Raw genomic sequence first — 72,089 nt, forward strand, 5'->3', positions numbered from 1 at the left:
CTCTTCAGAAATCAGGTTAAGAAGGCCCTAATAGCTTCTTTACTCAGTGTTTTCCCCTAGATTCCTGACACATTGCTACCTGTGTCCCCTTTTATTGCTTTGTCCCTATGCCTGACATGAACCCAAGAATTTCTGTGGAGGTAACAAGGATCTAATCACCACAAAGTGGCTGTGGTCTGAGTCTCCTTGCAGAGCAAATTCTCACACGAGTTTCAAAACCTTAGAGAAGATGGCAGATAGCTCTAGTACTGCCTTCCAATTCTCTTCTACATGTAGGTTCCAGTTGTAAGTGAGTGGCTGAGGTGATAGCAGGTACATTCCAAGTTTCTCAACATGAGGAACTGAGGTCTATCTTGTCATCTCTCATCACCCACCCCAAACTTCCATTCATTCTTAATCCTTGATGGGCAAGGGTCACCTTCCTTTCTATATGAAAAGGGACCCCAATTCACACAAAAGAATTTAACACAAATCCCTTTAAATTGTTTCTTATGGAGTTTGAAATCCTGGGTGGCCCCCAGATCTCCAGTCTTCCTGCCTGCCATAGTTTCCTCATCTCCTCTGTTTTACTCAAATTAATTCTGTTTAACTGGAATCGATAGCAATGGTATCACAAAGGGTCTTGCTGTTACTAGCCTTGTTTCTTTCCTATCCTTTAGGCATCTCTTGTGCACATGCAACTCCAAGACCTGGCTCTATTATACCACTATACTATACTCTATTATACCACTCAAGACCTTCTCCGTTATACCACTTAGAATTTTAGGAGTCATAGAGGAACAATTTTAATATTTTACATATTTCTAAGTAAAGGATTAAAACTAGTATTTTCTTAGTGCCCATTAAGCACTAAATGTGGTGCTGGTAAATTCATATATGCCCTCTGAGAATAGGGATTATGATTCTCATCTACATCTTGTTCTTCTTTTAAGGATCAATTCAAACTCTCTGACACTGTCAGCACCTCTTCCATATAGCCTTCATTACTCACTGCTGATACATTTAAGCATAAATGTGAACTTCTTACAGGGAACACTTATAATTCCTGCTCATGGGATTTTTTTTCTTATGGTGGGTTTATGGTTGATGTATGTTCAGGGCAAGTGAATGCCCCAGAAGCTTCTCTTAGCTGCTTCTGATCTGATCTGTGTTGGAAAGTTGATAGATAAATTTTCTTACCTTTGGAAGGCTAACTGTGAGACATGTTCTATAGTTTGTCCCAGAGGTCTTCAATATGAGTGAACCTCAGTTGACATCAGTAACCTGTTTGATAAGGCACCCTTTATTAACTTCTTTCACTTCCTTGGCTCATTTCCAGTCTCTCTTACCAGAACTTCCTGGAATCATCTCCCAAAGTAAACAACTTGCCCTTGAATCCTTGTCTCAAGGTCTCTTTATATAAGAGTCCAAACCAAGACAGACCCTTTATATTAATTATTTTTAAATGTGATTATTTCCCTCCGCCTTTTTGCAATTATTTATTTATTTATTTATTTATTGGTGCAGTGAGGTGGGGAACAGCTACTTACCTCAATTCAAGTATATTTATGGAGCACTTAACTGTGTATGAGATACTGTGCTGAAGTATACAGAGGATTAAAAATGGGACAACTATAGATCCTAACCTCCAGGAATTGAGATTTAAAGTGGGTTTCAAAGTAGAAATCTCAAATTTCTTTCTCTTAGTTTCTAATTGGTATAGTAACTGAAACAAAGGAAATGATATGATAACACAAATTCAGAGATGACACATTGTCAACTACTCAGTCTTAGCAATATTAGGTAATCCTCTGAATAAAAATACCCATAATCCCACTGTGTGCAAGCATCAAATGTCATTTTATCTCATGTTCTTTTCCAATCTCTCTCTCTCTCTCTCTCTCTCTCTCTCTATATATATATATATATATATATATATATATATATATATACATATTGTAACAGATGGTAATCAGAGCATAGATATAATTTGAAGTTATGCATTTAAAATTATAACTCTACTATGTACATTTCCATCTTTAAAACAATCTTTATAATTATTGTGAATAACTTCAGAGTACTGCAATGAGCCAACATATTTGACTATTAATGATTTTACAGCTTGGTTCTGTCCACTGGTCTGAGGGAAAATTCTTTCCATGGCTTTCTTGGCAGGGACCATGAATACATTGAAGGCTGTCATTCTTATTGACTCACATGAGTCCTTTCCCTCATAATGGAGACAGTCATACCAAAAGACACCAATGATTGGAATGAGGTGAAAGTCCTGTTAGTCATCCCCAAGCTATATCAAAGTGAGTCACCTACTGCCACTTTGCAAAAACGAATTTGATATCAAACAAAGTATGTAATTGAAATGCAAATTTCCAAAATATGATATCTTCAACTGATAAGGGCTAAAAAGTAGAGAGTGGGTTTAAGTCAAAGCTGTCTTTGACTTTGTTTAACTAGCTTCTTTATGCTTGTGGTGATGTGACAGTTAAGAAAGAGGTCCATGAACACATTTGACGCGTCTAATTGCTTCTCACTAAGGAAAACAATCATTTAAACAGATAAAGGAAAACTGTGGGGGCTGGAAATGTAGCCTAGTGATAGAATGCTTACCTCGCCTGGATAAGACCTTGAGCTACATTCCTAGCAACATAAAAACAAACAAACCAGCCAACCACGTGTATTTAAAAAAAGAAAGCTATGTTGATTTCAGTCTTTATTAAAAAAAAAGAACACTTTTTATTTAATTTTTAATTTTAAGGTTGATTTAATTTATGCCATAGTCTCTGTTTCTAGGTGAAACCATTGTTTATTTATATCACTAAAAAGGCAAAAATACATTGGTTTGTGAGGATAGTTTCTAAACTGAAAAAAACTCAAGTACTCTTCTTTTAAAAAATATAATTTTAGTTGTAGATGGACACAATCCCTTTATTTTATTTATTTATTTTTATGTAGTGCTGAAGCTCAAACCCAGTGCCTCACATGTGCTAAGCAAGCACTTTACCATGAGACACCTCCCCAGCCCCTTAAGTACCTTTTTGCTTCTTATAATAAGGTTAGGAGATTGTTGATGTTTTCACTAAGAGATCCTATTTTCCTTTTTATATATTTTTAGTTATCAATGGTCTTTTATTTTATTTATTTTTATGTGGTGCTGAGGATCTAACCCAGTGCCTCACACATGCTAGGCAAGTGCTCTACCACTGAGGTACAACCCCAGCGCAGAGATCCTATTTTCTTAGCAGTTAGCAGGAAATGAAAATTATTAGTCACACTGAACTTGATTAGAATGCTATAGGAGAATTTTAAAAAGGACAAGTTAATTGTGTGTGTGTGTGTGGGGGGGTGGCATGAAGGAGAAATTGAAGACAGCACCATTTCCCTTCCTCTCCCTTAGAATCCAGTTCACTGGCTTCCTTATTTCTTCTTTATCTTCCCACTCTTTTGCTGGTCCCCTTGGGTCATTTTTGCTGTAACTCCATCATGGTGTCTAACCAGTATTTCTATAATGCTTTTCTTTCTCATCTAAAGTTTTAATATGCATATGGAAGGCATTAGATGACATTGAAACTGAAGGGAAAACAAATGTGAAAAATGTCTAGAGTGTATTCTATTATAGACCAATTCTGAAGTAACAGTTCCCTTAAGTCTTCTCTGATGTGAGTAGTCAATAAAAGAAAGTCTGATTATACACACTTTTATGTACCTTTCAGATAACTTTCAATTTTAAATTAAAAATATAGTTATTGTCTGATTTTTTATAAAGCATCTTTAGGAACTTTATAGTTCTGAAGCTAAATAGAGCATCTCTCTTTGCCTCAAGTATTTATACCCAAGTGTTCAGAAGGAAAAGAGAAATAGAGTTGCAATCATGTTCAACAAGTTGGTTGGACTTGGAGGATAAGTTATGGGCAGATAGATTAGGCCTTTAGGGAAAATGTGGTCTGAGAACTTAAGCACTAAACATGAATTTTTTCTACTCTTAAAACTTAAAGGGATATCCAAATGGCAACCTGCTTTTTTTAAAAAAAAAAAAAAAGACAGCAGCTTTTAAAAAATACAAGTATATTGGGGCTGGGGTTGTAGCTCACAGTGCTCGCCTAGCATGTGCGAGGCCCTGGGTTCAATCCTCAGCATCACATATAAATAAAGGTATTGTGTGCATCTATAACTAAAAATAAATATTAAAAATACAAGTATAACTAAACTGTTTTGTATCATCAGTGACAATTCTGAAAGTGTTATTTAATATTAATCACTGTTTATTCTGGGATAACATGGCTGGGATAATGGGCTGGTAGTTGAGTGTAGGCACTGATTTAAGTTTCTTAGACTCAAATGCCCACTATGTAAATGATATGTCACAAAAGAAAGTTTAGAGGTATAGAGGTGTGGGGCCACTGTCATAAGTACAGCTTTGTAGAATCTTGATCAATAATATATATTTCTATAAATCTCTCACTGTATTCAAACAAAATTTAATGAAACACTTATTGCAAGGTGCCTTATTTGAATACTTCAGCCTTTGAATGCTTAAGAACTTTTGGGTATTTATTGGACACAATTATAACCAGTGGTTGATTGTATTTAATGGCATATTTGTATTTATTTTTAAATTAATGCATTATAATTATACATAATACTGGGGTTCATTTTGACATATCCATTTATGTCTGGATTATAATTTGTTCCATTTCAATCTTCAGTGCTTCTTCTCTCCCTCTCTTCCTCCCTTATCCTTTTAGCCTTCCTCTATTATACTGGTTATTTATTTATTTTTATTGCTGCTTTATAGATATACATAAATGTAGAATTCACTGTGGTATATTCATATGTGTATATAGTATAACTTGATCAATTTCATTCTGTAGTTCCTTGCTTTTCCTATCCCTCCTACCTCCCACTGAATCCCTTACCTCTACTCCACTTATCCTTATCTCCCTTTTATTTTCATGAGACTCCATTTTTTAAAAGAAATATTTATTTTTAGTTGCATTGGACACAATTCCTTTATTTTATTTATTTATTTTTATGTGGTGCTGAGGATTGAACCCAAGGCCTCACACATGCGAGGCAAGCGCTCTACCACTGAGCCACAACCCAGTCCCTGGGACTCCCCTTTTATCCCCTTATTTTGCTTCAGTTTCCACATATGAGAGAAAGTATTTGACCCTTAACTATTTGAGTCTGCCTTATTTTGCTTAGCATGTTTCCCTGTTCCATTCATTTAAAAGCAAGTGCCATAATTTCATTCTTCTTTATGGCTGAGTAAAACTCCATTGTGTGTATAGACCACATTTTATTTATCCACTCATCTGGTGATGGGTACCTGGATTGGTTCCATAATGTGGCTATTGTGAATTGTACTGCTATAAACATTGATATGCCTTTATCACTAGTTTGCTGACTTTAGTTCTTTTGGATAAATACCAAAGAGTGGGATAGATGGGTCCTATGGTGATTTTATTCCTAGTCTTTTGAGGAATATCTATACCACTTTCCAAAGTGGCTGTACTAAATTTTAGTCCCATCAACAATGTATGAGTGCACCTATTCCAGTATTTATTTTTGTTTCTATTCTTGATAATTTCCATTACACATGGAGAGGGATGTAGTTTTGATTTGCATTTCCCTGATTGCTGGGGATGTAAAACTTTCTTTTATAGATTTACTGGCCATTTGTATTTCTTTTGAGAAGTGTCTGTTTAGTTTTACCCCTTTATTAACTGGTTACTTATTTATTTGGTGTCAGGTTTTCTTTGAGTTCTTTATGCATTTTAGATATTAATCCCCTGTCAGAGGAGCAGCTGGCAAAGATCTTCCATTTGGTAGCCTCTTTCTCCACACTCTTAATTATTTCTGTTGCTGTGCAAATGCTTTTTAATTTGATGCAATCCCACTTATTGATTCTTGGTTATATTTCCTGAGCTTTTGGGGTTCTGTTAAAGAAGTTGGTGCCTCTGCCAATATGTTGGACTGTTAAACTTGTTTGTGCAGTTGCAAAGTTTGTGGCCTAATTTCTAGGTCTTTGACCCAATTTGTGTTAACTTTTTGTGCAGGGTGAGAGACAGGGATATAGTTTCATTATTCTACATATGGGATATCCTGTTTTTTGTTTTGTTCAAAAGGCTCTTTTCTCCAACATATATTTTTTATACCTCTGTCAAGTATCAGATGATTATATCTGTAGGGATTTGTCTGTGTCTTTCATTCTGTTTCATTGGTCTTAATGCCTGTTTTGATGTCAATATCATACTGTTTTTGTTACTATATCTGTATTGTAATTTGAGATCTGGTATTGTGATGCTTCTAGTGTAGCTCTTCTTGCTCAGCAGGGCTTAGGCTATTCTTGGTCATTTCTTCTTCCATATGAATTTTAGGAATGTTTTTTCTAGTTCTATGAAGAATGCCATTGGTATTTTGATGGGGATTTCATTGGCATTGAATCTATATAATGCTTTTGGAAATATCACCATTTTGACAATATTAATTATTTTGTCCAAGAACATGGGAAGTCTTTCCATCTTCTAAAGTCTTCTTAAATTTCTTTCTTTCATGTTCTGTAGTTTTCATTTTATAGGTCTTTCATATCCTTGGTTATATTTATTCCCTAAGTATTATTTTTTGAGGTGGTTGTGAATGGTGTATATATCCTGATTTCTTTCTCAGTTGATTCATTATTGGAGTATAGGAAAGAGATTAATTTATGTATGTTGATCTTATATTCAACTACTTTGTGGAATTTGTTTATGAGCTCTAGAAGCCTAGTGGAGTTTTTGGGTCTTCACTATATTAGGATTCCATCATCATAAAACAGAGATAATTTGACATCTTTTCTATTTATATCCTTTTAATTTCCATTTCTTGTCTGATTACTTGGGCTAGAGTTTCAAGGACTGTGTTGAATAGGAAAGGTGAGAGTAGACATCCTTGCTTTGTTTCTGATTTTAGAGGAAATGTTTTCAGTTTTTTCTCTATGCAGTATGATGCAGGCCTTGGGTTTGTCATATATAGACTTTATAAAGTTGAGGTAAGTTTCTTCTATCCCTAGTTTCTCTAGTGTTTTAACCATGAGTGCTGGACTTTGTCAGATGTTTTTTCTGTATCTATTGAGATAATCATACGATTCTTGTCTTTAACTCTATTTATGTGGTAAATTACATTTATTGATTTGTGTATATTTAATCAACCTTGCGTCTGGTGTACTATCTTCCTAATGTGTTTTTTAATGCAGTTTGAATATTTTATTAATGATTTTTTTGCATCTATGTTCATCAGGGATATTGGTCTGAAGATTTCTTTTCTTGATGTGTTTTTGGTTTTGATATCAGAGTAATACTGGCTTCATTGAATTTGGCAGTGTTCCCTCACTTTGTATTTCATGGAATAATATGAGGAGGGTTTTTTTTTTTTTAGTTCCTTAAAGGTCTGGTAGAACTCAATTGAGAATCAATCTGGTCTTGGGCTTTTATTTGTTGAAAGTGTTTTAATTGGTGCTTAAATCTCATTGTTTGATATTTCCTGTTTAAGATTTTTATCTTCATGATTCAACTTTAGCAGGTCATGTATGTCTAGAAATTTGTCAGTGTCTTCTGGATTTTCCAGTTTACTGGATTATAAATTTTCAAAATAGTTTCTAATGATTCTCTGGGTTTCAAAAGTGTTTGTGGTGCTATCTCCTTTTTCATCTCTAATTTTATTGATTTGGGTTTTCGCTTTCTTTTTGTTAGTTTGGTTAAGGATTTATCAATGTTGTTCATCTTTTCAAAGAATCATTTCTTTGCTTCGTGAATCCTTTGTATTTTGTTTTGTTCTCAATTTTATTAATTTTGGCTCTAATCTTATTTATTTCATAAATTTTATTGATTTTGGAATTAGTTTGCTCCTCTTTTTCTGGTGCCTTGAGGCATAGCATTAGATTATTTATTTCTGATCTTTCTTTGGTTTTAATGTAGGAACTCAATGTTATAATCTTTCTTGTTAGAACATCTTTCATACTGTCCCAGAGATTTTGATATGTTATATGAGTAATCTCATTTGTTTCTAAGAAATTTTAAAAAATTTCCTCTGATTTTTTCCTATGATCCATTCCTTATTTAAGAGTATATTATTTAAATATTGAAAAACTTCCCAACCCTTAATAATTAAATGGAAATTCAAATACAGGAGACTTACAAGTCCCCAAATATGCATAATTATAACAGACCCACAACAAGACACATTATTATGAAAATGCCTAACATACAGAATAAGGGTAGAATTATAAAAGCTTCCAGAGAAAAATGACAGGTCACATTTCAAGACAAATGGATCTCAGCAGATTTATTAACCCAGACTCCAAAAGCTAGGAGATCTTGGAATAATATATACCAAGCTCTGAAAGAAAAGGGATGCCAGCCTAGAATATTATACCCAGCAAAATTAAACTTCAGAAGTAAAAATGAAATAAAAACCTTCAATGATAAACAAAAGTTAAAAGAATTCACAACTAAAAAGCTTGCACTAAAAAACACACTCAATAAAATATTTCATTAAGAAGAAGTGAAAAATAAAAGTGAAAACCAGCAAAGGGAGGAGCCACAGTGGAAGAAGAGTTAGTGAAAGGAGAAACTAATTTAAATTAAAAACCAGAGATGAATTAAAATGACAGGGACTAAAATCCATTCCTTAACAATAACATTGCATGTAAATGGCCTAAATCAAAAGTCATAAACTGGGGGCTGAGGTTGTGGCTCAGTGATAGAATGCTCGCCTAGCACGTGTGAGGCCCTGGGTTTGATCTTCAGCACCACATAAAAATAAATAGGTAAAAGAAATAGGTAAAAGAAATTTTGTCCAATTTCAACTAAAAAATAAATATTTTTTAAAAAAGCCATAGACTGACAGATTGTTAAAAACCAAGACCCAACAATATGCTATCTCCAAGAGACTCACCACATAGGCAAAGGTATCCATTGACTGAAGGTAAAAAGATTTAAAAAATCATATCATTTACATGGCTCTCATAAACAAGCAGGGGTTTCTATCCTCATGTCAGATAAAGTGGACCTCAAGCCAAAGTTAATCAGAAAGGACAAAGAAGGACATTACATATTGCTTAAGGGTTATTATAGATCAACAAGTCATAGCAATCATAAATATTTATGCCGCAAACAATGGAGCATCTTTACGCATTAACAAACCCATCTCAATTTCAAGAATCAAACATACCACAACACAATAATACTAGGTGACTTTAACAAGCCTCTCTCACCACTGTATAGATCCCCCAAACAAAAAATAAATAAAAAGCTATAGAACTACAAAATACAATTAATAATTTAGACTTAACAGACATATATAGAATATTTCATCCATCAGTGAATATTTTATCTCAGCAGCACATGGATTCTTCTCTAAAGGACAATATTTCAGGCCACAAAACATCCCTTTGCAAATACAATGATAAAATAAAAATAGAAGCTACTCTAACACCTGTAGACCAAATATTAAACTATTGCATGACCAATGGATGGCAAAACAAATCAGGGAGAAATAAAACAAATACTCTAAAGTTAAATGAAAATAGCAACACAACATATCAAAAGCTCTGTGACACTATTAGGGCAGTTCTAAGAGGAAAGTTCATTGCATTGAGCTCATTCATTGAGATAATAGAAAATCACCACATAAACAACCTAATATTACATTGAAAGCCCTAACAAAAGAAAAATAAACACCAAAAGCAGTAGAAGACAGGAAATAATTATCAGACCCAAAATCAATGAAACTGATACAAAAAAATTCAAAAATCAATGAAACAAAATGTTGGTTCTTTGAAAAAATAAATAAAATTGATTAACCCTTAGCCAAGATAATGAAGAGAATGAGAAGGAAAACTCAAATTACTAAAATTTATGATGAAAAAGGAGATACTATGATGGACATTGGTGAAATATAAATGATAAGCAGAAACTATTTTGAAAATTTATATTTTAATAAAAAAGAAAAATCATGAAGATGTTGACAAATTCCTTTTTTTCTCTTTTGGTACCGAGGATTGAACTCAGGGGCACTCAACCACTGAGCCACATCCCCAGCCCTATTTTGTATTTTATTTAGAGACAGGGTCTCACTGAGTTGCTTAGTGCCTTGCTTTTGCTAAGGCTGGCTTTGAACTCACGATTCTCCTATCTCAGCCTCCAGAGCCACTGTAATTACAGGTATGCACCACCGCACCCAGCAACAAATTTCTAGAGACATATGACCTACCCAAATCAAATCAGGAGTATATAGGAAATTTAAATAGATAAATTTCAAGCAATGGAATTAAAGACACCATCAGAAGCCTACCAAGAAAGAAAAGTTCAGGACCAGATATATTCTCAGCTGACTTCTACCAGACCTTCAAAGAAGAATTAACACCAATACTCCTCAAATTATTCCATGAAACAGAATATGAGGGAACCCTTGCAAATTCATTCTATGAAGTTATTATCACTGGAATACTCAAATCAGACAAAGACACACCAGGGAAAGAAAATTCAGACCAATATCCCTGATGAATACAGATGTAAAAATTCTTATAAAATTCTGACAAATCACATACAAAAATATATTAGAAAAATAGTGCACCATGATCATATGGGGGTTCATCCCAGGGCTAAAAGGTTGGTTCAACATATGGAAATAAATAAACATAATTCATCACATCAATAGAGTTAAAGTCAAGAATCACACAATTATCTCAATAGATGTAGAAAAAGCATTTGACAAAATACAGCATCTATTCATGTTCAAAACACTAGAAAAACTAGGGGTAGTATGAACATACCTCAACCTTTTAAAAGGTATCTATAGCTAAGCTCAAGGCCAATATAATTTCTAAATGGGGAAAAATTTAAAGCATTCACTCTAAAAATTGGAACAAGACAGGGATGCCCTCTTTCACTGCTTCTATTCAATATAGTCCTTGAAACTCTAGCCAGAAAAATTATTCAAAAGAAAGAAATTAAAGGGATACAAATAGGAAAAGAAGAACTCAAACCATTCCTATTTTCAGACCATAAGATTCTATATTTGGAAGACCCAAAAAACTCTACCAGGAAATGTCTAGAATTCATAAATGAATTCAGCAAAGTAGCAGGATATAAAAATAACACCCATGAATCAATTGTGTTTCTATACATCAATGATGAATCAGCTGGAAGAGAAATTAGGAAAACTATCCCATTCACAATAGCTTAAATAAAAAAAAAAAACTTGGGGCCCAATCTAACAAAAGAGGTGAAAGATATCTGCAACGAAAAATACATAACACTAAAGAAAGAAATTGAAGAAGATCTTAGAAGATGGAAAGATCTCTCATGTTCTTGGGTAGGAAGAATTAATATTGTCAAAATGGCCATAGTACCAAAAACACTATACAGATTCAATGCAATTCCTGTTAAGGTTCTGATGACGTTCTTCATAGAAAAAGAAAAAGCAGTTGTGAAGTTCATTTGGAAAAACAAGAGGCTCAGGATAGCCAAAGCAACCCTTATCAAGAAAAGTGAAGCAGGATGCATCACAATACTAGACCTTAAATTATGCTACAGAGGTAACAAGAACAGCATGTTATTGTCTCCAAAACAGACATGAAAACCAATGTAATAGAATAGAAGACACAGAGACCCTATAAATATAGTTATCTCATACTAGAAAAGGCCCCAAAGAATGGAACCACTGTTTGACCCAGCTATCCCACTCCTCGGTCTATACCCAAAGGACTTAAAAATAGCATACTGCAGGGACACAGCCACATCAATGTTTATAGCAGCACAATTCACAATAGCTAAAATGTGGAACCAAACTAGATGCCCTTCAGTAGATGAATGGATAAAGAAAATGTGATATATATACATAATGAAATATTATTCGGCATTAAAAGAGAATAAAAATCATGGCATTTGCAGGTAAATGGACCGAGTTGGAGAATATCATGCTAAGTAAGCCAATCACCAAAAACCAAAGGTAGAATGTTTTCTCTGATTTAAGGAAGCTGATTTATAATGGAGTTGGGAGTGGGGGGCATGGGAGGATAAGATGAACTCTAGATAGGGCAAAGGGGAAGGAGGGGTAGTGAGGGGGCATGGGAGTGGGAAAGACAGTGGAATGCGATTACCCTAAGTACATGTATGAAGACATGAATGGTGTGACTCTACTTTGTGTACAATCAGAGAAATGAAAAAAATGTGCTCTATATGTGTACTATTAATTGAAATGCATTCTGTTGTCATATATAATAAATTAAAATTTTTTAAAAATAAGAAAACCAAAGAAAAAAGAAAAGGAAAGAAAAGGCCCCCCAAACATACATTGGAGAAAAGAGCCTCTTCAACAAATGTTGATGGGAAAACTGGATCCATATGTAGCAAAATGAAATTTAATCTGTATCTCTGGACCTAGGGTTGTAACTCAGTGGTAGAGCACTTGTCTAGCACAGGTGAGGCCCTGGGATTGATCCTAGCTCCACATAAAAATAATAAATGAAAAAATGTTTATCTTTAAAAAATGAATAAAAAACCCCTATCTCTTACCCTGCACAAAACCCAATTCAAAGTGGGACAAGAACCTAGGCATTAAACCAGGGACCCTAAGCCTACTAGGAGAAAATGTAGGCTTAACTCTCCATCATGTTGACTTAGGAACTGAATTCCTCAACAAAACTTCTAAAGTGCAAGAAGTAAAATCAACAATCAATAAATGGAAACTAAAAGCTTCTTCACAGCAAAGGAAACAAACAGGAATGTGAAAAGAGAACCTATAATAGAATGGGAGAAAATCTTTGCCACCTGCACATCAGATAGAACATTAATCTCCAGGATATATGAAGAACTCAAAAAAACTTAACACCAAAAACCCCCCAAATAACCCAATCAATTATTAGGCAAAGGAACTGAAAAACACTTCACAGAAGAAGAAGTATGAATGGTCAACAAGTATATGAAAAAATATTCAACAGCTCTAGCAATTAGAGAAATGCAAATTAAAACTACACTGAGTTTCCATCTCACTCCAGTCAGAATGGCAATTTTAAGAATATAAGTAACAACAAATGTTGGCGAGGATGTGGGGAAAAAGGTACACTCACACATTGCTGTTGGGACTACAAATTGGTGCAACCACTCTGGAAAGCAGTATGGACATTCCTCAGAAAACTTGGACTGGAACTACCATTTTACCCAGTTATCCCAATCCTTGTTATATATATCCAAAGGACTTAAAATCAGCATACTACAATGACACAGCCATATCAATGTTTATAGCAGCTCAATTCACAATAGCTAAGCTATGGAACCAACACAGGTGCCCTTCAACATATGAATGGATAAAGAAAATGTGGCACATATACACAATGGAATATTTCTAAGCCATAAAGAAGAATGAAATTATGGAATTTGCCAGTAAATGGATGAACTGGAGATCATCATGCTAAGTGAAATAAGGTAGTTCCAAAAAAACCAAAGGGCGAATGTTCTCTCTGATAGGTAGATGCTAATACACAATAAGGGGTGGGGGAGGGAAGAATAGAAATTCTTTGGATTACACAAAGGGGAATGAAGGGAAGGGAGGGGAGATGGGAATAGGAAAGACAATAGGATGAATCTGACATAACTTTCCTATGTTCATATATAAATACACAACCAGTGTAACTCCACATCTTCTACAACCTCAAGAATGGGAAGTTAAACTCCATGTATGTATAGTCAAAATACACTCTGTTATGTATATCTTAAAAGAACAAATAAAAAATTTTAAGAACTGTGTAATTTTTTTTTAGTTGTTGTTGGACACAATACCTTTATTTATTCATTTATTTTTATGTGGTGCTGAGGATTGAACCCAGGGTCTCGCACGTGCTAGACAAGTGCTCTACTGCTGAGCCACAATCCCAGCCCCTTAAGACGTGTATATTTAATTTCCAGGTGTTAAAATAGTTTCTTTTTTTTCTTAATTTTGTTGTTGGTTTCTAATTTGATTCCATTTTGATCTGAGATGGTGTAAGAAATTATCTCTATTTTTTTGTTTTTTTTCCTAAGACTTTCTTTGTGCCCTACATTATGATCTGTTTATAGAATGTTCCATGTGCCATTGAGAAGAATGTGAATTCTGTTGTCAGTGAATGAAATATTTTATAGATGTTTCTTAAATTCATTTATTTAATAGATTTTTTTAAATTCTGAAGAGTTTTCACCTATTGTTTGTCTGGATGACCTATCTAATGGTGAGAAGTTTGTTGAAATCACCCAGTGTCATATTGTGGTCTATTTGTTGCTTCATATTGAGAAGGGTTTGTTTTATGTGTGTAGATGTACTGTTGTCAGGCATAAATATTTACAATCATTTTACTTTGTTGTTGGATTATTCCCTTAACCAGCATGAAATGACTTTTTTTGTCTCTTCTGATTAATTTTCACTTGAACTCTATTTTGTGTGATATGAGAGTAGGTACCCCTGTTTATTTTCATTCTCCATTTGCCCAGTAACACTTCCCATTCTTGGACTGGGATTGTGGCTCAGTGGTAGAGTACTCACCTAATATGCATGAGTCACTGGGTTCGATCCTCAGCACCATGTAAAAATGAAATAAAGATATTGTGTGTCCACCTACAACTAAAAAATAAATGAAAAAAAAAACTTCCCATTCTTTCACCTTCAGCATGTGGATGTCTTTGCCTGTAAGATGAGTCTCCTGTAAACAAAGATTCATTTCTATATTGGCTCTGATTTTTATTTTTCATTTCTTCTGCATGAAATATTTCATTGAGTGTGTTTTGTAGTGCAGACTTAGTGGTTATGAATTCTTTCAGTTTCTGCTTATCATGGAAGTTTTTTTAAATTTCATTTTCAATTCTACAGGATGGTTTTGCTGGATATAGTAATATTTGTTGGAACCCATATTCTTTCAGGGACTGGTACATATTAATCAAGCCCTCTAGGCTTTTAGGATCTGGGGTGAGAGATTGGTTGAATTTCTAATTGACCTACCTTTAAATGTGACCTTTTTTTCTCCCAAGACTGTTAAAATTCTATTCTTGTTCTGTATATTAGGCATTTTAAATATAATGTGTCTTGGAGAGGATCATTTTTTTCCTCATTTAAAAATATTTATTTTTTAGTTGTAGTTGAACACAATATCTTTATTTTATTTATTTATTTTTATGTGATGCTGAGAATTGAACCCAACGCTTTGCATGTGCTAGGGGTGTGCTCTTCCGCCAAGCCACAACCCCAGCCCTTTATCCTTATTTTTTAATTGGTACATTAGTGTTGTCCATGTTGATGGGATTTATTCTTTCTAATTCACAATATAACAACATAATTTGGCCAAAATCACTCCCCAGCATTTTCCCCCTCTCTCTGTGCCTCCTACCCCTTGATCCCTTTCCCCCACTGATCTCCCTTTGACTTTTATGAGATCAACTCCCATCTTTGTTTTCCCTTTGCCTCTCTAGCTTCTGCATATGAGAGAAAATATATGACCTTTAACCTTCTGATTTTGACTTATTTTGTTTCACATGGTGGACTCTCGTTCTATCCATTTTCCTGCAAATGCCATAATTTTCACTTTTGTTTATGGCTGAATAAAACTCTATTGTGTATCTATACCACATTTTCTTTATTCATTTATCCATTGATGAATATCTAGACTGGTTCCATAGTTTGACTATTGTGAATTGTGCTGCTATAATCATGATCATGTACCCTTGTGGTAAAATGACTTTAATTCTTTAGGGTACATTTTGACCTTGCCTATTGGAGTTCTAAATGCTTCTTGTATTTGGATTTCAATCTTGTTCCTAAGGTTTAGAAATTTTTCTGAAATTATTTCATTGAAGAGATTGTACATTCCTTTAGTTTGTATTTCAATGCCTTTGTCTATGCCAATTATTCTTAAATTTTCCCTCTCTTTCAGGGCACAGTGATGCATGCCTGCAGTCCCAGCAGCTCAGGAGGCTGAGGCAGATTGATTGCAAGTTCAAAGCCAGCCTTAGGAACTTACCAAGGCCCAAAGCAACTTAGTGAGACCTTGTCTCAAAATAAAATAAAAAGGTTTGGGTTATGTTGCCCAGTGGTTAAGCACTCCTGGGTTCAGTCCCCCATCCCAAACAATAATAACAATAGCAACAAACACAAAAAATTTAGTCTATTTATATTATCCAAGATTTCTTGAATATTCTGGTCACGGTCTTTTAACATGTTTATTGTATACTTAATTTTCAAGATTACATACTTTGTCTTTAAAGCCTGAGAGTCTGCCCTCAAACTCTAAACTATTCATGGTCTAGTCTAAACTATTCATGATGCTTTTGATAGTATTTTTAATTGGATGCATTGTGTTTTTCATTTTCAGGAATTCTGTTTTTTTTTCTTTTTTAGAATCTCTATTTAAATTATCTTTCAGTTTTTTAAAGTTCATTCTTTACATCTTCTTTTGGATCATTGGATATTTTAACTATGAATCTTCTAAATTCTTTCTTTGCCATTTATTACACTGTGGTGTCAATGGGTCAGTTGTTGAAGATTATTTTTTTGTCCTGAGGATTGAACCCAGGGGCACATTACCACTGAGGCATGAGACATATCTCCAGCCCTTTTTGTGTTTTATTTTGAGACATGTTCTTGCTGAGTTGCTGAGACTGGCTTTGAATTTATAATCCTTCTGCATCAGCCTCCCGAGTAGCTGGGATTACAGGCATGCACCACTGTGCCCAGAAGTTGTTGAATTTTCTGAGCTGTTTGGGGTGGTTTGTTCCCTTGCTTTCTCATATTGTTTGTATGTTTACCTATCTTCCTGGATGATTATCAATTCTACTTCTATGCAAGGGACTATTTAGTGATCTTTTCCTTATGTGCCCTGGCCTGGGCAAATATCAAGGTGTTGATAGTCCCACTCAGTATGTATCAGCACCGTATCAACTGCAATCACTTCACAGCAAAGCCATGTATTAATAAACCTATGTGGTGAGGTCTTCTTTCACTGTTTCCTTTCTGGGCTGTGGAGGTATGGAGGGTTGCTGCATTCACTCCATGGATCTTCTAGCACCTGTGTATTAGAGAAACCTGGGCCTCCTGACAGGGAGCCTAGAAATGTGGTCCTGCATTTTGATAGGACACAGCATAGTCTTCTGGGAATGAAATTGTGTATTTTGGCTCCAAGAGGTAAATTACTTCTTATGGACAAACACTTTTTCTCCAAGGGGAGCATATTTTATTTATCATACTTCTTAGCACCATGAGGGTTCCACTGAGATGTTAAGCAGCAGGAATTCTTTGGGGATAAAGAAGGCATTGTATTAAAAGGGCATGACTGCTCTTTGGAAATACAAAGGGAAAACAAGTTTAGGAGTCTCCTGTTCTTGTACATTTTAGTTTAGAAATGAATTCTGAGGTCTTGGGTTTCTTTTTTTTTCTGGGACATATGAACTATTTCCAAGATAAAGCTGTTTTTAAAAATCTACTTTGCAGAATGTGTAGGCTTCTGTTTAGCTTTTAAGGAAAAGTAGTATTACAGAAATATTTGTGAGAAACTGGTAAGGTTCACGTGAGAAATGTGTAAAATTTTATTTCTAATATTTTTAAAAAACTTTTAAGCATTAAACAATATTTCAGACATAGAAAAAAATAGAAACATGGGTGTCTATGAACCTATGTCTAGATTTTTCCAATTATAACATTTTAGTATAATATGGCATATACAAACTTACCATGAGAAAATTTTAAAAATCTTCCAAAGTAATTTATAGAATATAATGAATACTCATCTATTCTTTATTCAGCTTTAACAATTGTCAACATTTTTAATCAGTCTAATTTTCCTCTCTAGTCCTCTACCCCCCTTTTAAATTTTTCTTGAATATCTTAAAGAGCATACTAAACATCAAGCTGTTTCAGTTGAAATAACTTGGTATGCATCACCAAGGTCACTTGTTTCTTTTACATGACCATCATGCTATTATGATACTTAATAGAATTAGTGAAAATTTCTTAATAGTATCTAATATCCAGACAATAATCAAATTTTCCCAGCTGTCTCAAGACTTGTCCATTTTTAAACAGTTGTTTGGTATAGTAATTTGTCATCAAAATCTTAAACATATTTTAAAGTGTGTAGGGTATGTTTGGTATATATATATATATATATATAAAAGTTTTATTTAGCCATAAAGAAGAATGAAATTATGCTGTTTGCTGGTAAATGGAGGGAACTAGAGAACTTCGTGCCAAGTGAAATAAGTCAGACCCAGAAAGTCAAGGGTATACTGTTGACTTTCACATGAAGAACCTATTAAGAAATAAGGGATTAAAATAGGGGAAATCTTGTGAAAATAGAAGGGAGAACAGTAGAAGAGGGACTGAGGAGGGATTTTGAAAGGGGAAGAATTGTATAATGAAATTGACCAAATTTGGTTATGTGCATCTGTGAATATCACAATGAATTCCAGTTTTATATATAACTATGATGCACCAATTAAAAAATAAGTTGATAGATGGAAGACCAATGAAGGCAATCCAGAGGAAGGGAGGAAGGAAAGGAAGTAGGTAGCATTGGGTATTGAATGGAACAAACTATGTTACAGCATTTAGGAATATGTCAAAATAAGCCTCACAATTACATAAAACTATATTGTACTAATAAAAATATAAAATTTAAAGAGAATTGTAAAATTAAATTTAAAATTTAAAGAGAATTGTATAATGCAGCAAAAAGCCCATCACCTAATTTCAACTGACAGCCAAAACATTATTGTGTGCCTCCTCTGTTTTATTTGGTGTGTTTCATTTCTAAGTTTTAAATAATTTTATGAGAAGTAAGTAATATATAGAGTAAACAATATGTGTTATTATTTGTATGCTTTGAGCCTTACTTGAATATTATACCTATTCTCTAGCAATGTCTTTACTTGAGGTAATATATTTTTAGATTTATTTTTCAATTCTCCATCCCCTTTCATTTACTGACTTTTATTAGAATTTTTAGTACATATATATTTACAATTGTTATATCCTCTTAATGAATTCACTCCTTTATAATGACCTTCTCTGTTTCATTTTATAGGAAATATAGATACCTCTCCGCTCTTTTGGTTTCCTTTTTGCATGGAATATCTTTGTCTATTTTTTTCATTTTAATCTATGTGAGTCCTTAAAAATAAAATTAATGTCCTGGAGGCAGCATATAGTTTAACATCTTTCATCCTTTCAGCCACCATGTGACCATGTGTCTCTTGATTGGAAAACTTAGTCCATGAATTTCTTTTCTTTTTTCTTTCATTTTCTTTCTTTCTTTTTTTTTTTTGGTACTGGGGATTTAACCCAGGGGCACTTTCCCACTGAGCTATAACCCCAGCCATTTTTATTTATTTATTTTGAGATAGGGTCTTATTAAGTTGCTTAGAGCCTTACTAAATTGCTGAGGCTGGCCTCAAACTTGGGACCTTCCTGTCTCACCCTCCTGAGTTGCTGGGATTAAAGGCATGCACTACTGTGCCTGGCTCAATCCATTAAATTTTAAGGTAATATAATTATGGGGATGTAAGGACTCACTGCCATTTTTAGCTTCTTTCTTCTTTTCTTGTTATCATCCTTTGTGATTAGGTTAATTTTATTTAGTTATGTGCTTTGATCTCTTACTTTTTTATATTTTATGTATCTATCATATATTTTTTTAAATTTTTTGTTATTTTTAGATATATATGATAGTAGAGTATATTTTAATATATTATACATACATGGTGTATAGTTTACCATTCTTGTGGTTGTACATGATGTGCAGTGACACTTGTCATGGTATTCATATATAAAGATAGGAAAGTTATGTTGGTTTTGAGTTTGTGGTTCCCATGAGGTTTACAAAAAAAACCTTTTTAAAAAAATACTGTGTTTTTTAAAAAATAATAACTTTATTTTATTTGTTATGTGGTGCTGAGGATTGAACCCAATGCCTCACATGTGCTAGGAAAATGCTCTACCACTGAGCCACAACCCCACCCCAACAAAAAAATCTTTTAGTAAGCTATTTAAAGCTGATGATATTTTTAAAATTATTTAATTTATTTAATTAGGTATATATGACAGCAGAATACATTTTGATTCATTGTACACAATTGCAGCACAACTTTTCATTTCTCTGGTTGTACATGATGTAGTGTCACACCATATGTGCAGTCATACATGTACTTAGGGTAATGATGTCCATCTCATCTGATAACAAATTTGATTGAATAAATATCTATACTTTTATTCCCTGTCTCCTGCATTTTAGATTTTTCTCTATGTGGTACTTGGGATTTAAACCTGGGCCTTGTACATGACAGGCAAATGCTGTACCACTCACTGAAGCACATCTCCAGTTCCATTTTAGATTTTTTGGTATCAAAATGTACATGTTTTTATATTGTGTGTGTTTTAATAAGTTGTTGTAGATATTATTATTGTTTTGTCTTTTAACCACTATGTCAAAGATATAAGTGATTTACACACCACCATTACAATATGAGAATATTCTGAATTTGAGTATTTTACCAATGAGTTTTATATTTTTACCAATTAGCACTGTTTTTCAGCTTGAGAATTCCCTTTAGTATTTCTTGTAAGACAGGTCTAGTCTTACAAAACAAAAGTCCTTTTGGCTTTTGTTTTCCTTTAATTTTAGATTAAATTTATTTCTCCTGTATATCCTTGTAGATTTGAAGGTTTTAACCCTATTTGTGACTCTTTGTGGTTAGCTTTCATATCCTTTTTTTAAACATACACACTGGGAATTTATGTCTTCTTGTTCTTACTCATTTTAGTAGAATGTAAAAGTAGCCATGCATTTTTCCACTGCCTGAATCCATATTCTTTTTTTTTCCATTTTATGTAAATTATATTGTGTAAAGAGCATTAAACATGAAATTTACCTTCTCAAAATAGTTTTAAATATACCATATAGTATTCCAATGTATGGGCAAACTTTTGTACAGCATATATCTAGAAATATTTGTCTTACATAACTGAAAATTTAAATCTAGAAATTAGTACCTTCTAGCTACTGGTAACTAGATTCTATTCTCTACTTGCATGAATTTGACCATTTTAGATACCTTAAATAAGTGGAATCATGCAGTATTTGTCCTATTTCTGACTTACTTCACTTAATATCATCAAGGGTCAGGTATGGTGTTCCATATTGCAAGTGTGTCCACACTTTTGTTGAAAGGTGGAATCTACCTCTCTGCCCCTTGAACCTGGGTTAGCCTTGTGACATTCTTTGGTCAATACAATGTAGTGGAATCAAAATTGACTCAGATATGAGCCTAGACCTCAAGGAACCTTGCACTATTAGTCTTGTTTTATTCGGACCCGTGCCATTAAAACTTAGTATTGTCTGAAGGAGAATATCTACAAAGGCATACCATCCTACCTGAAACATCTCTCCAGCTAACTCAGTTGTTGGTTACACTCCCATGATTGAGCCCATTGAGCATAGCCAAAATGAGCTGGGCCCAGGCCATATTGATGACCCAAAGAACCTCAAATTAAATAGTTATTGTAAGTTTTTTTAATTGCTTTTATTTTTTAAATACATGACAGTGGAATGCATCACAATTCTTATTACACGTATTCACAATAGCTGAACTGTGGAACCAATCTAAATGCCCTTTAGTAGATGAATGGATTAAAAATGTGGCATATATACACAATGGAATATTATTCAGCAATAAAAGAGAATAAAATGGCATTTGCAGATAAGTGGATGCAGTTGGAGAAGATAATGCTAAGTGAAGTTAGCCAATCCAAAACAAACAAATGGCGAGGAATGTTTTCTCTGATATAAGGTGACTGACTCATAGTTGCATAGGGAGAGGGAGCATGGGAGGAATTGACGAACTCTAGATAGGGCAAAGGGGTGGGAGGGGAAGGGAGGGGGCAGGGGGTTAGCACTGATGGAGGAATGTGATGGACATCATTATCCAAACTACATGTATGAAGACATGAATTGGTGTGAATATACTTTATATACAGAGATGAAAAATTGTGTTCATAATTTTTTAATATTTATTTTTTAGTTGTGGTTGGACACAATACCTTTATTTTATTTATTTATTTTTATGGGGTGCTGAGGATCGAATGTGTTAGGCTAGTGCTCCACCACTGAGCCACAACCCCAGCCCCTATCATAAATTTTGAGGTAGTTTATTACACAGGATATTATTAAACTATGACCATTTTTTAATTTCTTGATTTGGGGTTTATAAACCATGTTGGAATATAATTTCATGCTCAAAATCTAGGTTAAGGCAAGTATAATTATCAATTTGGGGTTTTTTTTTTTTCTTTGACACTCAAGAGAATGGGCCGAGTCAGACAATGTGTATGGGTTTTTATAATTCACCTTTCACTGTGGGATTAGCCCTTCAGGGTGTAGGAAATTAAATTCCCATATAAAGATGGGCTTCATCTACCCAACTGTGACAGGAAGTCAGAACAGTGAGACCCTGTCTCTAAATAAAGAATAAAAAATGGCTGAGGAAGTTGCTCAGTGGTTAAGCACCTGGATTCAAAAGAGAAGTGGGACCAGGTGGGACTTTTAAGAGTTGATTGGATCATGAGGGCAGTCCATTATGGATTAATGGGTTATCTTGAAAGTGGATCTGTCATGAAAGCAGTTTGGTTCTGTCTCTTGAATGTGACCTCTTGCAATGTGGTGCCCTGCACCGCCTCAGGACTCTGAAAGCAAAAAAGCCTTCACCAGATACATAATTACCACCCCTCAGCCTCCAGAACTGTGAGCTGGATAAATCTTTTATTTATTTTTTGGGGGGTACAGGGGATTGAGCTCAGGGGCCCTTGGCCATTGAGCCACATCCCCAGCCCTATTATGTATTTTATTTAGAGACTGAGTTGCTTAGCACCTTGCTGTTGCTGAGGCTGGCTTTGAACTTTCGATCCTCTTGCCTCAGCCTCCAAACCCACTGGGATTACAGGCATATACCATTGCCCCTGGCAAACCTTTATTTTTTAATAAATTACCCAATCTGTAATATTCAGTAATAGCAACAGAAAACAGACTAAGGCAACAGCTTCCTCTTTTTAAAATCAAGACCTGAAAAATTATCAGAGCTACCTTAGAGTTGGTTTATATTGTTACAACTCTTATTTTCAGTTCCTCCTTCATTTTGGATCCTGTGATTTATCCTGCAAGCTTGAGCATAAATTTAAAAGGAAGTTTATTGAAGAAGACCTTAGAAGATGGAAAGATCTCCCATGTTCTTGGTCAGGCAGAATTTATATTGTCAAAATGGCCATATTACCAAAAGCAATATACAATTAATGCAATTTCGGTTAAAGTTATGATGATGTTCTTCATAGAAATAGGAAAAGTAGTCATGAAATTAATTTTGAAAAAATAAGAGGCCCAGAATACCCAAAGCAATCCTCAGTAAGAAAAGTGAAGCAAGAGTCATCGCAATACCAGAACTTAAATTATACTACAGAGCTATAGTAACAAAAGTGGCAAGGTATTGGCATCAAAATAGACATGTAGATCAATGGTACAGAATAGAAGACACAGAGAAGCACCCACATAAATACAGTTATCTCATCCAAGACAAAGGTGCCATAAACATACATTGGAGAAAAGATAGCCTCTTCGATAAGTGGTGCTGGGAAAACTGGAAAACCATACATAATAAAATGAAATTAGACTCCCTATCTCTCAGACTGCACAAAACTCAAAGTGGATCAAAGACCTAGGCATTAGACCAGAAACCATGCACCTACTAGAAGAAAATGTAGGCTTAAATCCCCATCATGTTGGCTTTGGAACTGAATTCCTCAACAAGACTTCTAAAGCGCAATAAGTAAAATCAACAATCAATAAATAGGATTTTTATCAAACTAAAAAGCTTCTTCACAGCAAAGGAAACAATCAAGAATGTGAAGAGAGAACCTACAGAATGGGAGAAAATCTTTTCCACCTGCACATCAGATAGGGCATTAATCTCCAGGATATATAAAGAACTCAAAAAACTTAAACCAAAACTCCCCAAATAACCCAATCAATTATGAGGCAAAGGAACTGAACACACACTTCACAGAAGAAGAAATACGAATGGTTAACAAGTATATGAAAAAATGTTGAACATCTTTAGCAATTAAAGAAATGCAAATTAAAACTACACTGAGATTCCATCTCACTCCAGTCAGAATGGCAATTATCAAGAATATAAGTAACAATGGATGTTAGTGAGAATGTGGGGAAAGATACACATTGCTGTTGGGACTACAAATTGGTGCAACCACTCTGGAAAGCAGTATGGAGATGCCTCAGAAAACTTGGAATGGAACCAACCACCATTTGACCCAGTTATTCCAGTCCTTGTTATATATATCCAAAGACTTAAAATGAGCACACTATAGAGATGCAGCCACATCAATATTTATGACAGCTCAATTCACAATAGCTAAGCTATGGAACCAACACAGGTGCCCTTCAACATATGAATGGATAAAGAAAATGTAGCACATATACACAATGAAATATTTCTCAGCCATAAAGAAGAATGAAATTATGGCATTTGCTGGTAAATGGATGGAACTGGAGACCATCATGCTAAATGAAATAAATCAATCCCCTCCCAAAAGGCAGAATTTTCTCTCTGCTATGTGGATGCTGACTCATAGTAGGTGTGGGGGAGGAATGGAGATCCACCTGATTGGACATGGAGGAATTGGGGGAAGAGACGGAAGATGGGAATAGGAAAGGTAGTAGATGAATCCAACATAACTTCCCTATGTTCATATATGTATACACGATCAGTGTAACTCTACATCATGTACCACTCTAAGAATGGGAAGTTATTCTCCACGTGTGTATGCCATATCAAAATACGTTTTACTGTCATGTATAAGTTTTCTTCTGTTTTGCATTAGCAAAATAACATAAATAAAGTAACATAGTATTTGCATACAAACTATGCAAACCTCTGGTGCACATTAAATCATCTCTAGATGACTTATCATAAACAATTTAAAGAAGGAAGTTTGTTATGTTTTTTTTTATAATTTCTAGGTATTTTGTTTTAAAAGGAGCTTTTGGCTTAGAGTGTTATTGATTTTCTACTGTTAATACTTGCAGAGTGATTCACCATCCCTTGCTGTCTTTTCTTACCCCGTCCCTATCATTGCAAATAGTCCTTCTATTAACTTAAGTACTCCTGTTGAATGTGCCATTTGTTTCCTGCCAAGACCAGCCTTATATAAGACTTTGTGTATGTGGTGAATTTGTAAATTACTATATAAGATTTGGATAGTCTTCTATATCTCTGTATTTTAAAGCTCTTCCAAAATATCTCCAAACATTAAGTAAATCTAATTTCATAGTATCATGAGTTAGATAAGACAGAAAGTATGTACATTTTACATATGGAGAAATTGAGGCACTAAATGATCATATGACATTCAGGATCACACAGATAGTGAATACAGATTGAAAGTCTCTTAAATTCCATTTAGTGTTCATTTTGTTTGCTAATACTTTAAAAAATGCAGGTTCCACCCTACCCCCCAGGATTGAGGCCTATTTTATAAAGACATAGCTGAAGGATATTGGTCTCTCTGCTTGCCACCTTTTTCTAAATGTTTCAGAGTGTATAGTTCAGGGAAGATCCCTATTTAGAAAAAAATGGATCAGTACAGAAAAGCCAAATCTAAAATAATGTTTTGTGCATTGGAATAGAGAAAGGTGTACTTTAACAAAATTATCTTTTATTTTTGTCTGGCTACCTGTGTAGACAAAAATATGAGGAAGCTTCTTATAATAGTTTTTTAAAAGTGTTTTTACATTTTAAAAAGTTGTGGTGAAAAACACACAAAATTTACCATTTTAACCACTGATACACAATTCAATAACATTAAGTACTTTCATGTTGTTGTGTAAGAATTGTTACTGTCCATGTCCAGAACATTTTCATCAACCTGTTCTGAAAATCTGTACCCATTAAACAATAACTCCCAATTCTCCACTTCCCCAATCCTTGTTAACCACTGTTTGACATTCTGCCTCTGTGAATTTGTTTACTCTATGTATCTCATATGAGTGGAATCAAACAATATTTATACTTTTGTGTCTCGTTTACTTCATGTAGCATAATGTTGTCAAGGTTCATCTATGTTATAGCACATCTCGGACTTTCATTCCTTTTGAAGGCCAAATAATATTCCATTGTATGCATATTCCACATTTTGTTTATTTATCCAGTGATGAACGTGTGGGTGGTTTCTACCTTTTTTTGTGTGTGGTGCTGGAGATTGACCCCAGGGCCTTGTGCATACCTAGGCAAGCACTCTACCAACTTAGCTATATCCCCAACCCCAGTTTCTACATTTTGATTCTTGCAAATAATGTTACTGTGAACATTGAGTCCCCATTTTTAATACTTTCTGGTATATGCCCAAAAGGGGAATTGCTGGATAAAATGGTGATTTTATGTTTGATTTTTTGAGAAGCCACCATACTATTTTCCATAACTGCCCTAGTTTACATTCTTCTTATAAAAAATATTTTTTTATTGGTGGAACTTTATTTTATTTACTTATTTATATGGGGTGCTAAGAATTGAACCCAGTGCCTCACTCATTAGGTAGGTGAGCACTCTACCACTGAGCCACAATCCCAGCCCCCTAGTTTACATTCTTATCATTGATGTGCAAGGATTCCAGTTTCTCCAAATCCTTGCCAAAACTTGTTTTCAAAATTGTTTTGTTTTTATAGTACCCATCCTGATGTGTGTGGAGTAGCATTTCATTGTTTTTGATTTGCTTTTCCCTAATTATAGTGATGTTGAATACCTTTTCCTGTACCTATTGGCCATTTGTACGTAATCTTTGGCAAAATGTTTAGTCAAGTCCTTTTTTTGAGTTAGGTTGTTTTTGTTGTTGTGTTTTAGGAGTTGTCTATATAGTCTGGATAGTAATCCCTTATCAGATATGTGATTTGCAAATATTTTCTCACATTACTTGTGTTGCTTTTTCACTTTGTTGGTGTTTGAGGTACAATATTTTAAAATTTTGACGATGTCCAATATCCATTTTTTTTGGTTGCTTTGTGCCTTTGGTTTCATATCCCAAAATACTCACTGAATCCAAAGTCATAAATCTTTTCCACTGTATTTTTAAAAAAGTTTTGTAATTTTAGATCTTATATTTATATCTTTGGTCCTTTTTGAGTTAATTTTATTTATGGTGTCTGGGAAAGATCCAACTTCATTCTTTAGTGTGTGACTATCCAGTTTTTCTAGCACCATTTGTTGCAAAGACTATCCTTTCACTGTTGAATGGTCCTGGCATTCTTGTCATCTTTATTTTGTTCTTGATCTTACAGGAAAAGCTTTTTGGCCTTTCACCATGAGTATGATGTTAACTGTTGATTTTTTATATTTGGCCTTTACTATGGCGAGTAGTTTCTTGTCTTCCTAGTTTGCTGATTTTTAAAAATCATTCAAGGGTGTTGAATATTGTCAAATTCTTTTTCTACACACAGCTGAGATGATCATGTATTTTCCCTTCAGTCTATTAATGTGGTATATTACATCAATTTTTGTATGTTGAATCTCTCGTTGATCATTGTATATGATCCTTTTAATATGTCACCAAATTCAATTTGTTAGTATTCTTTTGGGGATTTTTGTATAAATATCCATAAAGGATAGGGGTCTTAGTTTATTTTTATTTATTTATTTAGTTTATTTGTTTGTTTATTAATTATATGGATGGAGCACAAATTTTCCTTTCTCTGGTTGTACATGATGTAGAGTCACATCATTTGTGCAATTGTATCTGTACATAGGGTAATAATGTCCATCTCATTTCACTATCTTTCCCCACCTACACCCGCTTCCTTCCCCACCCTCTGCTCAGCCCAATCCAAGTTTCTCCAATCTTTCCTTGCTCCTCCCATTATGGATCAGCATCCACTTATCAGAGAAAACATTTGGCCTTTGTTTTTTGGGGGATTGACTTACTTTGCTTAGCATGATATTCTCCAACTCCATTTACCTGCTCTGGGTTTGGTATCAGGGCAATACTGGCTTCATAGAATAAATTAGGGAGTATATTTAATATATATATGTTTAGTTGTAGTAGGACACATTACCTTTATTTTATTTATTTATTTTAATGTGGTGCTGAGGATTATACCCAGCACCTCACATGTGCTAAGCAAGTGCTCTTCCACTGAGCCACAACCCCAGCCCCAGGAAATATAATTTTTTTCTTCCATATTTTCTAAGAGTTTAAGAAGAATTGATATTTGGTCTTTAAAAGTCTTGTATAATTCACTAGGAGAATCATCAGGTCTACAACTTTTCTTTATTTGGAGGTTTTTATTACCAATTCTATTTTTTTGTTAGTTATATATGTATTCAAAATTTTTATTCTTTATGTTTCAGACTTGGTAGATTTTATATTTCTAGGAATTTATCCATTTCTTCTAGATTATCTAATTGACATACAATTGCTCATAAAATTCTCTTATAGTCCTTTTATTTTATAAGTTCAGTAAAATGTCCCCACTTTTATTTTTTTTAATTTTTTATTTGTTCTTTTTAGATATACATGACAGTAGAGTGTATTTTGATATAACATAACTTATTCTGATTAGGATCCCATTCCTGTGGTTGTACATGATGTGGAGCTTCATTGGTTGTACTTTCATATATGCCCACTTTCATTCTTAATATCCATAATTTATAATGAGCTCAAAACTTTAACACTAAAAAAACTAAGTAACCCAATTAATGAATGGGAAAATGAACTAAATGGCATTTCTCAAAAGAAGAAATAAAAATGACTTACAAATATATAAAAAAAAAATTTGACATCCTTAGCAGTCAGCAAAATGCAAATCAATGCTACATTGAGATTTTTTACCTCAATCCAGTTAGAATGGCAATCAGTAAGAATACAAATAACAATAAATGCTGGTGAGAGTGTGGGAGAAAGGTACATGCATGCCTTGTTGATGGACTGCAAATTAGTACAACCACTTTGCAAAGTAGTATGCAGATTCCTCAAAAGACCAGAATAAAACTACCATATGATCCAGTTATCCCACTCCTTAGTATTTATGCAAAAAAACCACTAAAATCAGTGATACATGTGTGCCAATGTTTATAGCATTGCAGTTCCATTGTGATTTATTCTTTGAACATTGGTTGTCAAAGATTGTATTTAATTTCTATACATATGTTAATTTTCAAGTTTTGTTCTATTTTTGATCTCTATATTAATTCCATTCTAGTAAGAAAAAAAATATTTGTGTAATTTCAGTCCTTATGAAGGTTTTGGAACTTGTTTTGTGGCCTATCATATGATCTATGCTGGAGAATGGTCCATGTGTACTTGAGAAAAATGTATTTTCATTGATGTCGGGTGGACTGTTCTTTACATGTCTGTTAAGTCTAATTGGTTTATAGTATTTGTCTATCTCCTTATTGATCTTCTCTTTAGTTGTTCTTTCTATTATTGAAATGGTGTATTCAATCTGTGTTATTGTCAATATATATATATTTTTTTCCCTTCAATCCCATCAATGTTTGCTTCATGTATTTCCAAGCTCTCTAGTTTGGTGCATATATGTTTGCAATTGTTGTATCTTTTTGATGAATTCTTATCAGTGTGAAAGCCTGGAGTGGGCACACATGCCTGTAATCCTAGCCACTTTAAATGTTGAGGCAGGAGGATAGCAAGTTTGATGCCAGCCTTGGCAATTTAGCAATACCCTGTCCCCATATCTAAATTAATAAATAAATAGGACTGGGTATGTAACAGTGGAAAAGCACCACTGAGTTCAATCCCCAGTACTTACCCACCTGAAAAAAATCAATATGTAATAACCTTATCTCTTGTAATACTTTAATCTCTTTGCATCCTTGGATCTAAAGTGAGTCTTATAGAGCATAGTTTAATGCTACATTTAATTGATATTTTCCAATGTCCATCTTTAAAAATTTTTTTTAGTTGTAGATGAACATAATACCTTTATTTATTTTTCATTCCAGAAAATGAACCCAGTGCCTCATATACGATAGGCAGGCATTCTACCACTGAGCCATAACCCTGGCTCTCCAATGTTCACTTTTAAACTGGAGAGTTTAACTCATTATATTTGAAGTAATTGACAGTAAGAATTACATATGTATTGTTATTTCTTTCCTGTGCTTCACATACTTTCTTTATTTTACATTTCCTGTATTACCGCCTTCTTTTAATTTAGTTGCTTTTTGTAATGAAGTGTTTTTGTTCCCTTGTTATTTTATTTTGTGTATAATGTTTAGATACTTTCTTAGTGGTTACCATAGAGATTTCATTTAACATCCTAAATTTATTGCAAACTAGTCAAAAGTGATATAAACTCTGTTTCAACAGAATACAAAAACCGTTTCTATATGGATTCATCTTCACTCCTTTATGTTGTCACAGATTAAATCTTTATACATTGTATGTACAATAACATAGACATAATTATTTTTATGCATGCCTATTTTATGTCCTATAGAAAATACATGTGAGATCATATATCAAAAGTACAGTAATACTGGCTTTTAAATTTTCTCACATATTTAGATTTGCTATAGATCCCTACTTCTTCATAAGGCTTTAAGTTATTGCCTAGTGTCCTATAATTTCAGACTGAAGGATTTCATTTAACATTTCTTATAGGGCAGGTCTAGTGATAATGAACTCCCTCCATTTTTATGTTATCTAGGATTGTCTTAATTTCTTCATTTTTGAAGGAAAATTTTATCAAATACCCAATTCATTGTTAATAGTTTATTTTCTTTCAACATTTTAATATGCCGTCTGACTGCTTTCTGGTCTCATTTTTCTGATGACAAATTGGCTGTTTACTCATAGAAGAGCCCTTATACATGATTAATCACTTCTCCCTTTCTATATTCTCTTGAGTTGGTCTCTGAGTTTATTCTACTTGGAATTTGTTGAGCTTCTTGGATGTGTACTTTTAATGTTTTCATCAACTTTAGGAAGTGTTTGACCATTATTTCTTAAAATATTCTTTAATATTTTTTGTACTAGGGATTAAACCTAGCATTGCTCTGCACTATATTTCAAGCCATTATTAATTTTATTTTGAGACAGGATTTCACTATGTTGCTGAAGCTGACTTCAAATTTTCCATCCTCCTGCCACAGCCTCTCAAGAAGCTGCGTGTAATTACTTCTTCAACTATTCTTTATGCTCCTTTCTTTCTCTTCTCCTTAATAATACATTACTTGGTTGCTTAATGGTATAGCAAAGGACATGGAGGTTTTGTTCATTTTCAGTACTTTTTCTTTATACTTAGACTGAATAATTTCATTTGCCGTATCTTCTATTTCACTGGTTCTTTCTTCTATTTCATCAGATTTGCTTTTTTACCCAGTTAGTGCATTTTAAATTTCATTTATTATATTTATAGCTCCAGGAATACTGTTTGGTTCTATTTTCTAATTTTTGAAATATTTTTTTAGTTGTAGATGGACACGATACCTTTATTTTATTCATTTTTTTATGTGGTGCTGAGGATCGAACCTAGTGCCTCAGAGATGCCAGGTAAGCATTCTACCACTGAGCCACAACCCCAGCCCCTCTGGTTTATAATTTTATATATTTATTGCTGTTCTTACTGTTTTATACATTGTTTTCCTTATTTCTTTATTTTTTTTCTTTAGCTCTCTGATAATATTTTAAGACCGTTGTTTTAAAATCTTTGCCTAATACTTATCGTGCCTGTTTTCTTTGGAGATGCTTTTTGGAGATTTAGTTTGTTCCTTTACATTGTCCATACTTTACTATTTGTTTGTTGAGGTATTTTGTGGAAAACCAAACATTTGAATATTGTGATTTTACAACTTTGAAAATCAGATTCTACCCTTTCCTTGGGAGTTGTTTTTTTATTGTTGTTTTTGAAGGCTGTAGTAGTCCATTTATTTAGTAAGTGTTCTAAATTATTTTTATGAAGATTATATATTCATAGGTATGTATATACTCTGAAATTTCTGTCCCTTGACTTGAATTTAGCTCATATTTTGGCAGAAAGTACATCCTCATTCATGTGCTTCCTTCCTTTCTTTTTCTTGTTTTCTTGTTTATAGTTGAGTTGTATAACATGATATTTTCACACACACACACACACACACACACGCATGCACGCACATACGCATGCACGCACAGTGAAATAATCATCACAGTCAAATTTACATTTCAATTACTTTCCATAGTTAACTTTTACATGTGTGCTAAGAACAACTAAAATTCATTCTCTCAACAAGTATTCAGTATACAATACAATATTGTTAACTATAATTAGCATACTGCAAACTATTCATCCTACCTAAAATTCATACTCTTTGGCCTACATTTCCTTCCCTTCCTTTTTTAGGTTCTAGAGATTGAACCTCGAGACACTTTACCACTGAGCAACATTCCTAGCCCTTTTAAATTGTTTGTTTTATTTGAGAGGGGTCTTACTAAGTTGCTGAGGGTCTTGATAAATTTCTGTGATTGGTCTTGAACTTGAGATCCTCTTACCTCAGCATCTTGGCTTGCTGGAATTACAGGTATGTGCCACTATGCCTGGCTCATTCCTCCCCTTTCTGTACCTACTAACCATTACTCTCTGTTTCTATTTATTTGACTTAAAATTACATATGTTATTTGTCTTTCTGTGTCTGGACTATTTCACTTAGCATAATGCTCTACAGCTTATCCATGTTGTTACAAATGGCAGTTTGTCCTTTGTTAAGGTTTATTAATATTGCATTGTGTATATTTGCCATGTATCTGTTTTTATCTATTAATGGATACTCAGGTCATTTCCGTATTTTGGCTATTATGAATAATGCTTCCATGAATGTGGGGTTCAGATATCTCTCCAAGGTGATACTTTTATTCCTTTAGGTATATACCTAGCAGAGTGACTTCTGGATCTTATGGTGGTTCTATTTTAACTTTTTGAGAAACCTCTATATTATTTTCCATAACCAATTTACACTTCCACCAACAGTGTACAAGAGATTCCTTTTGTCTGCATCTTCACCAATCCTTGTAGCTTTTTGTCTTTTTTATAATAGCCATCTAACATCCTAACAGGTATAAGGTGATATATCATTGTGATTTTCAATTTGATTCCTTGATGTTTAGTGACATTAAGTACATTTTCATATAACTATTGGAATTGTTTATATTCCTTAGAAAAATGTCTATTAAGGATGTTGGCCCATTTTCAAATTGGGATATTAGTTTGTTTGATATTGAATTGTTTGGGTTTGTTATAAATTTTGGATAATATTCTCTTATCAGATATATGGTTTGCAAATATTTTTTTCCTATTTCATAAGTTGCCTTTTTAAAGCTTTTTTAAAAAAATACTTTTGTTTTATTTATTTATTTTTATGTGGTGCTGAGGATTGAACCCAGGGCCTTGCATGTGCTAGGCGAGTGCTCTGCCGCTGAGCCACAACTTCAGCCCCATAAGTTGCCTTTTTAATTTTTTTTTTTTTACTTTATAATTTTTTTATTTTCTATAGTTGCACTTTTTTAACACAAAAGAACCACATCAACAATGATAACATTTAATAAGAAAGAAAAACTGTGGTTGTGTCATATTTCTTTCATAATCATAAAAATCAAAGCCTTAAACAAAGCTTCATTGTGAAACAGTAATGCTAAATCAAATATAATGGCATACATATGGTGCGAAATGCTAAAAAACTATATTTTAAGCTATATATAAAGACTGCCAAAATTTGTTTTCTTTATACTTCAAGAACTACAACTATAAGCTTTTGTCATTACCAGTTTAAATTTTTTTTTTTTTTATTTTATTTATTTTTTTTTTCTGTTTTTTTTTTTATTGGTCGTTCATAACATTACATAGTTCTTTTTTTTTTTTTTTTTTATTGGTCGTTCATAACATTACATAGTTCTTAATACATCATATTACACGGTTTGATTCAAGTGGATTATGAACTCCCGCTTTTACCCCGTATACAAATTGCTGTATCACATCAGTTACCCTTCCATTGATTGACATATTGCCTTTCTAGTGTCTGATGTATTCTGCTGTCTGTCCTATTGTCTACTATCCCCCCTCCCCTCCCCTCCCCTCCCCTCCCCTTTTCTCTCTCTACCCCTTCTACTGTAAATCATGTCTTCCATTTGTATTCTCTTGACTTACCCCTCCTTACCTCTTATATGACATTTTGTATAACCCTGAGGATCGCCTTCCATTTCCATGCAATTTCCCTTCTCACTCCCTTTCCCTCCCACCTCTCATCCCTGTTTACTGTAAATATTCTTCTCAAGCTCTTCGTCCCTACCCTGTCCTTGTTTACACCCCTTATATCAAAGGAGTCATTTGGTATTTGTTTATATATTTTTAGTTGTAGTTGGACACAGTGCCTTTATTTTATTTATTTATTTTTTATTTGATCTCAAAGTGTAGATTCTCTGTTTACCTCATTGATTGTTTTTTTAATTGGTTGTTCAAAACATTACAAAGCTCTTGACATATTATATTTCATATATTAGATTCAAGTGGGTTATGAACTCCCATTTTTACCCCAAATACAGATTGCAGAATCACATTGGTTACACATCCACATTTTTACATAATGGCATATTAGTAACTGTTGTATTCTGCTACCTTTCCTATCCTCAACTATCCCCCCCTCCACTCCCCTCCCATCTTCTCTCTCTACCCCATCTACTGTAATTCATTTCTCTCCTTGTTTATTTTCCCATTCCCCTCACAACCTCTTATATGTAATTTTGTATAACAATGAGGGTCTCCCTCCATTTCCATGCAATTTCCCTTTTCTCTCCCTTTCCCTCCCATCTCATGTCTCTGTTTAATGTTAATCTTTTCTTCCTGCTCTTCCTCCCTGCTCTGTTCTTAGTTGCTCTCATTATATCAAAGAAGACATTTGGTATTTGTTTTTTAGGGATTGGCTAGCTTCACTAAGCATAATCTACTCTAGTGCCATCCATTTCCCTGCAAATTCCATGATTTTGTCATTTTTTAGTGCTGCATAATACTCCATGGTGTGTAAATGCCACATTTTTTTTTTATCCATTCATCTATTGAAGGGCATCGGGGTTGGTTCCACAGTCTTACTATTGTGAATTGTGCTGCTATGAACATCGATGTGGCAGTATCCCTGTAGTACTCTCTTTTAAGGTCTTCAGGGAATAGTCCGAGAAGGGCGATAGCTGGGTCAAATGGTGGTTCCATTCCCAGCTTTCCAAGGAATCTCCAAACTGCTTTCCAAATTGGCCGCACCAATTTGCAGTCCCACCAGCAATGTGCAAGTGTACCCTTTTCTCCACATCCTCGCCAGCACTTGTTGTTGTTTGACTTCATAATGGCTGCCAATCTTACTGGAGTGAGATGGTATCTTAGGGTGGTTTTGATTTGCATTTCTCTGACTGCTAGAGATGGTGAGCATTTTTTCATGTACTTGTTGATTGATTGTATGTCCTCCTCTGAGAAGTGTCCGTTCAGGTCCTTGGCCCATTTGGTGAGGATAGAACCCAGCATCTTGCAGGTGCTAGACAAGTGCTCCACTGCTAAGCCACAACCCCAGCCCCTCATGGGGTTGCCTTTTAATTTTGTCTATTATTTCATTTGATGTGCAGAAGCTTTCTAGTTTGATTCAATTCAGCTTGTTTATTTTTGCTTTTGTTGCCTCAACTTTTGGTGTGATATCCAAAAACTAATTGTTAACACCAATATCAAGGAACGTCCCTAGGGGTTTTACAGCTTCAGGTTTAATTTTAGATTTTTTATACATTTTGAGTTCATGCTTTGTATGGTGTAAGATAAAGATCCCATTTTGGTTTTTGCATGTGGATATCCAGTTTACCCAGCACTGCTTATTGAACTATTCTTTCCCCATTTTATCTTCTTGGTGCCTTTGACTATTTATGATAAAGTTTACTCTTATTCTTCCTATTCTGTTCCAATGTTTTATGTATCTGTTTTCATGCCAGTACCATACTGTTTTGATTACTATAGGTTTGTTATCCAGGAAGTGTCATGCATTCACTTATTTTTCTTTTTAAGTTTGTTTTGGCTATTTGGTGTCTTATGTGGGTCTGTACAAATTTTAATATTGTTTTTTGTATCTCTGTGAAAATGTCATTGGAATTTTGATAGAGCTTGCACTGTGGATCACTTCAGGTGGTGTGGATTTTTTAAGCAATGTTATTTTTCTAATCCATGAACATCGGATATCTTTTCATTTATTTCTATCTTCTTCAATGTATTTAATCAATATTTTATCATTTTAAGAATACAGATCTTAAATTTTCTTGGTTAAATTTATTCCTAAATATTTTATTCTTTTTGATGCAATCAGAATGGTTTCTTGATTTTTCTTGATTTCTTTTTCATATAAATTATTATTGGCAAAAGGAAATGCAACAGATTTTTGTACATTGAATTGTTATTCTGCTACTTTATTCATTTATTAATTCTAAGAGGTGTGTGTATAGTATTCAATGTTTTCTGCATATAAGGTCATATCATCAGCAAACAGGAATAGGTGAACTTCTTTCCTTTTTATTTGAATGTCTTTTATTTCTTCTTCTTATCTGATTACTTTTGCTAGTACTTCAGTACTACGTTGAAATTGATAGTGATTTTTTTCACAGTACTGGGAATTAGAACTCAGGGCCTTATACATGCTAGCCAAGTGTTCTTAATGAGCTGCACCCCTAGCCCTGGCAGAGATTTCTTGAATTATGGGAGCTAAAACCAACCAAACAAACAAGCGAAACCAAAGACAAACACCACCACACACACATGAAAAAATTATCTTAGCCTTTTTATATTGCCTTTGTTCCAAGGTTCTTCTTCTACACTTAGCCTTGCTTATACTGAACTTAGATAGATGTCATTCAGGCAAAGGTAAAAGCTTAGGGTCTTCTCAATTTTTTTTCTGAGTATGTATTTTGTATTGGGCATGTGTGTTGCTTTATCTCCTACATAAAAGCTCTCCTCAGCTTTTACTCCCAGGCTTTAGGCAGTCTGTTGTATATTGTGACAATAATTTTTTGCTGTAGGTGTTGATGTGTTGTTTGCTAGTTGGGCTTGCACTATTTTTGAGTGATGCCTTCTGATTTTCCAGGTTGAGTCTAAATCAGTTAAACAGAGATAAATACCTGTATCAGTTACTTGCCACAGGTTGAATAGACCTAAACCATAATTTCCAAATAATGTTTGCTCTATTCCTCCAGGAACTAGCAAGCAGAATCCCATGCTGTGAACATGAGCTAAGACTACTGTTGTGCCAGGAAGGCATTAGGATAAGGACAAGTACAAATCCTACTGTTTTGAAGTTGCTATTTTTCTTGATTCATTATTTGCTTCATTGCTGTAAACCTTTGTTTTCCAAAGTTTGGACATGATTGATTTTGACAGTTTCTACTTAAAGTTTGGATATTCTTTGAGGAAATGAGAGCTTGGGACTAACTTCTCTGCCATTTTTCTTTTCTTTTTTAATTTTTTATTCTTTTTAGTTATATATGGCAGTAGACTGTATTTTGACATATTATACATACATGGAGTATAACTTCCCCATTCTTGTGGTTGTACATGATGTGGAGTTTCACTGATCATGTATTCATATATGAACATGGGAAAGATATGGATTCATTTAACTGTTTTTACAATTCCCATCACTTCACCCACACATCAGAGAGAACTTTTGTCTGCTATTTTTCTTTAAACTGTGTCTTAAAGTTCCTTTTAAGAGAAAGACCTCACTCATTACCCCTCAAGGAGGGATATTCTTAAACAGGTCAGGTTGACTCTGAGACCCTTAGCACAGAGTTGATAACACAAGGGAATGTGCATCTGACTCATAGCCTGGCTGGAAAATATTTTGTTGGTCTATCAGATTCTCTGTGTTGGGAATCTGCACTGAGAAATATAAGTCAATTAACATCAGGAGCTTGAGACTGAGAGACTGTATATAGAGAGCCCTCGTGATTTAGAATCAGTGGCTAGGAAGCCTCATGGAATGCCAGATTCTGAGGAAATATACTCAGAGAGCTACACAGAAGTCATTAGGAAGAAATCATGCAGCCTCTGAGGGAGAAGAAAGCAACCAATCCACAGATTTTCCTTGATCCTAATGTTTTTCCTGTCCCAGACCCTGTTTATCTTTACAATGAACTCTAGGTCTCAATGTACCCTATTTTTCTTCTTCTTCTTTTTTTTTTAACCAGTAGATCCCAGTTAAGAACCTGGCACCGTCTTCAGTGGCTACTATAACTGCTCAGATTTTTGGGAACTATCACTTCACTTTCCTAGGGGCTTACATTTCTTATAAGGTCCCCAACATTAATAAAGAAAAAGAAAATATCAAAGCAAATATCTTCACTGAAGCCAACTCATGGGAAAATAGTTCAAAATACTAGATATGGCTGAATTAATTCATCCTAAAGAAATAAATGATTGTCCTCTGTGTTTTTTCATTTGAGTAAATAGTTTGTACATATCTTTATACAAAATCTTCTCTTTCTTTACATAGGAAGGCTCTGTATTAAAAGACAATAAATACATCTTAGGCTTTCTCCAAGAATAGTTACAATTGTATTTCCTTAAAGGAGGTGTGTAGATACACATATGAAGGGAGACAACTGCCTCCTAATAGGGTTGCAGAGACAGAAGGCAAAATAGGCACTAAGTCAAACAATCATTCTGTATTTGTTTTTATGTGTAGTAGAGGGAAATGTGCTTAGAGCAGCTGTCGAAGACCGAGGGTGAGTAATTAAACTGTCTACCAAGCTTCTACTATCACTCTTAAAAGAAGATTCTAAAATGGAAGAACATTAGAATCAGTCTTCTTGTTTATATGCTCAGTCACACACACATGCACACACACAAAAAGGAAATCCCTTGGGAAGATTTAAGCACTTAATTGGTTGTGGTGGATTTTGCTGATTGAAAAGTGGAAGGTGGCATGCTCTTCTTGGGGTAAATGTTTTTTGAGTCTATAGACAGGCATCTCAGGGGTGAACATTTGAATCAAGCTGAAGAGACACAAGGGATTTTTTTTTTGTTTTATCTTATTACTAAAAGTTCAAACTTAGGTAAGTTCATGGAGCAATATTTCTCAACCTTTTTTCCTCAATCCATTTCTCTTTTAAACAAGTATAAAAATCTCAGGGCTCCTTTAATGTTATTTGAACTTCTAAAATAAATTAAAATATTATTTAAAATAAATCAATGAGATGGGAACCAAGGACTACTTTATTTTCAAACTAAGTATTTATCCTTTAAATATCACTAAACTATATAACAAAGTTATCAAGTTTCAAGTTATAATTTATAAGTCCAAGTTGTCAGTTTACTAAAGTTTTTTGAATGTCTTAAACATATTCTGTTGCCTTTGTATTTATTTCTCTCACTTTCTATATTCCCCCATACATTTCATCAGTATCCTTCTGCACTGTGACCAAATATAAAAGAGAACTAAATAGTTGCTAACTTATTTGTGAGACAAGAGTTTCATATCTGATATCTAAGTTAGCTATCATTACAGAGTTAGAATTCTATGTGGAATCATAAGGAAAATAATGTAAATTCAGATAGATGGTGCCTAGTAATCAGTGTTTTCTGAGAAAAAAGAACCAGTGGGATTTCCTTTTTTTATATAGAATTGGCTCACCATGATTATGAAGGCTTAAAAATCCAGAGATTTGCCATCTGAAAGCTAGAGATCCAGGAAAATGAGTAGTGTAATTTCATTCTGGGTCTGTAGGCCTGAGAACTAGGGGAGTGAAATGATATAAATCCAAGTGTGAGGGAGGAGATACTATAAAACATCCCAGCTTAAGCAATGAGGTGATAAGAAAGGGGTCAATTTCTCCTTCCTCTGCCTTTTGTTCTCTCTAGGCCCTCAATCCATTGGATGATATTCAACCATGTTGGAGAGGGCAATCTACTTTACTGAGTCTACCACTCAAATGCTAATTTTATTCAGAAACTCTCTCACAGACATACCCAGAAACAAATTTTAATCTGACCCACTCAAATTGTCCATGACCCACTCAAATTGATACAGAAAATTAGCTATTACAAGGTATAAACAAATTCTATTGAAAGAGAACAATATATGTAAGCCGTTTCTGCCAGAAAAAGCTTCTCAGAGGGGATAGGAATAACTAGAACAAACTAGTTTCCAAATATTTTCTCTCATTCTGTAGTTTGACTTTTCACCCTATTGATTGTTTTCTTTGCTGTGCAAAAGTTTTTAAGTTTGATATAGTCTCACATGTCTTTTTTGTTCTTTTTGACTACGTTTTTGATGTGATATCCATAAAATCATTGCCAAGACTAATTGTTACTAATTGGGGCCTAACTCTAGGGAGGCAAACAAATCAGATATGGCTACTTTCCCCAGAAACCAAGTGAAAGAAATAATGGTGAAAAGCAGAAAAGAACTTTAATCAATATAGCCATATTGAGAAAACAGTGAAGTCACAGTCCTGTCTTAAGCTCTATCTTTGGGTATACATACATAACTTTAGGCATAATTAGAGGAAGAATTGGGGCAGGGGTTGTTATAGCTTAGATATTAGGTATCCCCCAAAAGGTGATGTGTGAGATAATGCAAGAAAGTTTAGAGGTAAAATGATCAGATTATGAAAGTCCTAAACTAATCAGTATATTAATCCCCTGACAGGGATTAACTGGATGGTAACTGTATGCAGGTAGAGTATGGCTGAAGAAGGTAGGTCATTTGGGGGGCATGTCTTTTAGGTATATATATATATTTTTTTTCCATGGGGAAGGAGAGCTTTCTTTTTCTCTGCTTCCTGGTGCCATGTTCTAAGCTGCTTTCCTCTGCCACATTCTTCTGCCATGAAGTACTGCCTCACCTTGGGTCCCAAAGAATGGAGTTGGCTATCTATTTACTGAGATGTGAGCACTAAGTAAACTTTTCCTCCTTTAAATTTATTCTTGTCAGGTCATTTGGTCACAGTGACAAAAGCAGGGCAAGATTTATGCATAATTAAGCAGCCTTGGTCAAACTGTGGTCTGGTTGATCATTATATCAGTTCCTTTCACACAAAGTCTTATTGATATCAAGAAAATTGCCAGATGCTCAGGGAGTGGTCTTCATTTGCTTTACAGGATGTTTATCAATTAGACTTATGATCTTGGAAGCATGGGGAATTTGGTTCCCATCAGATGAGTGCTTCTGCTTGGTGAGGGGCAGTCTCATCATGGGACCTTACCATGGGGTGATCTTCCTGAAGGGGTAGGACAATGAATAAAGAGTTCTAGGCAGGCTGGGGTTGTGGCTGAGTGGTAGAGTGCTTGCATAGCACATGTGAAGCACTGGGTTTGATCCTCAGTACCACATAAAAATAAATAAATAAAATAAAGGTTTTAAAAAGATTTCAAGGGACCACTCCAGGGGTATGGAGAAGTATATAGTAAATTCTGGCAGTTGACAATCTATTGAAGATACCTTAGTTACACTTATCTTAATATCTTCAGCCTTGGAAGGGCAAATTATCAAGCTTTAGCTTAACACTCTGTAAGTGATTAACATACCTACATGCAGAGATGAGTAGGAATCTAACCCAATGTTTAAGGTAATAAAAAAGACAGATAAAAAACGAAGGCAGAAATGCCAAGCTTTATCCTGCTTTTAGTTACCCATTGGGCATCTGCAGGTCCAAGAGAAGAATCAGTGCTTTTTAGCAAAGGCAGCCTCTCTAAGTCCCTGTTATATGATATCATGAAGCTTTCCCCTTATATTTTCTTTTAGAAGTTTCACAGTTTCAGATCTTAAATTTAAATCTTTAGATATTTAGTGATTTTTAAATGCATGGTATAAGGATCCAGTAGTATACTTTCGCATGTGAATATCTAGTGAATATCTAACACATTTTTTAAGTATTTATTTAAAAAAATTTTAAGTTGTTGATGGGCCTTCATTTTTATTTATTTGTATGTGGTGCTGAGAATCGAACCCAGTGCCTCTCACATGCTAGGCAAGCACTCTACCACTGAGACCCAGCCCCAGCCCTAAGTATTTATTTTTTAGTTGTAGTTGAACACAATGCTTTTATTTTTTAAATTTATTTTTATGTGGTGCTGAGGATCAAACCCAGGGCCTCACACATGCTAGGCAAGTGCTCTATGGCTGAGCCACAACCCCAGCCCATTTAACACATTTTTGAAGACATTATTCTTTCCTCATTGTATAGTCTTAACACCCTTATCAAAGATCAGTTGGGTTTGTTTCTGTATTCTTTATTTTTTTCCATTATCTTATGCCAGTATCATATTGTTTTGATTACTGTAGCTTTGTCATACATTTCATAGTTAGGAAGCATGAGGGTTCAGCCTTTCTCTTCTTTATCAAGATTGTTTGGATTTTGGTTCTTTGTAGTTTCATATGAATTTCAAGATTTTTTTCTATTTCTGCAAAAAATAGAATTGGAATTTTAAAAATTCATTTTTTATAATTCTGGGTATGGAACTCATGGCTTCACATATGCTAGGCGAGTGTTCCACCATTGAGTTAGTTATATCCTAAGTCCTATTAGTGGGATTTTGATTGCAATTCCATTGAATTTGTAGATTACTTAGGACTGTATATATATTTTTAAAATATTAAGTCTTCGAACCCATGAACACAGAATGTCTTTCCACTTGTTTTGTGCCTTTAATTTCTTTTATAAATGTTTTATAGTTTTTAATGTGCAAGTCTTTTACTTCCCTCATTATGCTTATTAAAACATTTTATTTTTAATGGTGTTAGAGATGGGATTGTTTTCCTAATTTTGTTATTAGTGTATATAAATACAGCTGATTTTTTTGGTAGCTGATTTTTGTGGGTTGGTTTTATATCCTGCAACTTTACTGAATTTACTTATTAGTTCTAAGATTTTTATAGTTACTAGGGTTTTCTATTTATAAGATCATACCATATCCAAACAGGGATAATTTTAATTTCCAAAATGTATAAGGAACTTTTACAACTCAATAGCAAAATCAGAAAATAACCAAACCGAAACAAACAACTAATAAACCAATTAAAAATGGGTTAAGCTCTTGAATCAACATTTCTCCAAAAAAGACATTCAGATGAGTTCAGGTATATGAAAATATGCTCAGTATCACCAGTCATTGGGGAACTGCAAATCAAAACCACAATGAGATATTGCCTCACACCTGTTAGAATGGCTATTGTAAAAACAGCAAATAACATGTGCTAGTGAGGGAGTAAAGAAATTGGAACCCTTCTAACTGTTGGTGGGTATGAAAAATAGTATAGAAGTTCTACAAAATTTTAGAAAATAGAACTACCATCTGATTCAGTCATCTCACTTCTGAGTATCAAAAAGAATTGAAAGTAGGACCTTGAATAGATATCTGCACTGCTGTGTTCATTGCAGCACTATTCATAATAGATTAATCATGGAAACTACCTGAATGTCCACTGATAAATGATTGGATAAAAATGTGACATATATATTCAGTGGACTGTTATTCAAATTTATAAAGAAAGAAATTCAGCAGTATGTGACACCATGGATAAAGCTTAAGGACATTATGTTAAGCAAAATAAATCATGCACAAAAAATAATTACTACATCATCCCGCTTATATGAAGTTTCTAAAATAGTCTTAACTTATAAGAAACAGAAGATAGATTGTTGTTTGCTAGGGCTGAGAGGAAGGGGCAATGAAAAGTTTCTAATAAATAGGTATAAAATTTCAGTTATGCAAGATGAGTAAGTTCTAGGGACCTGGAGTACAATATTATGTCTGGATTGCATTCTTTAAAATCTGTTTAGAGGTTAGATCTTATGTTAAGTATTCTTATCTTAATTTTATTTTTTAAAAAAGTAAAAGTTAGGTAAAGAGAGGAGAATGAGGTAGGGTTTTCCTATCTTGTAGGTTACTATGTTTGTTTTTTCAGAGAATGCATGGACTCTGAAGATTCTATGGCTAAATAGCTTCTTTCTTCTTCTTCTTGTTTTGATACTGGGGATTGAACCCAGGGGTACTATTATTACTGAGCTAAACACCAACACTTTTATTGGTACTAAGGATTGAACCTAGGGTCACTTAACCACTGAGCAACATCCACAGCCCTTTTAAAATTTTTTATCTTGAGACAGGGTCTTGCTGAATTGCTTAGGGCCTCACTAAGATGCTAAGGCTGGCTTTGAACTTGTGATCCTCCTTCCTTAAGCTTTTTAGTCACTTGAATTACAGGCATGCACCTTGTACCCAGCTCTATGCTGAGTGGCCTCCAAAACTATATTGTAAAAGTCTCGTTTCAGTATCAATTAGTAGTTTTGAAAAATCATAGGAGCACACTTAATAGTTTTGGATAGTCCAAAACACAGGCAGTAAGATATTTTAAACAATGTGAAAAAAACTGACTATACAGTTGATGCATAGTAAACATTGCTCCAAAGAGGATATATTTTTCTAGGAAAATGGTAACTTGACTTTGACTGAACTTCATTAATAGACTGGGTTGACATTTGGCATCCATGTTGAATTTTTATTTTGCATTTATGTGAGTAATCTATGTAGTGTTCCCTTTAAAACTGGTTGTAGTATCTTTGTTTCACTGAAATATTAGGTACTTAATATGATGAATAGGTTTTTGAAAAAAAATCTCAGATAGCTTTGTATACATAATCGTTGTCTAATATGCCAAGAGAAACCAACAAGCTGTCTCAATTCAGTGAGCAAAACTTGGTAAGAAGCAGGCATATTTAAGGGCTATTTTAGATTTAGTTTTTAATCAAGAAATAAAATAGAACAAGAAAAGAAAAAATTATTACCAAGCCTAAAGCCTGGCATGCAGCACACATTTCTTTTAGTATGCCTGTCAGTTACTGTGTCTTCTTCCCACTCTGCCCTGTTTTTATTTTCTTCACATGTTCTGCATTCAGAGCCAAATCTGGAGTGTTTTTAAAGCTCACCATGTGCCCTGAGGCCTTTTTTTTTTCCTGGAAATAGTACAGTACTGGCCACTTAATATTATTCCCCTCTACTATTGTTCTCTTTTGAGCTGATTCAAGTGTCTTACAGTCCTGTTTGGGCTCCATTTCAACCTCCATTACTCAGTGGTGTATCATTTAGCCTCTTTTCAGTTTAAGGGGTTCTAAGCTTTAAGCAACAAAAAGCCTTTCTACTTTCGGTTACCTTCAACCTGATTTTGACTACAGACTAAATAATTCAAGCATCATTAGAGTTGGTCTTCTCCATTGCTTTCCCCCTTGTCCTACCTCTAGTCCTAGGACCCCACAGAGTTACCTTTTTTTTGTGCCAGTCCTTGTGTATAGCATTGCAGGTGAGCTTATCATAAATATCAAAAGATAGCCAAAGCTTTATACTTGACATTTTTAAAAACTTTTTGTGGCTCCTCAGTAGCAGCAGGATAACATTTATATTCTTGACATGGCAAGTGGGTCTTCAATATATGGTTCTAGCATACTTTCTGCAATTTATTGTGGTGGGTAACTTGTTTACATAATATAAAGTTGTCCCCTGATATCCATGGGGGCTAGGTTTCAGGACTCTCTGCAGATATCAAATCTTCAGATGCTCAGGTTCTTTATATAAAGTGATGTAGTATTTGTGTATTACCTGTGTAAATCCTTTTTTATACATTAAATAATCTCTAGATTACTTCTAATACCTAATATAATAGAAATGCTATGTAAATAATCATACATATTACTTAGGAAATGATGACAAGAAAAGCAAGTCTGTATGTATTCACTAAAGATGCAATTTCTCCTCAAATATTTTCAGTTCACAGTTGGTTGAATCCATGGATTCATAACTCATGGTTATGGAGGACCACATATATATGGCTATATATATATAGCCATATCACTAAGTTTTTGCTTACACCAGAATATCTGCTCTGAAAACCTTTCCCTTGCCTACTATTACTCAGATCTTTAATGTCCAACTCAGTATGTCACATTCTTTATAATTTTCACTTGTATCCCCCCCCGCCCGGAAATTATTTCTTCTTAGTAACTGTTTCAGTCAGGATAGCTCAGGTTATACTGTGGTAACAAATGGCTTCCACATCTCAATTACTTAAGTTTATTTCTCATTTATGTTACATATCCATTTCAGGTCTGTTGTGCTTACTCTCCAAATCATCTTTACTGAGACCAGGGTGGTAGAGCAGCTTTTATTTGGAATATTGTGGTTCAGTTGACATAGGGAAAAGAAAGTATAGTGAAACCAAACAATGACTGTTCAAGCAGAAATGTATGTCAATTCTACTCATATTTTATTGACCCCAAGAAATCATGCCACTCGTCAGTGGGATGAGGAAGTATAATACCTACCCAGAGAAGAACAACTGGCATTTTGAATGTTGTTAATACAATCAAACTAGCAATTCCCTACAATAATTTTGTCAGTGTCACTATTGTACTTACTATATTCTGCTATTATTTGTCTATCTTATCAGTTTATGAATTTCTTAAGGTCAGAACATGCATTTTACTTACCTGTTTATCTCTATAGTATCTACTGCACCACCAAGGCCCATAAGAACTGTTTAATATTTATTTGTCCACCTACTGGATAAAAAAGTAAATGAGGGCTGGGGTTGTGGCTCAGCGGTAGAGCGTTTACCTACCATGGGCGAGGCCCTGGGTTCGATCCTCAGTACCACATAAAAATAAACAAATTAATTAAAGATATTGAAACAACTACAAGTAAAAAAATAAATATTTTTTAAAAAGTAAATGAAAATTATTTTGGCTTGAATCCAGTTGGGACATTGAAAAAAAATCCTACCCTATTTAAAGTGGTTTGTGTCTTGGGAAAATGAATTTTTGGTAAAATAACCTTATGGTATCTTTTGGACCTTATGGCTCTTAATTATTTTCATCATTTGTTACTGGAAATCATCCTTTTCACTCCAGCAAATAGGGCTGGAGTTGTGGCTCAGTGGTAGAACACTTGCTTGGCATGAATGAGACCCTGGGTTTGATCCTCAGTGCCACATGTAAATAAATAAAAAAAATAAAAGATCTATTGACAACTAAAAATATTAAGAAAAACAAAGATATACCAGAGGTATACATTTTCATAAGGAAAATGTATCCAGTTGAGGTGTAATGATTAGAATGAGCTGTCTCTTGCATAAGTGGTCCATAAAAAATTTAAATCTAGTATGGCAGAAGGAAAGACCATGATCTTTAAGGTCAAGTAAATCTGGGTTGAAATTCTTGGTCAACCAATTATTGATACCTGTTATGAACTAGTGAAATTTGCTGCACCTTTTTGGAGCTTGGTTTTCTTTTTCTTTTTCTTTTTCTTTTTTTGAGAGAGAGAGAGAGGGGTGGGGAGGGAAATTTTAATATTTATTTTTTTTAGTTTTTCCGTGGACACAACATCTTTGTTTTGTATGTGGTGCTGAGGATTGAACCCAGGCCGCATGCATGCCAGGCGAGCGGGCTACAGCTTGAGCCACATCCCCAGCCCAGGAGCTTGGTTTTCTATGCTGCAAAAATAAAAAAGTGATAACAGTATTTATCTTACCACATTATTATAAGGATGACAAAAATGAAATGTTACTGGCACATAGAAGTCCCCCAGTAATTATGGATGTTAGTATTAGCTAGGATGTTCGATCGATCTATCTATCTATCTATCTATCCATCCATCTATCTATTTATTTATTTATTTTGGTACCAGGGATTAAACTCAGAGGCACTCAATCACTGAGCCCCATCCCCAGCTCTATTTTGTATTTTATTTAGAGACAGGATCTCACTGAGTTGCTTAGCACATCTTGCTTTTGCTAAAGCTGGCTTTCAACTCATGATCCTCCTGCCTCAGCCTCCCAAGTTTCTGGAATAACAGGCATGTGTCACCACACCTGGCTGCTAGGATACTCTAAAAAACATTTTTTATATAATCTAAAGGTGGAATGATTAGGTTGGTGATTAGGTTGATGATTAGCTCCTTCAAATGCTAAGAATTGATTCTAAAATTATAACCAGTATTAAAAAATAACTCAAGAGATAGCACCAAAAATGGCAGAGTAGAGAATTTCAGGGCTTTGTCCCTCTATAAAAGCAATATATTAGTCAGTAAAAATGGTCAGAATCAACTTTAAAATAATTCACAAGTCAAAAATTAAAACAACCTGGGGAATCTTTAGGAAGAAAAAGCTGCTAAATTGTAAGCTTTTACTGAGACATTTTGTTTCCTACTTGCCATTCTCCACCCCCATATTTCCTGTGTCCATGAAGATGGCTACTTGTACTCTTGGTACAGGTTACCAGTGCTTAAGGGAGTTGTATGGACTTATTTTCAAAGGAATTTTGGTTGAGGGTTTTGAGCTATCCAATGGACTGGAAGAATGGCTTATTTTTTTCCCCAGATTCATAATTATCAAGGCTGGGTAGCTTACCACATGTTACTATTCATAGCATTTAAAGGCAAAAGTACCAAATCCAGCCTCCTCTGGCAAGGGATAACAGTTGAGACAAAAGAAATGTCCAGGAAGAAACAAGTTGTGAAAGAGGATATAAGGAAGAATAAAATACTTAAATACTTCCACATATACCGAGGAATAGGATAAGCATTCTCAGATAAGACCTGCATATTCTTAAGATTCCACCTCTGAGTTATGGGAGGAATAGGGACTGAAATGGAGTAAATAAAATTCTGTGCATACATGATTTTCTTAAAATGAACCCAACTACTATGTATGACTAATAATACTCTAATTTAAAAAAAATTCACTTTTCAATGGCCTTTGGGTTCTGTCCAAAGTGGAAGTGCCCAGCTAACTCTGTCTAAGTGTTAAATGAATGTACCAATCCTGAACCAATCCACAATGTCTGGGAGAATTTCCTTTCTTTTTGTTTTCTTTCCCTCTCTTTGTTTTGGCTACAGCCATTTAGGGGACACTCCTTCAAACCAAAGCTGAACACTAACTTATATAACACAGATTTTAGTGGTTGAAAATGAAAAAGAATACAGAATATATATTTTAAAAAAGGTTAGAAAAGTCACCAACCAAACAAGCCACAATAAGAGAAATAATGAATGCTATGTTGGAAGGAGAGTCTTGTTTAGAGTTGAGACATTATAACATTTGAAACTGTTTTCAATAAAAATGTATCTGTTTTTAATAAGAATATATTATATTCACAAAGAAATATGGGGAAAAGGGCTCATTCCCAAGAAAAGGAAGCTAATAAAAAGTTTCCTTGAAGGAACCTAAGCATTGATTTTAATAGGAAAAAAAACCCTTTAAAATCAACCGGTTTAAACATAAAGTGCTAAAGGAAACCATATATGAAAACTAAAGGAATCTTGAAGAACAATATCTCACAAAAAATGTTAGCATCAGAGATAGAAAATGTACAAAGGACCAAACAAATTTTGGATCTGAAAAGTAACATAACTAAAATGAAGATTCACTAGGGCAATTCAGCAGCAGATTTGAGCAGGCAAAAGAAAGAATTGGTAAACTTAAACATAAGTCAATTGATAAAATCCAGTCTGAGAAACAGAAAGAAAAAAGAATGAAGAAAAATGAACAGAGCCTAAGATACTGAGACATAAAATGAACCAATGTAGGCATCAAGGGAGTCCTAAGGGGAGAGGAGAGGGATAACTGATCAGAAAGAATATTTGAAGAAATAATGGCCCCAAACTTAACAAGTTTGATGAAAGACATCCCAAAAGCACAGTGAACAAGCAGTGTAGCTCACAGATCCATTTTGAGACACATTATCCTCAAACTGTCTAAAGGCAAATAGAGAATTTTGAAAACAGTAAGAAAGAAGCAATTTGTCATGTACAAGGAATCCTCAATAAGATTAAAAGCTGGTTTCTCGTCAGAATTATGGTGGCTAGAAGGCAATGAGATGGCATAATTAAATGTGGGACATTCCTGTGGACTAATTGACCACTGGAATATGATGAAAGTGACACTCTCAGTTCCAGACTCAGGCATAAGAACCTGGAAGTTTCCTCTTATTGCTTCTTGGAACACTCTCTTGGGAGCTCTGAGCTATATGTGAGGTACAATACTCCAAGACCAAAATGATGAAAAGATTACATGTAGGCACTTTGTTTGATGATTCCTTTGAAATCCAGCCTTAAGGTATACTTGCCAAGGTGCCCAATATGTGGGTAAAATCATCTTTGACCCTCCAGACCAGCCCATTTGCTGAGTGAATACCACCATATTTATTATTTGTTGCTTTGATATATACTATATATTGTGGAATGTGTGAATGAAGCTAATTAACATATCCATTATCTCTCATATCATTTTGGTAATGAGAACATTTAAAATCTACTCTCTTAGCAATTTCTCATATGTTATACATTATTATTAATGATAGAAACTATTTTTTCAGTAAACTTTAAATTGACAATTTCAAAATTAAAGAAATCTTAATTGGCTAATTAAAAAAATACTTAATTACTGAACTACTGCAATTTCACAGTTAATTTTTTTTGGTACTGGGGATTGAACCTAGGGGTGCTTTACCACTGAGATACATCCCAAGCCCTTTTTATTTTATTATTTGTTTTATTTTTTATATTTACTTTTTAGTTGTAGTTGGATAGATACCTCTAATTTATTTTTTATTTTAATGTGGTGCTGAAGATCGAACCCAGGGCCTTGCGTGTGCTAGGCAAGCACTTTACTACTGAGCCACAATGCTAGCCTCTTATTTATTTTATTTTGAGATAATGTCTCACTAAGTTGCTGAGGCTGAATTTGAAATGGTGATCCTCCTGCCTCAGTCTCCTGAATCACTGAGATTACAGGTATGTACCATCATGCCTACCTGGCTTCACAATTACTTTTAAATGAGTATTTTATTAAACAAACAGCATATATACACATATGAAAAATAGTAGTACCCATATGTATCATACATGTGAAAATGTTTGGATTTGTGGAGCCTTATACTCTTTTTATACTTAGAATCCCAAAGAATTATGTCCTTTTTGTCCTAGAGACCAAACTAATTTTAGTTGTCTTAATAGATGTAAAGAAACTGGGTATGATTTAGGATCTAGTGGAACCAGCCCATTGAAGTCTGTTGATTATTTATCATTGAATGATTTTTCTCTGTTGGCTTGTGTTCATTAATTGATTGTAAAAATCTTGGCATTTAGGCATTGGGTAAAAAATTGCATATATTTATCTTAACACATATTTCTTCATGTTCAAAAATTAGTCCTGTGATTATTTTTATCTTTGTATATTTCCAGGAACTATTTTCTGAATATAATAATTGACACACCAAATACATTATAGGAACTTAAAAATTCTCATAATTTCATGGACATTTGCTTTGGACAAGTCTTCCTTCAAGAAGACTTTTATCTGATATGCAGATGCTAACGTACAATAAGGCAGGGAGGGGAGAATAGAAGTTCAGTGAATTAGACAAAGGGCAATGAAGGGAAGGAGGAAAAATGGGAATAGGAAAGACAGTAGAATGAACTGGACATAACTTTCCTATATTCAAATATGAATACATGACCAGTGTAACTCCACATCATGTACAACCACAAGGATGGCAAGTTATACTCCATGTATGAATGATATGTCAAAATACATTCTACTGTCATGTATAACTAAAAAGAACAAATAAAAAAATCATAGAATCAGAGGAGAAAGGAGGTAATTGATAGAGGCATTTCACTTAGCAACTTTTCTTATCAAGTAAAATAGAAAATTGGGGAAGTAGCTATAAAACAATGTGAAGTCATTCTTTTCTTTTTCTTTTTATTTTTTTTTTGAGAGAGAGAGAGAGAGAGAGAGAGAGAGAGAGAGAGAGAGAGAGAGAATTTTTAATATTTATTTTTTAGTTTTTGGCGGACACAACATCTTTGTTGGTATGTGGTGCTGAGGATCGAACCCAGGCCGCACGCATGCCAGGCGAGCGCGCTACCGCTTGGGCCACATCCCCAGCCCCCCCCCTTTTTTTAAATAGTTTTTTAGTTGTAGATGGACATATTTTTTGTATGTGGTGCCAAAAATCGAACCCAATGCCTTATGCATGTGAGGCAAGTGCTCTACCACTGAACCACAGCCCCGACCTAAAGTCATTCTTTTTAAGAATGAATAAGAAATATTATTTTGCATTAGTAAACCTACAGGAATGAATTGGTAGAGATTTAAAAATGAGAAGAGAAGGAGGAGCTGGGGTTGTGGCTCAGCAGTACAGTGCTCCCCTAGCAAGTGTGAGGCACTGGGATTGAGCCTCAGCACCACATAAAAATAAATAAAATAAAGGTATTGTGTCCAACCAGAATTAAAAACATATAACTTAAAAAAAAAAGAAGAGAAGGAAAAGAATTTAAGTGTTTACAGAGTGTGAGTGCATGGGCTCTACAGAATCCTACCTGAAGGTGGAGATGGGCAACAAGGACAACACAGGCCTTGCAAGAGGGAGGTAGAGAGAAATTGTATGTGGAATTTGATAAGTTTGTTGATGTATTAAACGAATTGCATCTGATTTTGTTGTTGTTTTTATTGTTTCAGTGTAAGAAGCAAATTTATAAATGAAAGTGTGACTGGAGAAAAAAATTTTGAGCTGTGAGGAGAGAAAACATAATGATATTTTTTAGAAAAGAAGGGAAGAATGAACTAGCTAGGGACATATTATTCTAGGCACATTAAAGACTTTTAAGTTTTAAAAAAACGAAGACTTTTATTAGAGAATAGGAAGCTTTCTCTGGATAGTTAAATAAAGAAAACCTTTAGGATTTTTTTCTTAAAGATAAGAGTGTGACTTTAAAGTAGTTCAACATTGTAGTTGCTTCCAATATCAATGTAATTTCTTTTTCATTACTTTATATTATGTGTCTGGTATATTTTCAGAGCAGTTTGAAAAGCAATTGAGAACACTATGTAAGTGCTCTTTCTACTGAGTATTACCTGGTACAAATGGATTATATAATAAGACCATCTACCTATATGGAATGCAGTGTGTAATGGATAAACTTGCTAAATTTATTCTGGGCTTCCCATAACCCAAAGGACGTGAGCTTAAAGTGAGGGAAAAAAAGGCAATATCTAAAACTAAATCTGCTGATGTTGAATACTTATCTATAAATGTATGTAGCTAAACACGTGAACTGATCTGAAAATAAAAATGAGATAGCTCACTAAATAATGTTAGGAGATTTGACTGCCTTTTGGAAAAAAAATTGTTTTTCCTTTAGTAATTTAATTTCTGAAGAAGAAATAATTGCAAGATTATGAATGATACTCTGCTAATTAATTTTTTATGTGAAATCAACTTTCTTTTTAAGAAATGATACACATGATTTTATTACAATTTTGAAATAATACAGATGCAATCCCCTAGGAAACCCAAAATTTACTACTAATACTAATGCCTACTTATTTGCTGTGCTACCATATACAAATTAAAGAAATGATTAAATATTTAGGAACATTCAGCATTAGAAGATAAGTGCATATTGTAGCCATTCAAAAAGCTAGAGTCTGCATTTTGAAAAAGTATTTTCTCCACAAAGAATCATATCAACTATATGAAAACCTGTATAGCTTTTATTTGTTTGTTTGTTTATTTATTTATTTTCATGGGGTACCAGGGATTGAACTCAGGGGCACTTAACTACTGAGCCACATTCCCAGCCCTTTTTTTATGATTTATTTTGTGACAAGGTCTCCCTAAGTTGCTTAGGACCTTGCTGAGTTGCTAAGACTGGCTTTGAACTTGTGATCCTCCTGCCTTAGCCTCTGTTGCGGCTGGTATTATAAGCATGCACCACCATGCCTTGCTGTACAGTTTTTATACTGAAGCTAATTTGAGCTGCACTTGAATTCACATTCTTAGCAAAACAGTTGCATGAAAACTCACACATGTATCATTACAGGACAGCCATTTATTCTTTGTCTTCTTCCTCTTCCACATCATCTTCATCCTCTTTCTTCTCTTCCTCTTCATATTATGGTTCACTCTTCTTTGAGCACAACTCTCTTAGGATTGCTAAAGCTCAACCTGGATTCTGTACTTTACCTCACGTGAGAACAGATATTCAAAAAATAAACAAAGAAGCTAGGTTTTTTTCCCCATACCATTCAGAAAAATAAGTTCCAGATGCATTAAAAATTAAAATGTGAAAAATAAACTACCATGTAATTATCAGAAGGAAATAATTTTGAAATTTTGGAAAGGATAAAGTATTTCCTTAGTTTTCTCCTAAAATCCTACTACATTAAGGAAAAATATGGATCAGTTTGACCACACAGAAATAATAATGATAATAATAATAATAAAATTGATATGACAGCACTAAAAATGAGGTTAAAAAGCTTATAGCAAAGATGCCACAAGGCTAGGATACATAGCTTTATGGGGGGCCTGGATCAGAGAATGCTTCATATAAGAAGTACCATTTGAGGGCTGGGGTTGTGGCTTAGCAGTAGAGCGCTCACCTAGTGCATGCAAGACCCTGGATTCGATCCTCAGCACCACATAAAAATAAATAAATAAATAAAGTAAAGGTTTTGTGTCCAACTACAACTAACAAAATATTTTTTTAAAAAATAAGTACCATTTGAGTATGGTTGCACTCACAAGAATTACTGTAAACATTGATTAATTAATTAATTCCTATATTTCATAAATACCTACTAGGCACCTGCCACATGCCAGACTTTATTACAGGACTCACTGGCTATTACCATTCCTTATTCTGTAGTGTACCCTTCCATTTGGGTACTGTGTTTATCTCAAATCATTATAGTAAAGAATTTACATTTCCGTTTGCCCATCCCACTATTTCTGAGATCAGGGATTGTGTCTATTCATGTTTATATTTCTAGTGTGTACTACCTTCCTTGGCATTTTGTTAATGCTCAATGAATACTAGCTTATGCTGTTATATTTGAGGGGAGAATGGATGATGTGTTCATGGTCAGTGATGATATTTGGCATGGCTAGTTAATGGCAGATATGAGAGAAGATGTTAGGAGTTGAGATTGAACAGGCAGGCAAAATAGTTTATGAAGTGTCTGTATACCATGTAAAGTTTGATTTTATAGACAGTGCTGAATCACTCAAAGTTTTATGCACAGAAGAGGCATGATGGAAATATAGCTGTAAGGGAGTTTAAGAGAAGAGTCTGTCAACCATAGGGTTTCACTTGAAGTTGAAGTCAAGGTGTTGGCTCAGGCTCCAATCATCTGAACATTTCAATGATGCTAGAAAATACATTTCCATCATAGCTCACATATGTGCCTGGTATGTCAGTGTTGGTTGTAGTCAGGAGACTTGAATACTCTTGTAACATAGCAACTGACTTTCTCCAGAACAAGAGATGTGAAGAAATGAGCAAAGAAGAAGCCACGATTCCTTTTAAGAAGTAGTCTGAAAAGTCATGTATCTTACTATTGCTCTATTCTACTCTTTGGAAGCAAGTCACTAAATATAGCCCACACTCTAGGAAGAGGGGCAGTTTTGTAGTGCTGGGGATGGAATTCAGGGCCTTTCACATGCCAGGTAAGCACTCTACTACTGAGCTAAACCCCATCCCATCTGCCCTTCAAATGGAAGGGTATAAAATAATTTTTTTGACATATTTAAAAACCACTAAAATGGCAAAATGCTCATGCGTAGTGAGAAAGCTTGGTTAAAAACTCGAATTCACAGTTAGTTACTGTAATTAAAATGAGCTATAAAATAGCTTTAAAAGGTTAGAGAGAAGAAAATATTAATAGACCAATAACCATATAAGAGGTTTGTGAAACATAAGCCAAAACTTATGACTAAGAGGGGAAAATATTTAAAACACAAGACTTTAAAACATAAAGGATTCTTAATGAAAAGTAAAGACAAATTGTAAACTGGTTTAGTCTAGCATGGAGTAGGGAGCAAACAGTATCCAGAAATGGAGGTGATGTGTCAAAATGGCAGATCAGACTATGAAAAGGAGATCCTGCCACTAAAGCAACTTTTGTCCCAGCCAAAAAAGTATATGTATTTTCTTAAGGGCAAAAGCAGTTTCAGGACAGGACAAATTAGGTTCTATAGGAGAAAACAAAACAGTATGTGTGTTAGTTTTCAATTGCTATGATAAAAAATTCTGAGAAAAACAACTTAAAAGGAAGAAAGATTTATTCTGGCCCATAGTTTCAGAGATTTCAATCCATGATTACTTGGCTCTATTATTTCTGGGACTGTGGTGAGGCAGAGAGGACATGGAGAAGTGAAATTGCTCTCCTCATGGCAGGCTAGAAGTAAAAAGAGAGTGAAGAAGGAGCTGGGGACAAGATATATCCTTTAAGGACATGCCCCCAATGGCCTACTTCCTTGAACTAGGCTCCACCTCCTAATAGTGTTTTTGCCACCTCCAAATAGTGCCACCATCTAGGACTAAGTCTTCAATACATGAACCTCTAGGGGATATTCTAAATCCAAACTATAATATTCTGCCCTTGGTTCCTGAAAGTTCATGCCCATCTCAAAATGAAAAATACTTTCAGATCATCATGGAGAGTTCTCAAAGTTTTTAGCAGTTCCAGCATTACTCAAAAGTATAATCCAAAATCTCTTCTCAGTCTCAAGACAAATTCTGAGCTGTGAGTCCCTGTAAAATCCAAAAACCATATTACATCTTTCCAACATACAATGACACAGGGTACAATTCCCATTCTAAAAGGGACTACTAGGGGAATACTAGGGAAGGATCTGACCAAAGCAAGATCAAAACCCAGAAGAACAAACACTAAGTCCTGTTTCTCTATGTCTGGCATCTGAGCCATATAGTGGGTGGCATGATATGAGCTCCAAAGGGCTTGGTAAGTGCTGGCCCCAACCCCAAATCCTTTCTGGCTATAGTCCACATGGCAACTCCCTGGAGCTGGCTCTGTCCACATTGTCTGCAGCTTTCCTTGTCAGATATTCCACATTCCTGGCACCTCTAACTTCCTGAGATCTCCATTGCAGCTATAGCATCACTCTCATAGCTTTTCCTATAGCCCTTTCAGGAGTTTCCCATAGGGATTCTAACTCTGCCATACAGTGCTTGGCCTCCCAAGCTGTCCTTTGAAATCTGAGTGGAAACCTCTGTGACCCAACAACTCTTGCATTTTACATGCTCGCAAAACCAATATCACATGGATGGTGCCAAAGCCTGCTCCAGCTCTAGCAGTAGATGGGCCCCCTTGGAACATGAATGCAGTGGCCTCAGAGTACCAGAATGATGATCATAGTGAAATTTATCCTGGGGAAACAACTTCCTAGGTGACCGTGGGTGGGGGGCTGAGAGTTGGATCTTGCTGATTTCTGAAATGCCCTCAAGGCATCTTTCCTATTGTTCTGGTGCAAGGTACTTGATTTTTTTTAAAAATGGCACTTTTTAGTCACCATACCCTCCTTGACTGCAACTTTCATGCTTCTTTTCTGGCTAAACTGCAAGTTTTTCAAATCTTTCTGCTCTGCTTTTTGCTCCTGATTCTCACTATAAATATGGCTAAAAAGCTGCCAGCAGTACCCATGCCACATACAGAATGTTATGCTGCCTTGAAATTTCCTTGGTCAGATTAATGAATCCATGGCCTTTAAACTCAGCCTCACACAAAGCCTCAGGATATGGAAAAATGTATACAAGTTCTTTGCCAGAATGTAACATGAATGTCCTCTAATCCAGTTTCCAAAAGAGGGCTTATTTCAATCTGAAACCTTATCAGCATAGACTTTTCTGTCCACATTCCTGTCAGCATTCTGGTTTTCTGAGCTCCCAACAGAATCACCTTAAGCTCTGTTTACAACCATTTAAGCTTTCCCTGATCTACTTCTCCAAACATTTCTAGATTCCTCCTGCAAACCAGTTGCAGAGGCTTCTGAACTACATGATCACATGTAGTCATAGCAACAACTCCACTTCTCAATACCAACTTTTTTTGTGTGTTAGTCAGCTTTCTGTTGCTGTGGCGAAATATCTAAGTGAAACAGCTTAAAAGGAGGAAATATTTATTTTGGCTCATGGTTTCTGAAATTTCATTCCATGATCACTGGGCTCATTGAGTGAAAATCATTGAGTTTGATTTTCTGTCTCAGCCACTGGAACTATGGTAGTTATGTCTCCTGAAGCTGGGCACTACAGATGCAAATATTTCATGTTAAGAGGAAGGTAATTGCCTCATGAGGACTCAAATGAAATTAGAGACTACATTCCTGAGGTGTAAATTGGGATTACAAACAATGGAGAAGAATGACAGGGAAGTTAGAAATTCCTGCTTCTTAATAGTCATATCAGAGGTCCCAAAGATACACGCTCTTTCTGATGAATTGCCTTACAGTTTTGAACATTTATCACGATTCTTCCAGTGAAGAGTGCAGCATATTCTTAACCTAGGCAGACTCCTCTAAATAGCCCCATAGAGAAGAGAGAAAGTCTAAAAAGACAATTTGAGTGGTTCCTTTCCCTATAAACCATTGTTCGTATTGAAAAGTCACTTTACAGTGTATAAACTGACTGGGGTACATTTTGGTAAAATGGAGGTGAATGTTTTGTTTTTCAGGATAGTTTGTAGTCTTAAAATATCTCCTCCTTAGATGCCACAATAGTGTATTCTACTTCAGTTAATATTTCTCATGAAACCAAATTTGTCTTACCTCTTTAACCAAGATTCCTTATCTTCTTAATATTCCTCCAAATTTCATGTTCTCCTCCCTCTGCCTTTGGGCCTTGTCCCACCCCATTCAAAAACTTACTTATTCAAAAGTCTTCCAAGATTAACCCCATTTCTCTTCATTCAGTGCCACACTCAGAGTACTCTTAAGCCTCAAGTTCTTATAATTTGTAGTGTATTATAGACAACTTATTGTTTTTAATAATTCCCAGATTGTTCTGTTACCCAATGTAACATGTAGTAGTAATTGGGATCATGGGCCTATATCTTAACTGCAGAGGATCAAATCCCAGCACAGCCATTCATTAGCTATGTGACTTTGGGCATATTGCTTAACTTCTCAGAACCTCACATTTCTAATTTGTAAAATGAGGATAATATTAGTGCCTATCTCATAGGGCTGTGAGCATTGAAATACAACCTATACAAATGCTCAGAAATCACTCAGTAAATGTTAGTTTTTAGTAAGAAAAGCTGCCCTAGAAGGGCTTTTGTAGAGGAATAGCATTATTTTATTGATTATTGAGATAGCACGATTTTATCTGAAGCTTCAGAGCACAGTAATCTTGGCATGTTACTTAAGCTTCCTGAGCCTTAATTTCCTTGTATGCAAATGGAGAAAATAACAAATGTACCAAGTTTTGAGCTGAACTGTTTATGGAACGAACACAAGACTGGTACTTGGAGGTGATGGCAAATATTCCCTGACTTGTCAATAAGAAACTCAACTATTGCTTATCGCCATTTTCTTTCCTCATCAACTCCCTACCCATGCTAATCAGTTAATTAAGTGGAACTGTGGTAAAGGAAAAATTAATCAAGTTGTACAAATTAGAGAGTGAATGCATAGCTGGTTGACTTTTTTTTCACTCTGCAACCTGGATTCACATTGCTTGCATTATTATCTAGGTTTGTTTACTTCTTCCTAAGGAGTATCCATACTCCTAGGTAATATTCTTGTTTCCACAGCATTTTCTGCCCTAAATTAAGGAATAGGTGTTTGTTAATTGGTGGCAACAAAGTGGATAGTCAGAATTGATGAGAAACAAATGGTCAGTTGCTATGTGGGATTATAGCATTAACCTAAATGGCTGATTCTGGAACCTGAATTTAGTTTTGTCATACTTTCCAATCCTAAGTGAATGTGAATATTGTCTCTAGATGCATGCTTATGGCTCTCATGACAATGATAACAATGAGATGAAATATTGATATGGATATTTTAGGGGGCCCCTTATTATGCCCCATGAGAAAAAAGGTGAGGAGTTTGTATTTTTTTTTGTATTGTCACAAAATGTAGAGCCACCTATTTGTGGTCATCTGTGTTTTAACAACCCTTTCAAGTGATTCTTGTGCCAAAGTTTGAGAAGCACAGCTATTGTTAAATTTTGGGTAATTTATTTAAAAAAATGCTCTAAAGAAGAGGCAAACTCAGGCTGGGGTTGTGGCTCAGCAGTAAGAGTGCTCACCTAGCACATGTGAGGCCCTGGATTTGATCCTCAGCACCATGCAAAAGTAAATAGGTATTGTGTCCAACTACAACAAAAAATAAATAAATATTTAAAAAAAGAAGAGGCAAACTCTACTTTTAGGCATAGAAAATTTAAAAATGTTGACCTAGTTTCAATTTGTATTATTTAATTATTAACATTTTGAATCACCAATTCTTCACTCTAGATTTTATTATGATCTTGAAGCTTTCATTGACCTTGAAGTATGTTATAGAATTTTAAAAAGATAAACCTCTCAAAGTAAAACAAATTTTAATGTAGTTAAGAAAAAAACTAAAGTCTCAGAGACGCCAAAAAGTATTTGAGGCAGGGGATCCAGTTAATGCAAAGGATGGAGACAGAGTTCATGTATAATAAACAAAACTAACAGCCTAAATTATACACAATAGATATTTGGATGTGCTTGAAACTTCAAACACTATGTGATATGTAAGGAGAGTTTTGTAAAATAGTTAAAAACAAAATTTCATTTTTTTTAAAAAGAAAAAACTGGGCTGGGGATGTGGCTCAGGCGGTAGCGCGCTCGCCTGGCATGCGTGCGGCCCGGGTTCGATCCTCAGCACCACATACCAACAAAGATGTTGTGTCTGCTGAGAACTAAAAAATAAATATTAAAAATTCTCTCTCTCTTTCTCTCTCTCTCTCTCTCTCTCTCTCTCTCTTTAAAAAAAAAAAAAAAGAAAAAACTATGCTATTCTGGGGCAGCATATGAAGCCATTGAAAACTAAATAAACAAAAGTATGCCATAACTTTGTAACTCTAAGAATCATTGTCTTTGATACTGGCCAGATGAATTGCTATCTTGTCACTAATTTCACATTTAAACATGACTTGTACTTTTGTCTTCTCTTTAAACCAACATTCAGTTGAAATCTGTAGAATTATAGTTCTTGATATAAAAATATTTCCTCAACTTTTGGGGTAATGAATATGTTCATTTCTTGATTTGGGTGATATTTCATGGGTGTGTACATATGCCAAAATATATCAAATCTTACACTTAAAACATGTACAGTTAATTGATGCCAATTGTAATATAGTAAAACTGCTAAAATAGAAAAGAAAGGTTTCCTCATACATTAGAAATGATAAATAAATCTGAATGAGATCAAATAAATACACAGCATACAGTACTTCCATGGTGCAGGTCTTTCTTGAATTAGCTTTCCCTCCTTTGGTGGAATATGTCATGTCAGGGCAGCCTGCTGTACTGCAGTAAAACAAAAACAAACCATCAGCTTCCAGGCACACCTCTGTTGTACAGGTGAATGATTCAGGCAGACTTCAGCATTTAATGAAGCCTCTTGTTTCCTAAAAATTAATTGAGTGCTATTAAATTTTGCTGATGGCCAATAACAATTCTGACCACAAGCCACTCCATTTATCAAACTTGAAAGACAAGTGAGGATCTGAAGTGAAACACACACACACAAAAAAAAAACCATAGAAAAATATCCCCTAAAGGAAGAAATATTTTATGGCCTTATAATATATTGGCCTTCATATAGATAAATACTGTTGATGACCCACTCACTGCCATAGTACAGGCCATTTGAGTAGTTTTTCCAGTACTAGGGTATAGAATTACAGGCATATATTATGACTTGGACATTCACTAACAGCTAACTTACTTTTTTTTATTGAGAAGTATCTCAAAAGCAAGGACTGGTATGCACTGTGGGTACTGGACAAATGACAGTGAGGGGCAGAAGCCACAGAGGAACTGGATTTGTCCTTCTTGACAATAAGATACTCCTATGATTTATTTTACAGCTTCTTGCTTTGTAGTCACCTCTTCATTAAATGGGACACCTGTATGTCTTCTAGTTTTTACTTGAAAAAATAAGTGCAAAAATTAAGATGAATAAAGTAGTGCCATGCCTGATGAGAGAGAAGCAGTAGAATAGTGCCTGCTCTGTTGGTCTGGGGGGCTCTTGGCCTCCTAGATGCTAAGAGGTAAATCCCAAGAAGCAGGAAGAAGTATGGATGGCAAAGAGTTAGAGAATAGATGGTGACCACGATTGGAAGTGGTGGTTCCCAGACAAGCAGTGCATTTGGAGAACTATGTTTGTGTGGTGAGCCGTTTCTGTGTACTGTGGCCGCCATTACAAGATGGCGCTGGCTCCGCTGTAGTCTGTGACAAACAACTCCTTATCAGAATGAGTTGGCACGCTGTGACTTGGCACCCTATGAGAAAAGTCCACGTGGCAGTTGTGCATTGGGGCTTTATCTGCTTTATTAAGGCTGGGGCACACGGGAGTAGTAGTAGTGGCAGTAGTAGTAGTGGCAGTAGGAGTAGTAGTAGGAGTAGTAGTAATAGTAGTAGTAGTAGAGAAAAACAAGCTAAAAGACATGTCAAAATAAAGGCCTGAATAAACTGCTGAAAGAAGATTCCTGAGTTGCGTCTTCCTTGCGGGCAAGGGGTCGCGACATGTTTGAAGAGTTTTCTTGTCTACCGTTGTCAATGGTGTAGAACAGTCAGTCCTATGACAGTCCTGAGTCCTTTGTTATTCAAGCTGCCACTTTCTTTCTTTTTAAAAAAATTGTTTCTTCTTTTTAGTCATACATGACAGTAGAATATATTTTAACATACTATACCTACATGCAGTATAACTTCCCATTCTTGTGTTGTACATGATGTGGAGTTACACTGGTTGTATTTTTATATGTGAACATAGGGAAGTTATGTCTGATTCATTCTACTGCCTTTCCTATTCCCATCCCCTCTCCATTCCCTTCATTCTTCTTTGTCTAATCAGATGAACCTGCAAACCTGAAATACTGGCTTTGTTTTGGGTGGAGAGATATAGGCAGTCATGGTGTGCTGAAGTCAGCTTATGTCTGTGAGAGCCAACTGTTAAATTCTCAGGAATTTAACAAGTCAGATACTAAACTATGAGTAGCTTGGAACAGGTTTTGCACCCTTTTCCCCAGACAGCCAATTGACAAAGTTTATCAGTACAGCACTGGATTTGAAGTTTCTTGTACATAGAAACATAAACCTAAAATTAGAGGTCTTCTTGGTCCTAGACCTGGCTTTTATCTAGGCACCTGCTTTCTTAGTCTTGTTCATACCTCAGAATGATTCAGCTTCCTGAGTACCTGATGGGTCAAGATCATCATTTGTGTTGACCATGGTTATAGCCTTAGTTCTTTAATATTAACCAGTTTTTAGTCTTTTGTTAGTAGTCTTATTATGTTGGAGCCCCTAATCAGACTGGTTACCTGCATTAAGTCCCTACAGCTCCAACACTCATGGTGTCTCAGAGAACTAATAAGAAGAATTAATAAGGTGCATTAATAAGGAGTTCTCATCCAGTGTCTGTTAGCAGTTGAGCTTTCTCCATCCTCAGGTGAAACTACTCTGAAGCATGTTCCACAACTATTCCAAGAAGTTGCCAATGGGATTGGGCCCCACAGAAGTAACCTGTTGGTTAACATATCCCTCATTGTCTTCCTTCCCTTCCCAAAGTATCACTTTCCCTCATCCCTGAAGATATTTCTGGGATCAACTTAAATAAACTGCTTGAATACACATCTTGTCTCTGAGTCTGCTTCTGGGAAAGACTCATTCTGAGACACTCATTGTTCTCATTATTATGCCAATAACAGATTGCAAGACCTATATGAACCAAATTCTGAAAAATGTGTATATTATTATACCTGCATAAGAAGATTCTTGGCTGGCAGGTTACACATTTTTAACTCTTCAACTCAGTCTCTGCTTTGTCTTTAATGATGTGTGATGGCCAGACATTTTGAAATGGTTTGTTATCTTCCCTTTGCCAGATTGAAAGTAATGCAAAAGGGACACACATTACTTGTTTTTTTAATTGTTTGCTTTATTTTTAAATCCATATTAATAAATGCAAAATGGCAGGTATCTATTTACTGAACATTGAATTTGATTGTGTGACATTACACAGTGTCACAATACTTCAGCTTATATTGTGTCCTGTAGCTGCTGTTGCATAGTTCTATAACTTTTAGAATAGAATTAATATGGAAGGGGCATCAGCCAGCTTGAATAGAACCCAGGAATTCTTATAATCAAAAGTTTGTATGGGGAGTGTTTGATCCAAATTAATTGAAGCCTAAGGATTTTTTTTTTTTTTTTTTTTTTTTTTGCCATCCGGAGTAGTAAGAGAATAAGGGATAGGGAGGAGTACTTCTAGAGATAGGGAATATCATTCAAATTATGATGATCAAAATATTTTTATTGTAAAGATGTCCTATTCCTTTAATAATGGAAATCCTCAGACCCTTAAATGATTGAACATAAAGATAGATTATGAATTTATATTTCATAAGTTGCTGAATTTCCAGATTTACTTTTCCTTTCATAAAAGGAATGCTGGGGTGTGAATCTCAGAGAACTACAACTATAGTTATTTAAGGTTTAAGCATTTGACTAGAGTATATATGAACATAAATTATTTGGTAGTACGAGGTCTTTTCTAAAATTTACTTTTTAGTCATGGAACATCAATATGCCAATGCCTGTTAACCACATTCAGTACTATTTCCAAGTTTTTGGGTTTCTTGGGTCATTTTAAAAATATTTTTTCCTGTAGTTCAAGGCCAAGTGAAGAATTGTGTACCCCTTGTGCTAATAACCCTATATTTCTTAATTAATATAATGCAGACAGATATCACAGCTTGGGATCCTTTATTTGATGGTCTCAAGTTCAAGGCACTCTATATATTCCAGATTCAACATCTATGTTCCTGCATAAGTTGTAATGATAGGTACTTATTGCACATTCTTTTACAGCTCCTGTTTAATGAATGTTTTAAACTTGGAGATTTAAGTGCTGTGACTCAAGGAAATTTTTGGTTTTATTTTATGTTTTTGTGAGTCAGATGATCTCTGCAGAAATGAAGTTTTTTCATGTAGATGGTGAAATGTTGTCTCATTGTAAGCCCCTAGAGGGAGATATCATTTGTTGCAAAGAGGGCAGGGCCTGGCATTTTGAACTGTGCCTTAGAATGAGAAATTTTAATTTTTCCACTTTCCTAACTTTTTCAGTTGACAAAATAAAATCACTGCCTCCTGTGGTAGCTTTGAATTTAGACTTTACCATTTATCAATTTTCTAATTCTAAATAACTTTTTCTTTTAAAAATATAATTATTGGTTCTCTTTGCTCCAGTTTTGATTATAGATTATAAGCACCCTGACCTTTTTATGAGACTCTCCATTCAAAATGAAGCCTAAATGAGAATATGCTGCAGTGAGGTTTTTTAAAAATGCTTATATTTAAGATCAAAACTTGTTATTTTCTTGATTTTTGCCAGCTGAAGCCTACAGCTCTTCTTCCTGGTTTGGGTTCCAGCAAAAGCTAAATACATTTTAAGTTGCAACCCTCACAAACTTTGAAGAGGGGTTGGTAAAAAGAACCTAATTCAAGACCAAAATCATTACCTACAGTCCATTTTAACATGAAAAATTCTTTTAAAATACCCTGTATTTAATATTTTCTCCTGGAAAAAAAGAGGCAAAATTGGAAATAAAATCTAACACTTATCAAAAACTGTCCGTTTATAGAAAGCATCCAGGTTTCCTAAAGACCTCATTGGAGATAGATGGAAGGGGAGAGTATTCATTCTTCTTTCGACCTTACTATAGTTTTATCAGTGTTCTTTTATAGTAACTTGAATGTTGGCCTGTCTTCAAGGGAGATGTGAACTATATGGAATCATATATTATAAAATAACAATATAAATCTGGATTGTACACATATTATTTTTCCATTAGGATGGAAATTTAACCAAGTATAGGTTAAAATTAAAATGAATTCAATCACTTTCTCTTTTCTCTTATCCCTTATTTTCTGGGCTATTTAGGGAAATGCCAATGCTTCAGAGTAAAGCAAAATAGGCAAAAATTCAAGAGATTAAATTTAGTTTTTGTGGATGTCTTCTCACCATGAAATATTTCGTTTAGCTCAATTAATTGAACATGTAGTTATGAAAAGCCCCAAGGAATTGGTAATGAAGGCCTAGTGTGATATACTTACTTTTATAACCTGGGTCTTTCATCTGCATTTCAGTTTTGGCTTCTGAAGAAGGAAGTCAGCCTGGATTGCCCTTTATTCCATTTGTTGGAAAGATATCACTGGTGAGAAAGTGTCCACCAAGAAATCATTCTTACACATTATGCTTACATATGTACATGCCCCCAAACTCTAGACAATTTTATCCTGTCTAGAAGGGGTATGTATGTGAGAGAGAGGGGGAGGGAGATATCTGATTTCAGTTTCCATGGAAATGGGCTAAATAAGGACTTTAACAGACAGGAGTATGAGTGCGACTTCGTTGCAATTCCCAGCTGCTGAGTTCTAGCTCAGTACTACTGAGACAAAATCTGAAATCATCCCAATCCTTTATGTTACTAGATCAATATGATAATTTGGGACCTGTAACATACAATTTTGGAGTCAGTCTTTCTTTGTGATGTGATAATCACTCATCCATTCAGTTAGCCCCGTGAAATGAGCTAAAAAAGAAAATACATTCACCAGCCCTCAACAATTGCTTTGACACCCATGAATATATACTGCTTTGCTATTCCTTTCCTATATTTTTCTCCTCCCTCTCCATATAGGTTTTAACCTATAAACTAATACACACTCAGCATTTCCTCTCCCCCACAATCTAAATGCTCACAGAAAAGCAGAATCTGTAGAAAACAGAGGTCAGATTCTTTCTTAGGCCTCTACTGACTTTCTGTAAGCCCAGGCATATTGGCACATATGGTGCTTGCTTCCTGCTATAATTTTATTGCTTCATTTGAGATTATGTATTAAACTAAGGCCAGGAAATGGGTTTTTCTTTTCTTTCTCCAGAGACAGAAGTGTGACCATTAAGCTATCTTTAGCTTATCTTTAGGCACCATATGCAGGGTTTATAAAAAGACATCTGCTGCTAAACAAAAAACCCCCAAACCTCAATCTGTAGGACATTTAGTCATATACACATTTTTTTGATTGCTCATCTGGAAAACACAAAACAAAACAAAACAACAGGAACACATACTAATTGCTAGTAAAGAGCACTGAACTCTCTGTACATAACGAAAGAAAGAAATGGAAAAAATCCAATAGGAGATATTCCCCTAGCTCACTGCCATTTCACTCTTTGGTGTGTGTCTGTGAGAAGATTTGAAGCATGCATGAAAAAGTGAAAGCAAAGAAAAGGATAAGTATGTGAAGTGGCAGATATGCAAATTAGTTTGATTTAATTATTTCACAATGCATACATATATCAAAACATCACATTGTATCCCACAAATATATACAATTTTTAATATGTCAATTAAAAATAAATAGGTTCAAAAGAAAAGGTAGAAGCAGTACGTTTGAAACCTTTACATTGGGAATTTAATACCATGATTGAAAATTGGATGCTTTGGTGGAGAGATTTTAATATGAAAAGATAGTCAATGAAGGACTACTGTATTTGCATGAGCCATTTCCCAGGTTTAGTGTGCTAAGTAGCATGGGCTATCACAGTCTGTATACACTCCATGTGTAAGCATGAAATATTGCCCTCTGGTTAAAGCTGGTCAGATGGAGAGAAACTGGGATTGCCAATCATCAGTGGGATGATTTTTCCCTGCTGATTTTGTTTCTGTGTAGGTGTGGAATGATGTAAATAAATATTTCAGGCAGCAGAAAAGCTCAAGTAATACAAAATATGGGATTTTTTTTCTGGAAGCGTTAGCCATTTTTATTACACTGATTTTTCTTAAATATCTTTAAAAGGAAAAATACTGTAGATGTTTGCTTCAAATGTAATCAGGTTTTAGTTTCATTTTTATAGATTTAAAGTAATGCAGGGATCTGGGGCAGCATACACAGCCTTCAGATAAAACATTTCTTTTAAATCCATGAATCATTCCCCCTGCAGATACTGCACGTCAGGATATAATCTTGGCTTGTTAATGTACAGAAAGAAGAGCATTGCCATGATGAAGTAGAGGGTCACCAAAAATGTTTTCTGTCTGTCTGTCTGTCTGTCTCTCTCTCTCTCTCTCTCTCTCTCTTTCTTTGGTACCAGGTCTTGAACCCAGAGGTGTTTAACCACTGAGCCACATTCCTACTACTTTATATTGAGACAAGGTTTTGCTAATTTGCTTCACGCCTCTCTAAGTTGCTGAGGCAGGTTATGAACTGGCAATCCTCCTGCCTCATCCTTCAGAGCTGCTGGGATTATAGGTGTGCATCACTGCACCCAGCCATCTCTTGACCTTAATAAAAATTATAGTTTATTAATGCTCCTTATTAGGAAGTATTTTAACTTTTGTGGGAAATTGTTCTGGATAAGTTTTCTATTAAATTCCATCTCAGTAGGTGCTACCTGCCATGGATGAAAGTCATGTGACCCAATTTGTCAATCTTGGGGTGCAACTGCATTATTTTTCCAAGTATGGTTTTATGCTTACCTGCTTCAGAACTGACCAAGTTGAATTAATTATGTGCTCTAGCATTTAAATACTGCTTCCTAGTTTAAAAATAATTTATTACTACAGAATCACCTATTTGCCTGGTGTGAAGAAACCTAACTGAAAACTGGAAAATGTAACTGTGGTCTTTTTATGGAGAAATAGATAGTAAGATTCCTGAATACTATATTGATCATTACTCTAATTAACAAGATGTGGTCTTATGATCTTATGGTCTTATGGATGGCAAATTAACATTTTATTATGATTTAGTCCAAAATTTTACCAAATAATATGCCATGTCAGGAACTTCTTTCATTGTTGTTGACAATAAGAGTCACATTTTGTTATTTAAATTATTTTATGACTAGGATGGAGTTTTTCCCAGCATTACTAAATATTTGGTATAAGCTCTTTCCATTTTGCTTTCTCACCTATTAGCATTGTACTGCTAAAGGAACTGTTAGGATTATTTTGTTGTTAATTTATTGGTGGAAGTTAGTTTTGATAAAATAAGTAAATGCATTGGCTATGTAAATGCACTTTTTACAGCTTTGAAACATTTGCACATTTAGATAAGTGAGAGAAATTTGACGAAGGAATCACTAAAATCAAACTGAATTTTTCCTTGTTCAAGCCTGGCATTCAATAATTCTGTTCATGGCTTTATGCTGGAGTATAAATGTACAACAAATAGTAGGGTTGTTAAATTATGGGATCATAAACACAATAGGAAGAGAAACTGAGTGTATTCTGACAAAGTTACTGAGGAGGAATTATGTGTCAATAAATAATTCAAAAGAAAATGTGGATTCCTTTTGGTTTATTCACAAAAATACAGATTCAGGTTTTATATCTTTATCCGATAGTGAATACCAAACAACTCCATTATTCTCAGCTCATATATTTAAGCATTTCCTACAGATTTTATTAGTTTCAGCTTTCCACTAATTACATTTTCCTGCCACACTCTATGCCTAAACTTTTAGGAACTGCACTAGGGCTCCTTTGGATGTCCATTTCCCCAACTTTGTGTGTATGTTACAGATTTCTGGTCTTGGATAGTTCTTCTGTTGCTTGAGTGATTTTTCTCCTAAACTGATATAAAATCAGCAGGCTTCCCTTGATGGCATCTCCTTCATTTTCTCAACAAACTGATACTAGGGATAAATGGCAAATACACATTCCTTTCTATGCCAGAGTTGCCAAGATGGAGTGATTACCCCCACATGTCTTTCCTCCTACCTCCCCACTCCTTTTCCCTTTCTCTGTATCACCAAGCAAAAATTCCAGATACATTTCTGTAATTCTAGACCTTGCGCGAGATCTCTGTGGTTTTGAGTCTCTGCTTTTCTTACTCTTGACTTGGGAAATTCCATCAAATGCAGTTTTTCCACTATGAAACTATTCGTTAGCAATTTGTAAATTGCAAGGCACATTTACTTTCTCAGGTTTCTTTCCTTTAGAGTATATTGTTTGGCTATTCTCAGGTATGTTCATGCACAGGGAGTAAATAGTAGGGTAAGATAATTTTTAGGGTTTCTTGCTGACAGCTATAAGAGCCCTTGGCCTACTAAACCCCAAAAAAAACCACAGCACAGGGTCTGCCAAGGCATTTTAATGTGTCTCATATGTGTCAGGCAGATTGTAAAAGGTGGTATGCATGTGTACAGACACGTGTGCTAAATGTGCATACATATGTCTATGTACATATGTGTATGTGTGTATGTGTGCTATAAGTGTGTTCTACACACATGTATGTGTGCATATTTGCATATATGTATATCCGTGCTTGTGTGTATGTGTTGTGCATGTTTGTGTATGTGAAATAGAACCAGTGGGTCATTACCAGTTTCACATTGTCATCCATAGTCCTGGGAGGTATCATGTCAACTGCCATGTTGATTCTGGGACAGCAAGCAAAGGTAATTTTGGCAAGATGTTAATTTAAAGAATAAATATTTGAAAGACTGAGCCAAACATGTTCAGGATTTATCCTGGAAAATCAAGGATATTGTTTTGACAGAGAAATTTATATTTTTTCCTCAAGAATAATCCTGGAATAGATAATGGAAATGGGTTATCTTTGTCATTTTCTAGGAATTAGACAAAGTACTTAGTAGATCCCAATGAATAAAGCTCTCAAACCTCACATCAGATGCTACAAAGTGGGACTAATATTCCTTCATCTCAGTAGAAGTCTTCCCTTATCATAGATGGGCAGAGGGTGGTTTAAGTGGCACTTATGAGTCCTTTGTACTTCAGGGAAGGCCAGGCAATGATTCTCTCTGGCTTGCCATAGGTCAAACCCAAGTGGATGCCATTGTGCCTAAAGTTATACCAGAAGCAGAGCCAACTGGTAAAGGTAGAGCCATTTGTTCTCCAGCTTCTGCTATAACCTATACTATATCTAGCTTCTGACTAGTAATCAAGAGAACTGGGATTCTATTTGCTTATCTGTGTCCAAGACACATCTGTGTTTAAGTGCATCCATCTGTCTATGGCCATGATTTTTTACTTGCTCACTACAGTATTATCAAGATAAATGTGATTTATTCTCTTCTTGTTTGTTGGAGAGTCAGCCACTACCAGTGTGTGCAAGTAAGTATGCCTGGTGTACACATTTCAGAATAGAACTTGCTTGAGAGCAGCTTTCCAAGGAGTGGTATGCTACTGCCAAGTAGAATGTAACTGTATAACCTGGAAATTCTTTATCCCTGTTATTTTTTTTGACAGGGCACACTTTTATATGTTGATTTTGTTGGCTGACCCACTCTGTGTTTGTGGCAGGGGTTCCTATAACAGTGAGAATGAAGCCTGGTATTCTTCCTATCAACAGGGCACAGTGCAAGAGGGGTCCTTTCCTGATCCTACCCTGGAGAGCATGTTTAGTTGGTGCTGGAACATAAACTGGCACTGAAAATGTTTGCAGAATAAACAAATGAATGAGTGAAAAAATGAGTAAAAGATAAATGAACAGAAGTAGGTACTGGGCTTGGCATGAAGAAACCTATATTTGGAAACATTTTTGGCTCCTTGGAGAAAAGATGGTTGAGAAGTTCTTAATTGCCTATTATCCAAAATGAGGACACCAGGATCACACTCCCAATGAGGTCTTTATTAATTTAGGACAGTGGTCTTTACCCTTTTTGGGTCATAGACCTCTTTTGGAATCTATGAACCCTTTCTTTAGGAAAATGCACATATTGAACATATACACATTTTTGTATATATTTAATTTTAGGGAGCTCTGAGTTCCTCCCTCCCACAACTCATTCATGACTCCTAGGTTAAACCTCCAAATTTAGATACATAGAATTTGGCAGTAAAGTGGCAGAATGGAGAAAGAACAGACTAGGAACTAGACTTCAGTTATAGTCCTGGCATCTGT

The sequence above is a fragment of the Urocitellus parryii genome, chromosome X (genome assembly GCF_045843805.1).
Source record: "Urocitellus parryii isolate mUroPar1 chromosome X, mUroPar1.hap1, whole genome shotgun sequence".
Classification (NCBI taxonomy): Eukaryota; Metazoa; Chordata; class Mammalia; order Rodentia; family Sciuridae; genus Urocitellus; species Urocitellus parryii.